The following is a 72,089-nucleotide window of genomic DNA, read 5'->3' as shown; positions in this document are numbered from 1 at the left end:
AAGTGGAATGCCACTCCAGGAAAGAGATATTTTCATAAAATGTGTGCTCTTGAGGAGAGTCTTCATGATTTTACATGACGAAATGCTTCAGTATTACTAAAGGCATGGTGAAATGTGTGTATCTATGTTGTGTGTGTATTTCAACAACTTAATGTCAAAACCTGCCAGACTGATTGCCATGCTATAGTATTTGGTGAGGGTGTAGAGATAAAATTTTTTGTATGAAATGGATTGTATTAGAGATGTGAGTTTTGGGTCAAAAATATGCCTTTTGTCTGAATATATGAATTTTTATAGAAAAGTTCTCCTTTTTGCTAAGATTGGGGAACCACAGTAACAGAAAGGGAGAAAGGAGGTAAATGGCATTGTTTCCCCATAGAGTCTATGGTAATTGTGTATGGGAAATCCGTACCCAGGTAACATGACATGGGGGTTTGGGTGGGGTGGGTAGATTTTACCTAATACTGGCCATATCAAAACCACAGAAGTTATACCCCGAAAACTTATTTGTTAATGGGGGCCAAAATATTGTAGAGGAGTTATTCTGCAGATATTTTTCAAGACAACTTGCCCTAGCAATTGTAGCATTCTGAGCAACAGCAAAATGCAAATCTTCCTGACATATAGCAGAAATGCAGTGCGCTATGGTGTTATTTAGTCCATCTCCATGGGTAAGACTTACACAGTACCATTTAGTTTCTTCTATCCTTCTAATGTCATATGCTTGTCTACCTGGGCATTGTTTACATCTGCTATGAGTTGTTCCGGATCTTGGTTGTTTCATTACATTTTTGCATTCATATAAATCACATATATGGACAAGCTTTGTTAGTAACATATAGTCTTCAGATGATCACTGCCTTTTTAAAATTAATGACAATCATAATATTCATAAAATGTTAATTTAAATTTATGATCAGTGAGTCACATGACTAACACCTTTATTTTGTGTGTTAACAGATAAATTCATGGTAATAGATTGTCTTTGTCAACATGGACTTGTTACATTGGATGAAGTCATGGTTGATGAAGACTCTGAGGAGCATTGCATAGAGTATAGTACAAGAAGTGACTGTGATGTGTTAGTGACCAATGAGAGCCAGAATTCTCCAGAAAATACAATGACATGTGGAAATTGTGATATTATTAGCAATGAACGGACTCTGTCAGACTCTGAGGAGCATTGTTTAGGGTCCAGTGCTACAGGAGATGACAATGGAAACCATAAAAATGAAAGGCCATTTGTATGTACTGATTGTGGTAAAAGGTTTTGTCATAAATATAATTTGAAAGTGCACATGGGAATCCATACTAAGGAAAGACCATTTGTATGTAAGGAGTGTGGTAAAAGTTTTACTCAAAGTAGTCATCTGAAAGTACACATGAGAATCCATACAAATGAAAGACCATTTGTATGTAAGGAGTGTGGTCAAAGTTTTGCTCACAGTGGTAGTTTGAAAGTACACATGAGAATTCATACAAATGAAAGACCATTTGTATGTAAGGAGTGTGGTAAAAGTTTTATTCGAAGTGGTACTTTGAAAGAACACATGAGAATCCACACAAATGAAAGACCATTTGTATGTAAGGAGTGTAGTAAACGTTTTACTCAAAGTAGTCATCTGAAAGTACACATGAGAATCCATACAAATGAAAGACCATTTGTATGTAAGGAGTGTGGTCAAAGTTTTGCTCACAGTGGTAGTTTGAAAGAACACATGAGAATCCACACAAATGAAAGACCATTTGTATGTAAGGAGTGTAGTAAATGTTTTACTCAAAGTAGTAATCTGAAAGAACACATGAGAATCCATACAAATGAAAGACTATTTGTATGTAAGGAGTGTGGTCAAAGTTTTGCTCTAAGTGGTAGTTTGAAAGTACACATGAGAATCCATACAAATGAAAGACCATTTGTATGTAAGGAGTGTGGTAAAAGTTTTTCTCATAGTAGTACATTGAAAGTACACATGAGAATTCATACAAATGAAAGACCATTTGTATGTAAGGAGTGTGGTCAAAGTTTTACTCACAGTGGTGCTTTGAAAGTACACATGAGAATCCACACAAACGAAAGACCATTTGTATGTAAGGAGTGTGGTAAAGGTTTTTCTCATAGTAGTACATTGACAGTACACATGAGAATTCATACAAATGAAAGACCATTTGTATGTAAGGAGTGTGGTCAAAGTTTTACTCACAGTGGTGCTTTGAAAGTACACATGAGAATCCATACAAATGAAAGACCATTTGTATGTAAGGAGTGTGGTAAAGGTTTTACTCACAGTGGTGCTTTGAAAGTACACATGAGAATCCATACAAATGAAAGACCATTTGTATGTAAGGAGTGTAGTAAACGTTTTACTGAAAGTGGTAATTTGAAAGTACACATGAGAATCCACACAAACGAAAGACTATTTGTATGTAAGTAGTGTGGTAAAAGTTTTGTTCAAATTGGTAATCTGAACAAACACATGGGAATCCATACAAAGCAAAGACTATTTGTATGTAAGGAGCGTGATAAAAAGATTTCATCAAGGAAATAATCGAAATGTTCATATGAGACTCCATACAGATCATAAACCATATTTGTGTCACGATATGAAATTACATAGGAGAATTCATAAAAATGAAAAAAAATCATTCATATGTAATACCCAGTTGGCCAGAGTTTAGTTTATCAGACGTCATAATTATACTGTAAAAGGTTGTCCATATTTTTTTTTACTCTATGGACACTATGGAATGATCGCTTGCAGGTTACTTTGAAGGAAATTTGCAGGAAATTATCTCGAGCCGGATTTTTTATTGGCATAGTATAAGGTTGTCTATTATAGTGACATGTGGATGTGATATCCATTTTACAAATTGGCAATTAAAATATCAGAAAGAAAACACATCACCCAGCCCACCAGGCTTATTAGTCACTACAAAACTGAATTACTCGTATAAAGCACTTAAAAATAAGGGGTGCAAAGAGGACAGTCATAGCAAGTAAAGAAAAGTAACATACTACACTTATATAAAGATGATTACACCTTCTGGTGTAAGCTTTGTGAATAAATTTACAAGTTGCTCTAGGCATATTGATCATTATAAAGTTCCATTTCTCAGTCTCATTAAAGTTTACAAAATTTGGATTAGACTCAAGTATAATATTGTAAAATGTGTTCTTGAATAAGGATAGAATGAACAGTGAAATAAAAAGTGAGATTCATCCTCAATTGAATCTGCATTACATAACACACACAGGCGAGTATGTAACACCTCGCCCCTAAAACGACCTGTTTCAATCCTGAGTGGAAGTATTCCTACTCGTAACTGAACAAAAAGAGAACGTTCAGCTCTCGACAAATCTAAATCTAAATAATTTTCACGGCGATATGTTCTTTTAAAGATACTGTACGTGCGTAATTTCGGTTTGTTACGAACATGCATATACCAGTTTTCAGTACAATTCAAATGTTTACGTAACCTGACAATCCCAGTATTACATGGCATCAACTCATCATTATCTAGACTTTCAAAGATGCCATACATTTCAGAAGACCAATTGCCAATATAACTAAACTAATGAAGTTTAGTAGTGCTATAGGCATGGTGTGTGTGTGTGTGTGTGTGTGTGTGTGTGTGTGTGTGTGTGTGTGTGTGTGTGTGTGTGTGTGTGTGTGAACAACTGAAACTCAAAAACTGTTCAACCGATTGACTTGGTATTTGGTAGGAACATTACATGTGGTGTCGAGTTGGGAAATTCAAAGGAAAATGATTGTATCACAGATGTGTGATTTGGGTAAGAAAATGTCATTTTTGGTAAAAAAACAAACCCTCCAATGATTGTTTTGGTGATATGTCTCAGGAATATTTAGACAGGAGCGTACAGAAATGATTGTTTAAATTGATCTAATTAACCCATTAACATTTTTATGGGTTCTTAACATAATGTATTAAAGTGTGTGCGAGTACCACAGGATTTTTCTTTTAAACATATTCTCTACCTAACTGAACCACAGTTTGGTTTGAGGTGAAATGCCTGGCTGTCAGTCAGTTAGTCATTCTGTCTGTCTGTCTGGCTGTCTGTCTGTCTGTCTGTCTGTCTGTCTGTCTTGTAGTTGATACAAGTGATTTTGGTAATGAACTTTACCTCTCAAATTACTGGGGGATGAAATTTGGTAATGATTCTAAAAGTGTTAGTCTGCAAATTGTGAGTGTGTCATACTTACATAGCAACCGTGAGCATGCCCTTAGCAACAGTCAAATGATAGTGTTTTTTTAAAATACAAATATAACAATGGATAATGCATTTGAATAAACATTATTTTAAACATGTAAATGCCCTAAGCATCATGACCATGCCCATAGCAACATGTAAACAATGACGTATAATGCCCAAATAGCACTAGTGACAGGAAAGTAAATGAATTATGTAGATACGCCTAGCAATAAGATCACACCCACATGATTGCAAATATAAATATACCTAGCAACAAGACCACATTATCAATAAAGAAAATTACAGTTTACTGTCAACAGTTATGCTTCAACGCCATTGGCACTTTTATTAAAACTGAAATGTTTGGTATACATGCTAAGATATTAATAAACCATATTCATGATTTTATCAAATGTGTATTCTATTCATTTGTTTATCAAAGACAGTGGCGAAATTTAAAGAAATTGCGTCACCTCTAATAACAGTGACGCAAAATTTCAGGTTCTCTCACCCATCCCACCCGCTGTACTAATGAACGGAACCTTAATAAACGCAGAGACACGTTTTGATTGTGCGCCCTCTCCTACAGCTAGTTTAAATCACAGCCCCTCCACCATGGTGGAGGGAGGGTCTATGGTAAAATATATCAAATTATTACAATGTCAAACAACAACATGAGGTTCATATTTCAACACAGTGTTCTCATAAAATTATGATTCAAATGACACTCCCGATGTTTTGCCGTGTGGTGAAGCGTTTTCGTGGAGTCTAATTTTTTTCAATTCAGTTAGTGTACATGTACCAATCTAACCAAACGATAGAGGCAGTACGCGCGTTGTCGAGTTTGCAGACCACATGTCTGAACCAAACAGACGTGAGACAAACAATACCAATGTGCGCATGAGCGATGACACGACTTATTAGTAAAGATTTTGGTTGGCGTCTCTGGTACGACATCGACAACACTGCACAGACACTGTCTGTGGACTGCATTGTGCGGATCAATCCGGGGGCCCTCTCCAATCACTTTCTAGACAAGATAAACCCTAGGTAGGTACTTAATCATCACGTAGAGTAATTTTACAGTGAATATATGGACAAAATTGACGAAAGTGAACAATCAAGACCCGCGTACCCGCCTGATATTGTGATAAAGAGCACGTCCACCTTGAATTTATTGTACACTACAGACTACAGTAATCATTACGGTCCGTTCACCAACAAACATTATTTAACAGTCGACATCTGCTTTCTAAGGGTAACTACGTCAGCACGGCCTCCCGCAAGCCTCTGTTCATGGGCCCATGCCATACTGTTGCAACATACACACACGGACATGAAAATCTTGTTTTAATACAATTTACATGCTGAAGTACGTATTCTCCCCACCATGACACAGCGCCCCTAGTGGTCAAAATATACAATCTTTTGTCTTTGTACTAAACAGTCACTAAATATTGCATTTGCTTTCTGAATCAGAAATGGACAATGAAGAGTTGGTATTCAGCCTATATGAACGAGACTTGAATGAAGCATATCAAGTGTTACTTTACCGACTTGAGAATAACACACTCTCTGACAAAGGTATGTTGTAGTAATACATAACACCACCCATTGCATTGTATTATATTTACGTGGTGACAAGTTTGTTGTTTGCAGAAATTTGTGAGTCAGTAGTATTGGATTTGAATTAGACAGTGAAAGTCCCTTTTAGCACAACTGAGCTGGTTCAGTATGCTAAAGGAATGGTGAGTGTGTATGTATTGATGTACAAATGTATGTGTGTGTATGTAAACAATTATAACTTATAAGGGGAATGCCACTCCAGGAAAGAGATATTTTCATAAAATGTGTGCTCTTGAGGAGAGTCTTCATGATTTTACATGACGAAATGCTTCAGTATTACTAAAGGCATGGTGAAATGTGTGTATCTATGTTGTGTGTGTATTTCAACAACTTAATGTCAAAACCTGCCAGACTGATTGCCATGCTATAGTATTTGGTGAGGGTGTAGAAATAGACATTTTTGTATGAAATGGATTGTATAAGAGATGTGAGTTTTGGGTCAAAAATATTCCTTTGGTCTGAATATATGAATTTTTATGGAAAAGTTCTCCTTTTTGCTAAGATTGGGGAACCACAGTAACAGAAAGGGAGAAAGAGGTAAATGGCAGTGTTTCCCCATAGAGTCTATGGTAATTTTGTATGGGAAGTCCGTACCCAGGTAACATGACATGGGGGTTGGGGTTGGGGTGGGTAGATTTTACCTAATACTGGCCATAGCAAAACCACAGAAGTTATACCCCGAAAACTTATTTGTTAATGGGGGCCAAAATATTGTAGAGGAGTTATTCTGCAGATATTTTTCAAGACAACTTGCCCTAGCAATTGTAGCATTCTGAGCAACAGCAAAATGCAAATATGTTTTGCAAAGATAGCAGTGTATGCTTACGTATGTCAAAAAATGTATGCTAATATACCTAGCAACAAGGCAGCTCCCTAAGCAACAATAAAATTTGGGTGTGTATTATGTGCTTAGCAGCAAGGCCATGCACACACACAGAAAGTGCCAAATAATGCAATGGTATATATTGTAAAGATTACGGGGTAATCAGGAATTGTACAATTGTGCTACAACACCATTGGTACTATTTTTTCAATTATTTGCCAACAAATGTAAAGGTTTACTTAGGGATCTTTACTTCAGATCAATACAAACTTGGTTCAGAGACCATAGGTAAATTACAAAATGGATTATTAAGCATGAAGAATTCTTTTTCTTCTGTCCGTCTGTCATTTCAACTGCTTGAAAGGAATCTTCCTGACATATAGCAGAAATGCAGTGCTATGGTGTTATTTAGTCCATCTCCATGGGTAAGACTTACACAGCACAGTACCATTTAGTTTCTTCTATCCTTCTAATGTCATGTGCTTGTCTACCTGGGCATTGTTTACATGTGCTATGAGTTGTTCCGGATCTTGGTTGTTTCATTACATTTTTGCATTCATATAAATCACATATATGGACAAGCTTTGTTAGTAACATGTAGTCTTCAGATGATCACTGCCTTTTTAAAATTAATGACAATCATAATATTCATAAAATGTTAATTTAGATTTATGATCAGTGAGTCACATGACTGACACCTTTATTTTTTGTGTTAACAGATAAATTCATGGTAATAGATTGTCTTTGTCAACATGGACTTGTTACATTGGATGAAGTCATGGTTGAAGAAGACTCTGAGGAGCATTGTATAGAGTATAGTACAAGAAGTGACTGTGATGTGTTAGTGACCAATGAGAGCCAGAATTCTCCAGAAAATACAATGACATGTGGAAATTGTGATATTATTAGCAATGACCAGACTCTGTTAGACTACGAGGAGCATTGTTTAGGGTACAGTGCTACAAGGGATGACAATGGAAACCATAAAAATGAAAGGCCATTTGTATGTACTGATTGTGGTAAAGTGTTTTGTCATAAATATAATTTGAAAGTACACATGAGAATCCATACTAAGGAAAGACCATTTGTATGTAAGGAGTGTGGTAAAAGTTTTACTCAAAGTAGTCGTCTGAAAGTACACATGAGAATCCACACAAATGAAAGACCATTTGTATGTAAGGAGTGTGGTAAAAGTTTTACTCAAAATAGTGATTTGGAAGTACACATGAGAATCCATACCAATGAAAGACCATTTGTATGTAAGGAGTGTGGTCAAAGTTTTGCTCAAAGTGGTGATTTGAAAGTACACATGAGAATCCACATAAAAGAAAGACCATTTGTATGTAAGGAGTGTGGTCAACGTTTTACTCAAAATAGTCGTCTGAAAGTACACATGAGAATCCACACAAATGAAAGACCATTTGTATGTAAGGAGTGTGGTAAAAGTTTTACTCAAAGTATTGATTTGAAAGTACACATGAGAATCCACACAAATGAAAGACCATTTGTATGTAAGGAGTGTGGTAAAAGTTTTACTCAAAGTATTGATTTGAAAGTACACATGAGAATCCATACAAATGAAAGACCATTTGTATGTAAGGAGTGTAGGAAACGTTTTACTCAAAATAGTCATCTGAAAGTACACATGAGATTCCACACAAACGAAAGACCATTTGTATGTAAGGAGTGTGGTAAAAGTTTTACTCAAAGTGGTCGTCTGAAAGTACACATGAGAATCCACACAAATGAAAGACCATTTGTATGTAAGGAGTGTGATAAAAGTTTTGCTGAAAGTGGTACTTTGAAAGTACACATGAGAATCCATACAAATGAAAGACCATTTGTATGTAAGGAGTGTAGGAAACGTTTTACTCAAAATAGTCATCTGAAAGTACACATGAGATTCCACACAAACGAAAGACCATTTGTATGTAAGGAATGTGGTCAAAGTTTTACTCAAAGTAGTGATTTGAAAGTACACATGAGAATCCATACCAATGAAAGACCATTTGTATGTAAGGAGTGTGGTAAAAGTTTTACTCAAAGTGGTCGTCTGAAAGTACACATGAGAATCCACACAAATGAAAGACCATTTGTATGTAAGGAGTGTGATAAAAGTTTTGCTGAAAGTGGTACTTTGAAAGTACACATGAGAATCCATACAAAGGAAAGGCCATTTGTATGTAAGGAGTGTGGTAAAGGTTTTACTGAAAGAGGTACTTTGAAAGTACACATGAGAATCCATACAAAGGAAAGGCCATTTGTATGTAAGGAGTGTGGGCAAAGTTTTGCCCAAAGTAGTAATCTGAAAGTACACATGAGAATCCACACAAACGAAAGACCATTTGTACGTAAGGAGTGTTGACAAAGTTTTGCTCAAAGTAGTAATCTGAAAGTACACATGAGAATCCACACAAACGAAAGATCATTTGTACGTAAGGAGTGTTGACAAAGTTTTACTGAAAGTGGTATTTTGAAACTACACATGAGAATCCATACAAATGAAAGGCCATTTGTATGTAAGGAGTGTGGTAAAAGTTTTACTGAAAGTGGTACTTTGAAAGTACATATGAGAATCTATACAAAGGAAAGGCCATTTGTATGTAAGGAGTGTGGGCAAAGTTTTGCTCAAATTGGTAATCTGAACAAACACATGGGAATCTATACAAAGCAAAGACTATTTGTATGTCAGGAGAGTGTTAAAAAGTTTCCATCGCGGAAATAATCGAAATGTTCGTATGAGACTCCATACAGATCATAAACCATGTTTGTGTCACATTATGAAATTACATAGGAGAATTCATGCAAATGAAAAAAAAACGTCCATATGTAATTCCCAGTTGGCCAGAGTAGTTTACCAGACATCATGTACTGTACAAGGTTGTCCATATTTTTTTTACTCTATGGACACTATGGAATGATCGCTTGTGGACACCTTGAAGGAAATTTGCAGGAAATTATCTAGAGCCAGATTTTTTATTGGCATAACTAAACTAATGAAGTTCAGTAGTGCTATAGGCATGGTGTGTGTGTGTGTGTGTGTGTGTGTGTGTGTGTGTGTGTGTGTGTGTGTGTGTGTGTGTGTGTGTGAACTGAAACTCAAAAACTGTCCGAGCGATTGACTTGGTATTTGGTAGGAACATTACATGTGGTGTCGAGTCGGGAAGTTCAAAGCAAAATGATTGTATCACAGATGTGTGATTTGGGTCAGAAAATGTCATTTTTGGTCAAAAAACTTCAATGACTGTTTTGGTGATATGTCTCAGGAATATTTAAACAGGAGTGTACAGAAATTATTGTTTAAATTGATCTAATTAACCCATTTTTATGGGTTCTCAATATAATGTATTAAAGTGTGTGCCAGTAACACAGGATTTTTCTTATAAACATTCTCTACCTAACTGAACCACAGTTTGGTTTGAGGTGAAATGCCTGTCTGTCAGTCAGTCAGTCAGTCAGTCTGTCTGTCTGTCTGTCTGTCTGTCTGTCTGTCTGTCTGTCTGTCTGTCTGTCTGTCTGTCTGTCTGTCTGTCTGTCTGTCTTGTAGTTGATGTAAATGACTTTGGTATAGAACTTTTCCTCTCAAATAGAAATTACTGGGGATGAAATTTGGTAATGATTCTAAGTGTTAGTCTGCAAATTGTGAGTGTGTCATACTTACATAGCAACCGTGAGCATGCCCTTAACAACAGTCACATGATAGTGGTTTTTTAAATACAAATATAACAATGGATAATGCATTTGAATAAACATTATTTTAAACATGTAAATGCCCTAAGCATCATGACTATGCCCATAGCAACATGTAAACAATGACGTATAATGCCCAAATAGCACTAGTGACAGGAAAGTAAATGAATTATGTAGATACGCCTGGCAATAAGATCACACCCACATGATTCCAAATATAAATACACCTAGCAACAAGACCACATAATCATTACAGAGAATTACAGTTTACTGTCAACAGTTATGCTTCAACGCCATTGGCACTTTCATTAAAACTGAATTGTTTGGTATACATGCTAAGATATTAATAAACCATACTTCATGATTTTATCAAATAAATGTGTATTCTATCCATTTGTTTATCAAAGACAGTGGCGAAATTTAAAGAAATTGCGTCACCTCCAATAACAGTGACGCAAATTTCAGGTTCCTCGCCTTCAGAGTCCCCATTCTCTCACCCACCCACCCCACCCGCTGCACTAAACCTTTACAGATAAACGCAGAGATTAACTTAGTCTATCAGCTAGCCCTCGGATTTTCTTCCGATAAAATACGACACACAGCCGAACAACGCTATCGAGGATGGAATCTCAATGGAATGTCCGGTCTGAAAATGACATTCGCTAGACTGTTCGGGCAGGCCCTCACATGCGAACTTCGTTCGCTTATAGTTATAGCATCGAAAGAAAGCCCGAACGTCTAGCAGCAAGACTAAGATTAACTCTTAGATTAACGTCACGTTTTGATTGTGCGCCCTCTACGGAGATACACAATACAATTATCTACATTGACCTCAAATGACCTAGCCTTGTGGATATTTGTTTATCTACATGTCTACATATTCAATGCCATGTGTCGTTGGAACTATTTTTGAAACTGAACTCTCCCTATCATCGCATTGCATCGCAGCTGTGCAATAACTCTTGTAGGTTCGTTCTACCGTGAAATATTGTGACACAAGTTTGTGTACAGCACATCCCCGGGATCGGAGCACACCAATTAGTGTGACCTGTGAATCATAACTGAACTGGGGCTAAACCACGAGATCTAGGACACGTACCAAAGTGTCCACACAACAATTGAATAGGTCTATAAAGCCGACGTAATCACCACTTCACATTTATAAGGTAATCAATATTTTAGTGTTCAAGAGTTTGACAGACTCTCCTCTCACCTTTAACATATACAATAATTGTAGTGCTACTAACCGTTAGCTCAGACCACTAATGGTGCGGTCTGAGCCGTTATAGTGTTGAATTTTACTTGTTTGTGTGTTTTTCTGTTTTGAGCTCTTTTCCTCAGTTGATTTTTTCACAAAACAATTATAACGCGGTCATTCAACGGAATGAAAAAAGCTCAAAAAATGTCAAGAGAGTCTTACTAGTATAAGCATGATCGAGTGTTTGTCCAATGTGATAATCTCCTAGCAGATGACAGATAAAGCAAACTGTTAATGTAAGTGATCTCTCGCCAATAATAAGCTTAGGAATGTTTTAATTTAATTTAGATGAGATGAGAAGAATGGACAAGGCGTCTTTATTTAGTCAATATAGAAAAGAGAGAATTACATACAGCCTCAGACTGCTAGTGGTCTGAGATATAGCTGAGAGCAAAGTAACCGGGGAAAGAAATAGTTTTAAAACTCAATGAGTGAATTGATCAATATCACACACAACATAAGTTATATTGCACCACAAAAATTGATTAATGGGTGTGGTATAAAATGAACTCTTCACTGGATTTTTGTCCTTGTGAATTACTGTTATCTTTTGTGTGGTAATCCCTAATTTCGTTTGAAAATTGGTGTGATATTTAAAATATACCTGCACAATGAGGGTGGGGATTGGGATTGGGTGGGGTGGGGCTATGGGCATCATTGTTATGTTTTAACTTCCCTCTGCTGCTACGCTGCCTGTACGACTTAACTCATTTCTGAGGATTGTTCTTATAAAGAAGAAGAAGTTGATGCCATTAAAGTGGCCATATGGATGGGAATTTGGTATTTATTTTGGATTTTTATTTGATAAAACAGCTTCACTATGTTATTCTACTTGAAAAAATAAAGCGAAAGAACATATACCAAGTCCATGTTCATAACTCAATACATTGCAAAAAGATGCAAACAATGTAAAAAGTTTATTATTGTACGTACAATAACAAACATTTTACACATTGTTTAGTGTTTTGCTGTTTATTGAGATGTGAACATGGACTTGGTATATGTTATTTCACATTTTTTTGCAAGTAGAAAAACATAGTGAAGCTGTTTTATCAAATAAAAATCCAAAATAAATATCAAATTCTCATCCATATGGCTACTTTAATTTTGGACCTCAAATTAACACAAATAGACCAAAAAACCCACTATAAATTGTTGAAGTCATGAAATGGTGAGTAAGGTTACAGTGCTACTTTTCATTCAGGTAGTATAAAGGTCATTGTGTTTTGGCATGGCAGTCAAATATTTTGCATATACAGAGAGAATATGGGCCTTCATTCTGATATTGTCCTAAAATACAAGAAGAAAAATACCACCACTGGCATTGTATTATAATTACTGTCTAGTTTAGGTGTTATTTAAAAAAAAAAAAATGCACATTAGAACTGACTGATCTCAGCAAAACTCAACTCAAAGGGTTTCCAAAAGCTCTTACTTATTTTCAAAAATGTTTATGCACAAGTGTGCTCTGCAATATGGACAACACGATGGGATATTTCTGGCTATAGTAACTGATAGCTCGAGCAGCGGCAGCGAAGCTGCCGTGTAGCGGCTCAATAACTAGTACGAATGCGTGTCGTATATACTCTGTGCGAAAAAAATTGGTGGTTCTCCCAGGGATGCATTGTGGCGCGCCGTGACTACGCATGCGCCTTCCATATACTTCATGCATTCTCCACGGGATACCGTATCGTCATATAGCATAGGCGACATAACATAACCATGCATTGCAATATTGTAACAGTAGGCTTGTTGGCATGATTATTGTAACATTGTAACAAGTATCGAGGCATCACTGTACCTCACTGTACCTCAGGAGAAATTGTTACACTATTTGGAAGTTTGATGCACAGCGGTACGCGATATGGACCACTGATGACATAGCGCAGTTTAATTTCCGGGTTGTGAAAGTGTGGTTTTGACATTTATATTGTCGATAATTGATTTTTTTACATGTTCTAAAAAGAATAACTACTTTCCTATGTTTGTTGGTACAGTAACATTCCTAAATCATCGAGTTGAATTGAGAAAGCGTGATGTTCGGCAACATGTCAACAAAACATTTGTCCAAAGACCAAAGTACGTTGGTGGAGGTCTATGATAAGTTGGCTGATTGAAAATGAACAATATTAATCTAATGGCTATGATGGTTTTTGCAACCAACATGTTACTGCATAGAGTGTTGACTTTCTTGACTTCTCTTCCATGTCAGAGAATTAGATGTCATTCAATAAAATACATTTTGATGGTCAATACCCCTGGAAAATGACCCAAATCAAGTGTATCAACCCTGGCCCAGGCAGCCGGTCACAAATGAATCTACCCTGCGCGAGCTTATGGGCTTTGCCTAGTTATGATATTAGATTGTATTCATTGACAATGATTCCCCCAAAACTATAACAGCAATAATAAAACATATTGCATTCTCAAATTGAAGTAAGCTTTATAATAATTATCACACAACTACTGAAAATCGTATGCCATTTTGAGATTTTATTTTTCAATTTTCAACCCATATTAATATGTTCATAATTTTGGACCATCCTGATATCCTTTCATTTCTGAACTATTTATCAAAGTATGTACTGCGCATTGTGATATGGAGAAAATTTTGGCTTTTGGGAAAGGGTACTTATCACTGATAGATTTTGCTCAGCAATTTAACACCCCCCCCCCCTACACAAAATGATATGAAATAATTAAAATAAAACATGCGTTTCAATATCGAGGTAATTTCTCAATGTTGTTTATCCAATGTACAACCCCTATACATTTTTCAAAACTTTAAGCCATACTGCAGAACTATCGATGTAAGTTGAAACTACATTCAAATTAAGTCAATAGAGGGTACTTTGCTGATATCACAAAGTTTTAAAGCAAATAAACAGAGAAGAAGAATGCAAAAATTTCCCTCAGTGTCTGTCACTCTGTACTTGTGTGATAAAGATTCTGTATTTATCTTAACAGGAACAAGATTCAGTGACTCTATAGTAGCCATGGCAACAACTGGGAATGGAAAGTTGATATTATATTATAGTCCCTTTTCATACTACTCACAGAGGGTAAGTACTATTATAAGTATTACATACATACATACATACATACATACATGCATACATACATACATGCATACATACATACATACATACATACATACATACGTGCGCATGCATGCATGCATACATACATACATACATACATACATACATACAGACATACAGACATACATACAGACATACAGACATATTACAAACTAACATTGGTATATATATTTCTCCCTCTATCATACAACAGGGATATGTAACATTGGAAGAAAAAGGACTCAAATATGAGAAAAAGGAAATAGACCACCACAAGGACAATAAAGAACCGTGGTATCTACAGATTAACCCCAAAGGAGAAGTTCCAGCAGTCACATTCAATGGTCAAAATGTTCCTGATTCCAACAAGATCATTGATTTCTTGGATGAACAGTTTCCAGAATGTACGTCTCAATTGTTATTTTTTATTGGAATCTGATAAGAAGTATTATTATAATGAATTGAAAGCGTTTTTGTAAAATTGATATAATTTCCTACTGCTATTTCAACTATTTTCCTCCCCAAATTTGTAACCTATGTTATGAAAATCCAAAGAAGCAAGTTTTTTGTTATGTATCCAGTCACAATAGTGGTATGAATTTCAGTGGACATTTAAAATAAAAATTGTGTATGTGATTGGTTTTTTTTTATCTTTTATTGTCAAAAAGTCTTATATACCCTGATACCAAAGGGAAAAAAAGAGGTTACATCAATTTCATGAGTTTTTCAAAACTTTCTAAAATACCATGTTTACTTCTCAGCTTCCTTTCAGTGTCAAACCTTAATACAAATTCATTCTTAAGAAGAATTTCTATGGGAGTACTACTTCCTGGTATCCAGTATTTGTGGATACTATACTTACACAGGAGAATTAAAAGCAGGACAGTCCTACAGTCTATTTTGTTTTGTGATATTTCAAGAGGTTCTGTAGATAAAATAGTCTGATCAGAAATTCCAACATCATCTTGGCAAAGTTTACAAATAACATTTCTAATAAAGACCCAACACTGTAAAGTGATTCTACTGTGTAAAAGTCAACCATCAAACAAACTGGACAACCCATAGTATCCTTTTTCTTCCAAAAAATACAAACATTTATTACAGGAGATTAAACAATGAAGTAGTTTCCACTGGAATTTGTGCAGTTTCTTCATTATTAGCAATTGAAACTGCGAAACAGTGTGATTGTGGTTTCAAAGTAACAGCTTAATGTATGCAATTCTCTAGTGTTATATATTATATATGTTTGTTGTTTCAATACTTTAGCACCAAGACTTCAACCAGATGAGGAAACTCCTGAGGGAAAGAAAGTACGACAATGGAGAAATCGCATGAATGATATAGTAATTGATATTGTTACTTTTGGTTGCATGACTCATAGAAATGAACTTACCAAAAACTCGCAATTTCCAGCAGTTGGTACAAAAGTGATACAATGTAAGTGAATTTCAAATCATCTGTGATATCTTCAAGAATTGTCCCATGCATGAATTACACATGGCCAATGTACAAATCCCACTGAGCCTGCTCAGAAGGAAAGGATTATGGGATTATTTGTAGTTACTGTATTACCTATAATCTGGTATAAGCTGACCACCCATGTGGTTGTCGTTACCACCTCAACATCCTGATCTTGAATAATTAAGATTAATGAATAGTAAAGTGAGCTCAAACAATGGTTTGGTAGTTTGAGGCCTGAGTACCAAACAATTATGCCCCAGCAGTCTGATCATATTTTGTCCAAAATTGTATATACCATGTACAAATATCAACTTTCTGTAACAACACTCATATTCCCAAGACATTCTTACATCCACAAATACCAAATTTATTAACAAAATCGCCAGTTGCTCATTGCTGTCATGGATTTTCATAGAGGAATCTGCATCGTTCACTGTCTGCATTCAAGTTTAACAATAACACCCACAAAGTTAGGGGCCATTATTTTTATATCCCTGTTTTGCCAAAGACTAGATTTGCAGTTACAATCAATGTTGTCTATCAATGAATTAATAGTATCTCTCCTATAATGCACTATTCAAGATGGCTGACAAATACAAGGTCATGTTTCATCATCATGTGTTTCTCTTACTTTGAAGGGATGTTGAAGTCATCAGATGAAAATTATCAAAAATATATGATAAAATATCCTGACTACAAGGAAATATATGAAATGAAAATGAACAAGTTTAGAACATTTCAACGAATGTTTTCTGATCTTAATATTGTCAACAAAGAAATTGAAAACCTGGATGTTATCTTGGGAGAAATTGAAAACCAACTCCAAGAAACAAGTCAGAAATACAAAGGTAAACAATACTCAAAGTTCAGAAGTCCTAGGCATTAATTGGCATGCTGCAGCATAGTGTGTGTGTGTGTGTGTGTGTGTGTGTGTGTGTGTGTGTACATATGTGCATGCATGCACAGTACTGTAAACCTGCATATTTTCACGACTAGTAAATTTTGCGATTTTACAGTCTTCATGTAGTTCACAAAGATTAATTTTCACTAATAACCATACTGGTACATTGCATTATGCAGAAATATATATTTTCGCTACTACTTATTTTTGCGTTTTTGTTTTGTAGCAAAATTAGCGAAAATAAATCTTACGCGAACATTTCCAGGTTTACAGTATGTATGTGTGTATTAAGTATGTATATATGTATGTATGTATGTATGTATGTATGTATGTATGTATGTATGTATGTATGTATATATGTATGTGCATACAAACATTCATGTCCACTGTGTGTATGTATGCATGTGTATGTATGTGGTTGTGTGTGTGTGTGTGCATGTATGTGTGTGTACATATGCGCGTGCGTGCACAGTATGTATGTGTGTGTATTAAGTATGTATGTATGTATGTATGTATGTATGTATGTGCATACAAACATTCATGTCCACTCTGTGTGTGTGTGTGTGTGTGGCAATTGTGCATTACGTAAGTGATGTCATAAAACAACTCTCTAAACTCCTAAGTTTAAGCTTTAGTTGCTGAAGTGCTAGTAGTGTTTCCTTTCAAAATAATTGCTAATTTCAAATAAATGTAGCTTCTTGTGATAATATCATTGCAGTCAGGTGTATGTTAATCAATGCTATTGGCACTTCTCTTTTTCAATTCCTTCACAGATGATAAGTACTGGTTTCTAGGTCAGACATTTACGGCAGCTGATGTATTCTTGGCTGTACTTCTTAACAGATTGAAGTTTATTGGACTTCTACATCACTTCCAAGACTCCAAACCTTTATTAACTGCATATTATAAGAGAGTACAACAACGACCCAGCTTCAAGAAAGTCTGCATTGAAGTGCCTTCCATAATGTGGATGATAGCACAGGCTGCTGTTGCCAAGACGATGCCAATATTACTGGGCATTGGGTTGATTGGTGCTGCTTTGGCATTTGGCTATAAGTATGTCAAGGAAAGGAATGGTTAATAAATAGATAAAGGATATACTTTCTATGTGATGCTGAACTAAGGGAGAATCGCACGATGTCAATATATGAACTTTGTTTGTTTATGGGGGAGGGGGTCTGGCAGATTGCGAAAACTGAATATTTTATTTCACACTTCTAGCCAAATTTCGAAAAACTTTCACGCCTTCAATGATAAGATGTTCTGTATCTACTACTAAGATGTTCATAAGTTGATTAAAATGTATTTCTAATATGATATACAGTACTGGGTTTCCATTTATAATTTAGAAATTTTCATTAATTGAGTATATACAATTCAGTACAAAATTCTAAATACAAAGAATTACAAATCATGATAAATCTGGAGAATACAATAACTGAAATTGACGCAATATAAGACAATTCCTCTTTCCTTGATTTTATATGATTTCATTTATAGTTTGTAAAATTTTATGAAAATTTTAGAATTATTGCAATTCTTGCCATGTAGATATTCATTAATAGTTTCACTAATATTTTCATAAAATGTTAAAAGTTAGTTAATCTGCATAGTGTGACTACAGCTGATTGACATACATATTAATATTAGTTAATTGCATATTAACAGAATGTATTTGCATATCTAATTAGTTTTGGTGTTTCAGGTTATTTTGATGGCACATAATACATTATTACTTTGTATTATTTTTGTTTATCTGATTTGAATCAAGGAATTAAAGTGGGTCTAATAATATTTCACTGGTAGTTTTATTAATATTGTGAATGGATGAGCAAAAAAATCTGAAAAAACAAAAGATTGTATAATTTGGTCAGAAGGAGTGCTGTTTGGATGCGACAGAAGCGATGGCCATGTGTACCTGCAGTACAGGTAGTTGATATAACAGTATGTCCTCCTTTGAAGGAATCACCATTTCCCACTTTTTCACAACAAAAGGTGGTTGCCTCTTCAATTAGTCAAAATATATCTACTAACTTTCTTTCTGATGGCATCATCTTTAGGAAGTCACAGAGTCGTTCAAGCCACATTTTGTGGATTGCCTCACACCTCACACATTAGGGAGATAATACATCCATGCTCACACACTGACACTATCCTTCAATGTCATATTACTCCTGAAAATGACGTAGAGTGGGTAAACAGAATATGGCATACACAGTATGGCATATATATAATATTATCTTAGGTTATTTATATAAAAGTTGCAAAACTTAATCAAGATGACAAACTTGCACACTAACGTCCTGTCTTTCATGCCAAGTGGTGTAAGTTTGTTTTCGTGACCCTGGCCCATAGCTTGACGTATCACGTGTACAGTGCATGCACACCTGTCTACATAATCTGAATAATACCTTGTCTACATAAATGACCTGATAGGATCAATTCATAATTACGTAATGTTTCACGACACGGACAGTTTTGAGACATAGCGAGGACATCAACCTTTGCGATCATAGCCGTGCTGTCAGACACCACAGTACTTCTGAAATCTGAGAAGTGGAAGGAGGGCGACTGTATTGTAAGGTAGTCAAACATTTACAATTATCTTTAGCTCCATAGGCTGGTGCTATATCACACCATCTCCGATCCCTAACCGTCATACATCCGAAATCACACAGTCGCTCTATAACTAGCTCGGTATCTTCTCACCTAATACAGTACATCCGTGGTTGGTCCTTGGAGTAATTATACTGACAGTATACTGACTCCAAGGATGATCTAAGCATTTACTGGCGTCGGAGCAGGGACATCTCTGATCTCAGACTAGCTACGTACAATAATTGTAACCACAGGCACTCGAATCAATCTGTATGATTTTTTTTTTTTTTTTTTGGGGGGGGGGGGTGTATACACCCCCCCTCCCCAAATCATACAGATTGATTCGAGTGCCTGTGATTGTAACGTTAGTTTTGAAGTTTGAGTGCGAACCCCATAACGATACAAAGTTCAAAAACAACGTACCGAATACAAAGTTCAACGACCCCAAGAACTTCGCTATAAACAGGGACCGTGGCTATTCTAAAACAGGGAGTTATAACTACATATACGTATACTGTTTATTCAATCTTTAATTACTAAATATATTGCCACTTGAAATAACTTTTGCTCGTAAATTACAGTTATCTTTCGTGTTACAGCATTATTTCTGTCATCCCCTATGAACGTTACGGTGTCAAAAATTGATGTCAATTACATCATTAATGATGCAATTTGTGTACATGTAAGCTTACAGGTGGTTTGACCGAGCAGTTACCAACTAGACAGATCAGCCGTTGTGGGCGCGGTCTAATCTCGACCTCCCTTTCCCCATTATTATGGCAGGCTGATAAGTCCGGACCGATGACGTCATTACAGTCCAGTGTTACCAACGAACGTGATAACTTTACTTTTCTGACGGGTGAAATTCTGGTCTACTCGATGACCGGTGAATAAAAACACTGTCCATTCATATATTCAGTACGGGAAAGTGTGATTACTCTTCTCAGTTGAAATGTGGTCATGCACGGTCAAAGGCTGTTTCCCGAGATATGTATCAGAATTTTTCTATCAGAATATAATAACATTGTGATAATATCGATAACATTGACGTGTTTAGCCAATTGAATATGAAATGGGTAAAGTAACACTTGTTCATATGATCGCACAAGTCCACTCACCGCGAGATATAGACAAGGTTTGCAACAGAACACAATTTCCGTACGACAACATTAACTTCCAACCGGCCGTTTTACTCAGCAAACATTTCGAAAATTTTACCTTCGTACGTCACTTGCTAGTTCTAAAATTTAATAAACCTCTGATGAATCGGGTCGTTGTTACAATCGGACAATACCTACCAAAGATATCAACCGATTTCTGACACCATGTATAAGAATTGAAGCAAAAAAAATTGTTTCTAACTACCTTCTGTGAACGTTATTGGATGAATATTTCTAAGAGTGTCCCGCCCTTCAAAACTGTTTGTTGTAATAACAGGTTTTTACAATAATAAGACCAAGTAAATAATGTGTGTTTTCGATAACCCGACCTACCCTAGTTTAACACGCCGATCCCGTACATTTTTCAAACATTTAAAACAATTCTTTGTCTTCTTGATCTAGTTCATACACGTCTGTTTTCTTTCGAATTCCCCAGTGATGCCTGTACACATTTCGTCAAGCTATCACTGCAGGGCTGGAATTCTGACCGACATTTCGTTTGCTTTTGGGTCGAGGCAATATTTTTCAAAACTAAAAACAATTAAGGCCAGAAGAAATTTTAAAAGAGCTATTCAACTATAGCCATGTAATTGATTGAGTGATCGATCGATCGCTTTATTGATTGATTATTTGATCAAATGATTGATTGATTGATTGATTGATTGATTGATTGATTGATTGAGTGACTGATTATTTTTTGTGGTTACATTTTGTGTGTGATATTGATCAATTGATTGACTGATATTTGTGGTGATATACAACTTTTTCATTCTCTCTTTGGCTAATTTTCCGTATATAATTCTCTTTGACTGAATGCTTTGGTAATTATAAGATAAGATAAGAGGTATTTTACTTTGAATAAGTAGAATGGACAAGATGTCTTTATTTTACAAGTCAATAAAGAGATAATTATATACAGTTGAAAGAGAAAACTAGCCAGGGTAAGAAGGTAAATAGTTGTATATCACCGCAAAAATCAACCAGTCAATTGATCAATATCACACACACAAAAAAAGTTTATGTAACCACAAAAATATTCAATCAATCAATCAATCAATCAATCAATCAATCAATCAATCAATCAATCAATCAATCAATCAATCAATCAATCAATCAATCAATCAATCAATCAATCAATCAGTCAGTCAATCAATCAATCAATCAATCAATCAATCAATCAATCAATCAATCAATCAATCAATCAATCAATCAATCAATCAATCAATCAATCAATCGATCGATCGATCGATCGATCGATCGATCGATCGATCGAGCAATCCCATGCCTACTGATCACTGTCTTCAATACATGTATTTACCGATAATCCGTCTTTTGATGTTTGCACAGTACATTGCCTTCTACACAATGATGCAGAAGAGAAACAGAAATGCCAACGAACGTTAACGCCACTAATCTGACCCAAGCATTTGGGCCTCAATTGTACGACGTAATATTTGGTATTTCTGATTTTCTTTGCCAATATCTACAAAAAACGATGTATGCAGTGTTGAGTAAAACATTAACAATACATCATTGTTTCAAGGGGAACACCACTCTATTTTCATAAACTATGGGTTTAGGAGAGTCATTTCGTGATTTTACACCACCATTTTACTTCCGATTTCAAAGAACATCACGTTCATCTTCTGTCTTTATATTTGACTCATGACTTCCACGTGCCTATTTCCTTCAGTTTAATCTGTCTCTCATGAATATTCATCGTTAAACCATGCATATATTATTTCTGCTCGTGCTAACTACCATGATACATTAGCCCATAGCAAAGACTCTCTATGAAAGTAGAAGATTTCTCTGAATGCTCAAGTCTAGGTCCTGACAGGGACCGTATTACGTACTACAATCCCACGTAATATGGTATCTGTCAGGACCTAGACTAAACAATTAATTATAAAAAGTAATTATAGGTGACGAAAAATAGTGAAGTTTCTCTCTGGAACCCATAGTTTAAGAAAATCCTTTATTTCATGGAATGGTGTTCCCCTTTGAAGTGTACTATTTGAGTTCTGACAGCACTAGAAGTTAACAAGCAAATAAGCAGTTTATTTGACCACGCATATGGATAATTTTTTATGTACAAACAGTACATATCAATGACATTCCTGATGTATAGATAAAGCACATTGTATCTATCGGAACAGCTTGGACCTACCATAGGATAAAGGACAAATAATCAATTTTGTTCTCGTGATTTTCCGGATTTCTAATATTATTTTCTCTACATTTCAAATAAAGTTATTGTTTCCTCTCACTCCCCCCCCCCCACTATTTTCTACTGTTACCACTGTCTTATCGGTGTTTTGCAACTTTGCATTATTAGCAGACTGCTAATCCTAGAACAAACTCACGTTCTAATTGCTCAATTAACACATGTCATTGCGCAGTAAGTGTAAACATATACTGGTCCGACTAATGGCAGTACACGGACGTGTTTCCCCCATGAACTGAATACTAATGAACCATTCATAAACCCGAGTGAAAAGATAGACGGCAGTTGTTGTTTTAAGTATACAATAGACACCGGTGGAAAGATAAACAACAAGGCGGAGCCGCTTTGTTTATCTTTCCACCGGTGTCTATTGTACTTATGCCCGACAACTTCACAGGATAGTGTACTGTGGGCAAATAACTATTGAGTTTAGCAAGTTATTAATTAATCCAAAGCTGATAAACTCATATAAGACAGTGATCAGGTAGGAAACAGAAGAAAATAACAGTGAGAGGAAACAGTATACAGAAAATAATATCAGAAATCCGGAAAATAGCGAGAACAAAATTGATTATTTGTCCTTTTCCCTGTGGACGTACGTACTTTTCGTTGTGCAATCAGATCTCAAATATTTTCCAGCATAAACATATATACATGTTTCTAGGGTTCATAAAATAAAGGCTTATAGTTTTCCATGGCTGAAACAATTAAGTTGTTGCAAAATAAACGTTCTTTTTTTACTTTAGCAGGTAGAACAATCATAAAATCTAGAAATGGCATCCACTGATACTGGAAAATTGATGTTGTATTATCACCCAATGTCGTACTACTCACAGAGGGTAAGTGCCAGTGGATATTTTCATTTATTGTGCCGTTTGACAAATAAATCATTCATGTTATAAAACTTATATCAACCTTATTGGACAAGGATACTGGGATTGTGTCCTGTGCATGTAGTCTGGTGATGTCATATATCAAGTTCAGTGAGACTACATATATAGACTCATAACCGTGAATATATACGTGACTTCAGTCTAAAATACTTGAACTTGAGATTGGGTAATTACAGTACACAAACAACAGACAAAGTCAAGGTCAAGTATATAATAGGTCATGTCAAGTGTATATTTTGGCGAATGTTATCATGGAACAATATTTGGTGAGTATGAATGCCAAGCAATCAGTACTTGGATTAAAATAAATAAAATATTGTCTCTGACTAATATCCATGGAACGGCTGTTTTGTTGTGTACATTATCATAGCCAAATATGACAAAAGAGTAAGTTTTTTTGTGTAATTAGATATTAATTCCCCATACTTTTCTTTGTTCAGCCAAGGAAATTACGAGTGACCTAAGGGGTCTTTGTCACTACGAATTGCTAGACGAGTAGCGACAACTCTTAGCCTGTCATGAGTATTTTTCGGCTGAATAAAAGAAAAATATTGGGGAATAATATACCAGTGCCGGTAATGTAAAAAGTTACCAGGAAACGTAATCGCAATTTTGAGCGTTTTGACTCAGTTTCGAACACAGAGAACTAATGACGTAGACACGCATTGTTGTGACGTAGAACGACCAGAGTATATATTCCGTATTTTTTTGTTGAACCTGGCTCGTTCATGGTATAATATATACAATATGCAAATTGTTTAGATTCTGACTTTACTTTTCCGTCACTATGTACAACAGGGACGTCTGTCTGTTGAAGAGAAGGGACTGGACTGTGTATACAAGGTAACAGATCACCATGGCGGAGAGACGCTTGAACCGTCCTATCTAAAGATGAACCCCAAGGCACAAGTCCCAACACTCACATTCAATGGTCAAAACGTCCCTGATTCCAACGAGATTGTTGATTTTTTGGATGAGCAGTTTCCAGAATGTACGTTTTCGTTTTTCAATTTTGAATCAGTAAGAATTATTTTGAATATTTTTGTTAAAGGCCCATGACGCAATCCTAGGTTCTGGCATTAGAGTTTTGTTATCTGTGGACCTATAAGGATTACACAGTATCATTCTTTTGTTCTGGACCAACTTTCTACCAGACAACTATTTTTCGTACCCAAATTTCGGTCCTAACCATAGCTTCCATAGCTATTTCACCATCACAAAGTTGGAGTACGATTGCAAGGTTTTGTATCCTGTACAAGTTTTACCAGATCCCTAGTAGCCTTTATGAAGTGGTTTCCAACCAAATCCCAGGTACATGGTACAGCCATCCATCCTTTCATCCATCGATCCACCCATCCATACACACAATCATACATACATACATACATACATACATACATACATACATACCTACCTACCTACCTACCTACCTACAGACAGACAGACAGACAGACAGACAGACAAACATACATACATACATACATACATACATACATACATACATACATACATACATACATACATACATACAAACAAACATACATACATACATACATACATACATACATACAAACAAACAAACAGAAGTACAACTTCAATACTCCTGTGTATATTCTATGTACTTGTTGTTAATATGTGTTTGTTATTTCATTACTCCAGCACCAAGACTTCAGCCAGATGAGGAAACTCGTGATGGGCAGAAAGTACGACAATGGAGAAATAAAATCAATGACGTCGCAATTGAAATTATCACTTTTGGTTGCATATGGTCTAGAGAAGAACTTACAAATAATTCCTTAGTTCCAGCCATTGCAGCAAAGATGATAAAAGGTAAATCAATTTCAACACTTCGCTGAATGTACTGGTTTTATATTTGCTGGCTTTAGAAAAATTACAAGAATTGAAAATGAAACAAGTACTATCAGTCCTATGGTTTTGCTAGAGCTCCAACAGGTTAGTTTACAACCAATTTGACCTTAACCTAGATACTTGTCGATGGCTTTAAAATCTAATGATCTTCCAATAACGTCAAGAGTAACGACCTTTTAGTCCCCGCGGACGAAGTCCGGGACGGGGACTTATGGATTGGGTTCCGTCTGTCCGTGCGTCCGTCCGTGCGTCCGTGCGTCCGTCCGTCCGCAGCCGTTTCGTGGAGATGCCTGGACCGATTTTTTTCAAACTTGGTACAGGGGCAACATTCAATGGCATACATATGCACTTCAATTTGTTTCATGATACGATCCAATATGGCCGCCTAGCAGCCATTTTGTTTGAAAATTTTCCCTGTCTAAAGCCATAACTCAGACATGCTTGAACAGATCTCATTCAAAGTTGGTACTAGGACAGTGTTCTATGACATACATGTGCATATTCATTGTTGTCATGATACGATCCAATATGGCCGCCTGGCAGCCATTTTGTTTGTGAATTTTCCATGTCCAAAGCCATAACTCAGACATGCTTGAACAGATCTCATTCAAAGTTGGTATTAGGACAGTGTTCTATAACATACATGTGCATATCCATTTTCATCGTGATACGATCCAATATGGCTGCCTGGCAGCCATTTTGTTTGCAAATTTTCCATGTCCAAAGCCATAACTCAGACATGCTTGAACAGATCTCATTCAAAGTTGGTATTAGGACAGTGTTCTATGACATACATGTGCATATTCATTGGTGTTGTGATCTGATCCAATATGGCCGCGTGGCAGCCATTTTGTTTGCGATTTTTCCATGTCCAAAGCCATAACTCAGACATGCTTGAACAGATCTCATTCAAAGTTGGTATTAGGACAGTGTTCTATGACATACATGTGCATATCCATTTTCGTCGTGATACGATCCCCCATACCCGACCCATCTTTTATTGTTGTAGGCATGTTCCATGTCCAACAAGCAGACACAACATATCTAAGTCTGTTTGATTTAGGTTCACAAGTGTTGTTGCGTGATCAGAGTAGTGATAATTCCTTAAAACCCAATCACAGCGGGGACTATGTCATTCTCAATGACTTGTTAATGGTGTATACTCCCATGGTGGCTGTAGCTGTAGTAATTTACAATTACAGGAAATCGGCACATTGAAGTAGACTAGTAATACAGTTTATTATACCATGCACGAACCGAGTTAAATATATAGTATACCTTGGTCGGTTTACGTCACGACAACGCGTGTCTACGTCACTGGTTCTGCTGTGTTCGAAATACGAGTCCAAACGTTCAAAATTGCCATGAATCTCCTCGATGTTACTTTTATATTACTGGTGCTGGTATAATTATGTTATTGTCCAATATTTTTCTTCGTAATCTAAGGGTTGTCACTACTCGTCTACAGACTAATAGTGACAAAGACCCCTTAGGTCACTCGTGTATTCTTTGGCTGAAGGAAGAAAAATATAGGGGAATAACATCTAAGTATTTGTACACTTTCCTAGACTTCAATGACAGTGGTAATAATGTATGTTAGAAATTACTTGTATTTTGTTTCTATTTGTAAGGAATCGGTGTGCCTATAATGTTGTTAATCTACGAGCAAAGATAAAAAACACATTTATAACACACACTGGCCGGTGTGGCCGAAATGTGCACACATGTTTCATAAGACGTCTCGCTGAAGACCTAGATCAACACGTCATGACACAAATGTTCATAGCAACCACGACCCTACGCCTGGTAACAGTCGTATGCCCGCGCTAAATGGAATAAATAACAACAGTATGAGTAATGGCGTCTCAGTGCTCAAAAATATGCAACAGTAACTATCATTCTAGCAGTTGTGTCGTTTTAAAACGGTGATGGGTAGTCACGCAAATAAACACAAATTGATAAAAAATATGTCGAGCAACCAAGTCTATGCCTATTGTATCAACTAAATAATTTCTGTTCAAAAGACTGTTTGGCCAGTTGGTATGACACTGGGTATTGTCACTTTGGATGACAAGTTTAAAACCTGTATTTAATTGTATTAAACTGCTGTAGGTGATATTTTGTAATGTTGCAATAATGAAAAATCAACTTCTAGAAAAAGGAGTAGGATTATGTTCAGGTTCAAGAGTAATTTGAAAAAAAAGAGTAAATTGTCTCATTGCCTTAATGACAGGATAGTCTAAACAAGAGGCTGTCTATGGTTTAAAAATACCCTTTCTCCCTATCCTTGTCGCTTTTTCACATCTATTAGTAACATGACATGTTCCGTAATAGTCTGTTGATATTCGATTCTGTGTTACTGTCTCCAAACCGCTTGTATTACATTTGTAATAGCAACAACAAACGATTGATATAGTTTGAAAATTATACGCTCAAACTAATTGGTTTCAAAATATATACACTGAAATTGATTGGTCGCAATGTTGAGTGATAACGTACGGCAGTGTAATTAACAATAGTATATTCAAATGAAGTCTGAGTATGTAAATGTCCCGTCATTGAGATGAGCACAAGCATGACATAATTTACATATAACAAATATGTAAATATATACAAACCGGAACGTTGATAACTGCCGTTGGGGGCGTGGCTGAATTAATAGTTTGCCATAATAAGCAGTGAGTGAGCAGCAAAGGAAAATCACAGATAGCGATGTAAAGAGGCCAGTCCCTCCCATCAATTCTTGCATTTCACACTACTGAATTCACTTACACCATTGTCAGTTTGAAATCCAGAGTGGACGTGACCAGATGCGAAGGACTGTGGGGTTATTTGTAATATCTGTACTACCTAATCTTGGACGATCAGAAGAACAGTTTGTCTGCAAGGGCCAAATAAAAATATTCTAATTAAGATAGACTGGTGAAAACATCAATTTGATAACTTTGCGTGCACATGTGATTGAATCATGACTACAACTTTCCAACAACGCACCATTAAAATGGCAGAGTTACAAATTTCTTGTTAATGATTATCACACCTTTCTCTTGCCTAAAGCTAAAATGGGGTCAGACTCAGTTTATAAGAAATATATGAAGAAATATCCCGATTACAAGGAGACGTATGAAATGAAGATTGACTTTTTCAAAACATTTCGACAGTCTTATTCTGATATCAATATTGTGCGTCAAAAAATTGAAGCCCTGGATATGACCCTGGATGACATCGAAAAGCAGCTCCAAGAAACCGTTCAGAACTTTACAGAAGGTAAATGTGTCACACGCATACACACATTGTAAAATGTCTGACTGTGAGTGTATATGCGCGCGCGTATGTGTGTATATACATACTATGTATGTATGTATGTATGTATGTATGTATGTATGTATGTATGTATGTATGTATGTATGTAATAAATGCCGTCCGGGTAAATATGTATGTATGTATGTATGTATGTATGTATGTATGTATGTATGTATGTATGTATGTATGTATGCATGCATGCATGATGCATGCATGCATGCATGCATGCATGTATGTATGTATGTATGTATGTATGTATGTATGTATGTATGTATGTATGTATGTATGTGTGTATGTATATGTGTGTGTGTATGTATGTATGTATGTATGTATGTGTGTGTGTGTGTGTATGTATGTATGTGTGTGTGTGTGTGTGTGTGTGTATGTATGTATGTATGTATGTATGTATGTATGTATGTATGTATGTATGTATGTATGTATGTATGTCTGTCTGTTAGCGTGACCGACTTGGAATCTACAGGTTGCAGGTTCGAGCCCTGCCTGCTGTTTGTTTCTGAGTGGCTAAAGTCCTTGGGCAAGATTTGAACCACGACTGTATCACAGTAAACCCAGCTGTATAATTGGGGACCTGGTAGGATGTGGTTGCAATGTGAAGGCGTTAATCCTATGCACTGAAATGGCTGCAATGGATTGTATGCTCCCTGGGGAGTTGAGGAAGACTAAAGGGCCGTTGTGTTGTTCTGATTCGAGCCAGGGGTAAGAATTGTAAAGCGCTTTGAGCGCGGCCCGGAAAAGTGCTATATAAGAACCCAACATTAGTATGTATGTATTACATGTACATGTATTGGTATTGGGGGGAAGTAGTGTGTGAATTCATGTGACCAAGCAATTTTAAAAAAGACTTCTTCGCATGGCCAATGAAGTGCCTTGGTTTGATTTTTATTGTGTGTTGTGTCAAGACTGAAAATTGTTCACAGTCAAGAAGTAAAGTTTTCCATAAATCACCATGTCTGTTTCTCACTGACTACACTATACCTGGTTGACTAGAATGCCTCGGATTTCAGGAAAACGAGACGATATCCTAGAAACTAAACATTTCACATGATTGTTTATAGAACTCCTGTGTGACAATAGCAATGACCACAACAACGAAAAATGACTTCTGCCTTATGATATTGGTTTTGATGAATACAACACTTTATAATTAATAATGATGGTGAATCGTAATCTGGTGGTATTGCAACTGTTCTGTTTTATTTACTTCACAGATGATGAGTACTGGTTTCTAGGTCAGACATTTACTGCAGCTGATGTATTCTTGGCTGTACTTCTTAACAGATTGAAGTTTATTGGACTTCTACATCACTTCCAAGACTCCAAACCTTTATTAACTGCATATTATAAGAGAGTACAGCAACGACCCAGCTTCACGAAAGCCTGTGTTTGTGAACTACCTACCATGTTCAAAGTAATTGGGGCCATTCAGAAGATGGTACCAATATTAATGGGCATTGGGTTGATTGGTGCTGCCCTGGCATTTGGTTACAAGTATGCCACGGAAAAGAATGCCTAAAATTTAAACAAAGGACAGACTTGAAATAAAAGACACATCCCCTAACTTTCCATAGTGATGGGAAATCTATAAGAATTGTATGTATGTATGTATGTATGTATGTATGTATGTATGTATGTATGTGTGTGTGTGTGTGTGTGTGTGTGTGTATGTATGTATGTATGTATGCATGCATGCATGCATGCATGTATGTATGTATGTACATTTTGTATGTATGTATGTATGTATGTGGGCGTTTATCTTGCAGTGTGTATGATTTACTAGTAACAGATATTTCAACAAGTGTTTTACTCTTTATGGAACTGTAAGATCTGTTTTGAGAATTATACATATTTTTAGTAACATGATTTGTCTTATAAGTCTAAAAGTTACATGAAATATTTTGTGATTAAACTTTAGTTAATTTGCATACTTTTGATATGGTATTCGTTATATGATCACACTCTGTTATTAAATAAATCATCACGATAACCAAAGGATTCGCATACATTTGCATATATTACAAAACTAAGTGATGACGTAATTATTATACGTCTAAATAATGTCGAGGAAATCCCTTCTAAGCGATCAGCTGCTGTACCAATATCAGGTACCAGTTGCATAAATTTGCAGGTATAAAAAATTCACAGCGTGTGTGTGTAAACAAAGCAAGTCAAAATACCGCATGGCTGATCGATGCATTGGGATGTTATCTGGGCTGTATAGTTGATAAATTGTTCGAATCACAGCACTACGCAAATGTGCTATTAATGGTAAAATAATTATTTTATGTTTGATATTCATAGGATATCTAAATGAAGACTTGTTGAAATGAAGATGATCATTTATTATTACACAAATTGTATCTCAATAAGTGATATCTCCTTGGGAGATTTTTTCTTTACCAGTCGCCTAAAATTTTGAAAAATGTGTTTTTTGTAATTCTCATTCACTTTGTTTTAGATTATCAGTGTGGGGGAAAATGTCTTTCATTGTTTTCCATTGTTATTAGTGGTTTTCCTAACTGCAGTGACTCTAATCTCTTTCATAGTCCTCAGAGCGTCGCCGCTAAAAGTTTTTTTTTGTACTGAATATCTACCGCATAATATTGTATAACGAATGTCCGTGTATTGTGGGCTCTCATCGACTACATAGGGCTCATCATTCGTTGACGTATTACTGCGATGCACCGTGTTATTGCAGTAACATGTCAACAAATGATACGCCCTATGTAGTCGACATGGGCTCATAGTACAAAGATATTCGAATACAATTATGCAGTAGATATTGGTACATAAAAATAGTTTTGGCGATGCTCTGAGGACTGAGAGAGTCTACAGTAACTGTAGCCGGGTTATCATTTCACATACGAGAGAACACAGTTATTATTATTCAAATAAAAAATGAAAAGAAATCATGATGATGAGTGCAACGTGTCTGAGCTCGGCTACATTCACATTGAATATTGTCTAGGAATTAAGTTATACTCTCATAAAAATAATTAGACTGTCGACAGTCGTTTGTGCCTTTTTTGCTACGTTTTATCTAAAACTAAAGTCGTCGCCTCGCTCCGTTCCGGAGCAATACTATAACCGCGTAATGATCAGCGAGTGCCGTTCGTGCCTTCGGCAATCGCAGTTCCTATCAGTACGCATATGTCAGTGCTACGGAGCGAGGCGACGACTTTATTTTAGATGAAACGTAGCAAAAAAGGCACGAACGACTGTCGACAGTCTAAAAAAGATCAACTTACTGGTCATGATAACAGTGGAATACCATAAATTTCGATATATCACTATTAAATTTTGCTATCTTATCGTAGATTACAACATGTCTATTCTCAATGATGACATCATAGTTACAAGGACTTCATAACGAGTAGTACGCCGCCCCATGCCTCAGTACTTTACCGAGACTCCTATTCGTTAATAATTACACGTAAAGGTTATTGGAATTTATTGGCCATACTGACCTCTGCTGACCGCTCACTGACCCTGGCATTAGTTAACGCCATATACATGACATACACCGGATGTTGTTTAAAAACAGTGACAAAAATTACCCTAAAAATTACAAGTAAGCAAAATTGATGGTCTCGGTAAATTACATGTATCACACACCGGCGGAAGTTTTATGAGGAATCTGTCAACAAAGAGAGTATTTATAGCCTTTATTTATTTGCAAGCAAATGTTGTATATCACGTCCCTCATAAACTGCCTGTGTATATATACACCGGACCACAATAAAACCCCACTTTAGCGTACCATAGAGGTTCAGTTTGACACACGACTTCAACGCGTGGAGTTTCACTTTTGTGCATACTTTGAAGAACAATAGATCGAGCGCCATGACTGAGACAGACAGTTCAGGTAAGATTTTGTTGTGACAAGATCAGTGTATATGGTCACTAGAGGGGACAGTGATCAGGTGTAACTATACTATGGAATATGAACGTTTCCGCCATGTTTGAAGTTCAACAAAACACTGGAGTGTGAACGCACGATGGCACTGGTGTAAACCTATTATAGCTCGCCCCTCCGCCCGAGATATATCGATGTGTCTCGGCGACCCTCCCACAGAATCGACCCCTATCTTCTACCTGTGTCGACGCATAGTTTCTATGACCAGTTCAATACAATGGTGCTGTAGTGACATTTTGTGGCATAAAATCTGTGCTAACTTATCAAAAATGCTTTCGTTCACAAGTGCCTGTGGTTCAAACACCTGTTGGAATAACTGAAATCTGGATTTTGCAGTCGGCCTACGTCCGGGACCGATATGTACATTGCAACTATTGGTCACTAGGAACTGAGGAACACAAGTTTCATGTGTGCATTAGCTCTCTAAACGACTACGTTTTCATTTATATAAAATAGGACTCATAAAATTGAGCTCATTAAATATTCATAAAACATAGACAACCATTAGTCATACATCAAACAGTAACTTGTATACATACAATTTTAATGTTAAATTACTGATTAACTCGGGTTTCCCAAGGACATGCATGTGCATTGCACACCCAATGATCAAGTAATACATTTATGATTGTTTTTTAATTCAGCTGTTTTGATATTTTCATACCTTTTTATTTGGAAATATTTAAGTACCATACGTCAGTTGTATCTCACAGTTTGTTTAAAATGAGATTGCTTTCATGTTTCGACACGTCTTCCACGTACAAAGAGGAGTACTAATCAATAATATAAAATCTCGTGAAACTAGCTTAGTATGAAATCCCGGGAAACTTTCCCGTTTTATGATAACTTTTGTATTGTATGAAATGATTCAAAAAGAGACGTGAAAACTCCCCTTGGACTTTTCAAACTGAGGTCACCACGATACACTGTCAGTGTAACCCCCCCCCCGCCTCCATTCTATATATTAGACTGTGAACGACACTCTCGAAACAATGGACAGGTGTGTCATCGTGGTCCTCAAATGACCTCACATGAGAGACAAGTTTCGGTCTGTAATGAGTGGGTTTTAGTTGGCAGAGAGAATGTTCTTACTAAATGGACGAGGTCGGGTTTACAACAAACAATTAGCCATTGTGGTGGGGATTAAATGTCAGGTCACAGCGCCTACACACATTCCTAGTCTGATCTTAAACTCCTTGCTCCATTGGTCATATTGACAACTGACCTGTTTACTGTCGACGTACATATTACCACCAACGGCGCCCCCACTTAAGTTCCCCTGAGAGTGAAAGAAAAAAAACAAACAAGTCAATTCGCAGTCTATAATTTATGATTTCGAATACAACAAACGATCCTATTAGTGCCCATTGAAACCGCAGAATATTACGTGTCTTAACCTTGGTAATAACGTCTGTGTAAACCCGGGGTATACACAACTCTACCACTCAATGGTAGCACTAAGGCCGCTGTGTAGAACCATTTTTCTGTGGTCGAACACAGTTTATGATAAGATAAGAATGTCAACACTCATCTGAGTGTTATATTCTATAATAATACTTTTGTAAACAACACGACCCAAGTAAGTCATGGAATAGACGACATAAACATGCAAAAATTCTTATTATAATTTTGACCATATAATAACAAATAACATTATCTTTCATTTGCATTACAGTATCAACTACAATCCAACACGGAAATGGCAATGAGCAAAGGTGAGTACACAATAACATTGAAAACACACAAACAAACTTTTATCGAAGATATGAAATCTTTAAATTCCGGAAACAAGTCATCACCTCACTTTAAATCCCACGTGATGTACCAAGGTCATTCTGAGGGTCACCTGTCGTCAAAATCATGAAAATATAACAAATTTCAAGGACCGTCGTCGAACAAAATATTTTAAATGAATCATCCCCGAGTAAATGAATCACTTATTAAACGTATTAAATATCAAACAACTACGTCACGGGTTCAAAGGTTACAACGACACCGTACCTCCGCTATGGAATTATAAAGACGCTGCGCTGTCGAGTATGCGGCTCGATTCCTTTCTTAAATTTCATTTATCTAAATTCATTTCCTTCGTATATTATAGTTTTTTTCGTCCTGAAAAGGCGATCACTCCAAGAACAACAAAATAATTTTTAAAAAACATCAACACACAATGGAAAGGCAAATAAATAGTTTTACACCTTATTTAATCCGATTGAGTAAACACTACAGAGCGTATATGTATTTTGGCTCTAAACGTAATGTAGCTTATTTTAACTTATTTTGCGTTAAAACAAATGAGTCGGAGAAAGTAAAATATGTTCCGTCATGGTGAATTATGAATAAATACAGGGGACAGGGGTATTGAATTGTCTGAGCACACTATAGTAAAAACTTTTAAAGCTAAAACAAAATGGAGTCCAAGTGTCGGAAATTGTCTTACCGCTACATTTCTTCAATTCAATGCGTTTTTGGCGCTCAACGAAATTCAAAGTATTTGTTTGAGCGCCAAAATGTAATGAACATCTAGCAGCCTTGCAGTTAGGTTCGATAAAGCAATGTATCTTTATATAGGTTGATCTTCAGAAAGTGTGGATGAGACGACTCTACACGTTATAAAAATATCTAAGAGATATTTTTTTTAGTTTACCATGGAAGTACTAGTACCACCATGAGTTTACAAGTCTTTGATTTGTTTCTCTAGTAAGGCTCAGTGATGGGTTCCGCCGTTGTGTGTGCTCGCTCCTGTCGATGTCGTCGCGTGCATTGTCCGACAAACAGGAGCGCCACCAACGACGATATGTCTGTTTATTCTAGTAACTGATAATGATTTATAGAAAATTGATTGAAACTTAGTTCTTTGCTATCAAATAAGATGTTGTGTCATAATTGTACAAAGGTCATGCAATGTAGGATTGGTAAACTCGACTTTTCTAGGCCTCCTAAATGTAAAGATATGTATCTAAGTTAAAACCAGTCTCACCTTTGTTCCTATGCAACATTCTCCGAATTTCATTTCGTATTGTTTATATTGTGTGATCTCCTAATATTGGTATTTTGACATCCCACCAACAAAGTTAACCGTTTCAATGATATCAAATTATGTATTTTTGTGATTTTTTCTTCTTCCACTAGCCTGTTTACCAGTCTTTGCAGTGAAGACTTTGAGTACAACATGCAGCATCGAAAGAGAGGCCGGGCTATCATCATTAACAACGAAAACTTCTCGAACATGAAGCAACGAGTAGGAACCAAAGTTGATGCCGAGAATGTGAAGAGTAGTTTCAGAAGGTTAGGGTTTGACGTCACTCAAAACGACGACCTAACGGTCCATAAAATGATTGCCTTACTAGAAAAGGGTAAGTCATCTATATTGATAAACTGTAAGATACGTCGTGTCGTTCCGCCCTCACCTACCTGACCGATGTGTGAGGGCGCCCCGTCACGGCATACCTTACAGACTACCATATTGAGTACAAACCTTATATCATATTTGGACATGTAACTAGCCTAATGTTACGTCACTGCCATGGATAATGATTGTCCGAAATATGCATATTACTGTGTTTCTTTAGTGTGTTGAGAGGTGGGGTGGGGTGGGGGTGGATGTAGGAGTGGGGGTGGGGATGGTTTTTGTCAATCATTACCTGTAGGCCATATAAATGAAATCCTATTCTGCACTTTCGACATATATTTCTCTCGCCATTATTTATGTCATAGAGTTCAACCCCAGACTCTTGCATTAATGTTATATAATCAGTGGAGCCATAGGGGTTACAAGGGATAATTTTTTTGTGCAAGGTCAACTTTTTCTGTACTTCTGCCACGCAGGTATTTTTCACACCTCGATTTTACTCCTAGCGATCTGAACTAAGTTTTTAGACTATATATAGCATGTAATCTAAGGACACTGTATCGAAAGACGTATCTGAAGAAAAAAAAGTGTGTTCTTGACATGACTAGTATTTACCTTTCAAAGTTGGTCAAAATATGTTTAAATATCTGCATCTATTATGTCATGGTATGACCATTAACAGATTGCAAAGATACAGTGGTGTCCATAATATGTGCAGGTCTAGAGGACATCTCACAACTGTAGTCGATATGCTATACGAGAGTCGGTATTTGTATTTTGCCTATCAGACGGGTGAATTTGGGGTAAACATTATGATGTATCATAATGTATTCATGACCTAAATATAATCATTATTTGAACATTTCCAGTTTCCAAAGACGACCACAGAGATCATGACTGTATAGCAATTATTATACTTAGTCATGGTGAAGAAGATGTGGTATATGGTACAGATGGTTACGTCGAAGTAGACCAGTTAACGTCTTACTTCAGTGAAGACAACTGCCCCTCTCTTGCCGGCAAACCCAAGTTATTTTTTATGCAGGTAGGTCCACCCGGGCGTCAGATTATTCGAAAATAGAAAATGAAAATAAATCAGTCATAAAATCTTATATTTTGTTTGGATTTGCTCAAATATACATTGAAAGATTTGTTGTTTTTGGAACTCCTGTTGAGTAAAGCATTGAGCTAAACTCGAATGACTTTCAGTCAAGCGGTATTCTTGAAGGTACGCCATGTCGGGGCGCCCTCACACATCATCCCTTGTAGGAGCAGACAGGTGGGGCGGGGCGCTCGCGACACGACATATCTCAGAGTGCAGCTCAATTTAAAAAAATCAATTTCTGTATACTTTACGCTCATATCGGCTTGTGTAGTAATTGTTTTAACTTATTTGTAAACTTCCATACGATTCTTTTGGCAGGCATGTCGTGGTTACGAATTTGATGACGGAGTGATAGTGAAAAGTGATGAAACAGATGGTGTCGGTATTGATTCACAGAGTCTGAATTTAGAAAAAGATTTCCTCATGGCGTACGCAACAGTTAATGGTCAGTATTATGATTATAATTATAATTATTCACCTCATTGGTCAGTAGTTCGAGCTTTTAATCACGTGGTAATCACGTGCCAATGTTATAGATCCATGGCGACAGTTGCAATTGTCAGGGAAAAGTTTTTAAAAGACTGTTTAGGAGTGACTTCAACGTAACCATGGTTATATTGTAGGATGAATGTAGGGCTCTTGTCACAGTTCAGCCTTAAGTGAGAAGGCCAAAAAAAATCTCGGTTGGCTTATATCATAGGTTTACATAGCATACTTGACTCAAAAACATGTACTTTGATTATTTTCATTGTTTTGCCACCCGAGGGCGTCCCATATTCAATAGCTCGTCGCCACCTGATGGAAAGAGATGAGCACGGAATTTATGATAATTATGGTCATTAGATATCGGCAGCGCTACACTTTATTATGCCACGCTGTTTTACTAGCCTGTTTACTAAATCCATATCGCTACCGGGTGTAGTATCTGTACCAAAAGTGTGACCATGATTTCTGTAATCTGATTGGTAATCTTGCCATAAAAATTCAAATCCACTCCGACTTAATCCTAGATATCCTTCTAACAAGTAGCCGAAACATGGAAGACATACATAACCTCCTTTTTGTGGCGATAATTACATTGTAACTGACCTATTTGACCTCTAACCTCTGACGTCATCTTACCCCACAGGCTACTATTCATGGCGTAATCGTGCCCTAGGAGCCTGGTTCATACAGGCACTGTGTGACGTATTCGGTCGCTATGGTAACACTATGGATTTGATGTCTATGCTGACGAGGGTGAATAACATCGTAGCACATAAATTTGAATCGTCTCAAGGATCAAAGAAACAGATTCCATGCGCAATGTCAAAATTAACAAAAGATTTGTATTTCAAACCAAAATAAGAGCAAATCATAAATTTCTGTTTTTTGATGTATAGATTGACACTTTTGTACAAAGATTTTCGTGTTTTAGGTCTTACTCAGTTTTGTCTAAATTTAACACACATGTATAAGTAATGCTGTATCATAACTAATAAAAATAATTAGTCTACCATACAAGAAATTTTCTTCGATTTAAAAAAATCTTTATAATAACATTTCAAAGTATATATAAGGAAAGCTTTCATTTGAATATAGACATACCCTATGGTCTATAACACTTGGTTTCGAGTTGTTGCATATTATATGTGTTTACTTTAAAGTTGAACAGCTCTGGTTTATGTCATTTATTTGACTAGTTTATTAAAGTGAATGTTTCAAGTTGTAGAATTAAAACGGATTTACTGACTAAACCTTTCTCACCAAGATTCAAGGTCGTTTTATCTACGTATACCTTGTTCATGAAAAAAATACAAAGCTTATTCTAACCTCATTTCACACACATGTACGCGCATTATGAACGTCGATTTAAGATAACATTAAGTAGCTAATTCAAACAGTCTTGTCTTGCAGTTACTATCTCAAGAAGCTCTCCAAGGTTCGGTGACCAAGGCTTGGTGTATCTATAAAGCTTCTTGAGGTAGTAACAGCAATACGGGATAATTCTCTTGGTGTTAATATTTATGAGAACTTGTTGAGATAGCAATTTGAATGATAATAAAAGAGATTTACAGAGCGCCCAATCTCTCCAAGCATAGCTTAATGCGCAGATAAACTAAGTATCTGGACTAACGGTTAGTTAGACTTTCAATCGTGGTGATTTCGCACATATTGTATATTGTATCGACACATGCAACATATGTAATTTGGCAAAGCTACTGAGCTTTAATGTTTACTGTATCGTGTAGCTAGTCTTCTGTTCTGTTCTGTTCTGTTCTGTTCTGTTCTGTTCTGTTCTCCTCTCCTCCCATATATTTACAATGTGTACTATTTACACATGGACATCAAGTCATCCTCATTAGCTACGTATACTAAGCTAGTAAGACAGGTCGTTCACCTAAGTTAATTGGAGGCTTGAAACTGTTTCAAGTGAAGAGATTATTTCTACGGGAAAATAATGATCAATAAATTAAAAGTATTAGAGAAAGATGAAAAGGTGTTTTGTTGGAAACGTTGTGGTACCTACTTCATGTACTTCTAAATAAACATGTATGGTGTTGACTAGAGAGGAAATTGTTTAAGTACTCAATCGTCGCCATGGCAACTTATAGTGGATCTGTACTTATTAAATTTGAACTAGGAGAAGCTGTTTGTTTCGATTTCTATATAATTCAATGTAAACCAGTTCAATAAAATGGTCTGTAAAATAAACTTTTAATGTTACATATTGAGTGATCATGAGACCTTCTTTATTTCTCACAAAAAGACACAAAAACAATGCTTTCAGAAACCAGCAAACCAAACCACACTTCGACCCACAGTGTTATCTGTAAAATAACACTACTGACGGAAATCAAGCTGTGTATACAAACTTAGATAGACACAGAGTTGTATTTCCTACTAATACCATGGCTTGATTTTTTGTAATGACTGAACGATATTCGTATACACGCACGTCACATTTATATTCAAAACAGGTCATGGTGATCACCATGGTGTTATCTATCACACATAATAACAATAGTTTTAGTTTGTCTATCTTAGTTTGTCTGTAGTCTCATTTCTGATATATTTATTTCCGATCAGTTTATTCGGCTTGGGGATGTCGATGTATGTATGTATGTATGTATGTATGTATGTATGTATGTATGTATGTATGTATGTATGTATGTATGTATGTATGTATGTGCTTGTCTGTCTGTCTGTCTGTCTGTCTACATTAACATTGTTGATTTTAACTCTCAATCACTACTCCCTCCTTCCCTCCATGTCTGTCTGTCTGTCTGTCTGTCTGTCTGTCTGTCTGTCTGTCTGTCTGTCTGCCTATGAAAAGCTACACAGCTTTTTGTTTTAAGCACAGCAATGTCATCTCATAGTCTTTGTATTTCACGAATCCACTTTTACTGCTATATATAGCTTTACAGGCAGCCTTATCATTCACATCGGTAATTCCATATGGCATATCTCCAGTTACTTTGAAAAGTTCCAGTGCCAACGATGTAGATATAAAACCAATCAGACCATGCCCACGGTAAGCAGGTTCCGTGAAACCATAGCCCACATCACCATATTCCTTCTGCATTGCCCATGCAATAGGTGTTTGATTTTGGTCGTAAACTGCCAAAGTTTTGTACTCTTCTATAATTTTGGCATAGTTTGGCGAGATTGGGTACTTTCACTTTTTCTCAAGATGTTCGACATGCTTGGTAGATAGTGGTCCGACTGTTAGCCCCTCTGGTAATACTTTAGAAAGTATATGTTCAAGCTCTTTTTCTCCTAGAAAGAGACACATGTTGACTTTCACTTCTGAGATTAGTTCGAAGTTCATTTTGCAACACACAACATCTCTGATTTCCCTCACAAGGTACGTTGGCACAAATGTGAAATTGATATATGTTTCTGTCGAACTAATGATTCCTTGGTCCAGTAGCGTCTTCATGCCGCCCTCAACGGTAGAGTAAGCAAAGTATGACATATTGAAGGGAGGTCTGTAGATGTTGTAAGCTTTACAGATCACTGTATTGCAATATTGGAGCTGGTCAGTGTCTGTAAAGACATCAATACATGGCCAAATGTTGTTGGTTTGGTGACTATTTTTCATGATGTAGTACAAAGGGTTAGATTGTGGTCGCCATCTTGTTAAGCGCCTCAACAACTCAGGGATTCTACTAGATGTCACTGAGTAAGCCATTAAATCTGTGATTAAAACATTACCGACTATCATATGAGTATTTTCCGTATTTATTGAATTCTTTAAGCACCCATGACCATACTATACCAACACTTGTGAATATGAAATCCTTTACAAATTCTGTTCTTGCAGCAGTTATATATGTAGGCTGAGATTATACTGTCACGTGGAATTTTTACAGACCAAATCTAAGCCTTTCTAATTATCTTTCTAATTCTTACGTCAAAACTAAAAGTATCTCACACATCAGACTGAGTATGGAATGCAAAATTCAAGAAATACAAAAACAAGTTGTAAATGCACGATTTTGGTTAGAAAACTATGCATGAATGTTGGTAAACTCACAACCTACTAGTAGCCCAATATGGTAATATATTTAGCATAGTCGTAGTGGAGGGTCTATGACATAGTACCAGTACCAGCTGTGGTACCAACTTCTAGAATGGAAATGATCATGTGATTGACGGCAAACAAGCCATTGCCTAGATAAATAGTATACTGTCTTCGACAGCGAATGGGCTATTTAGCATGTATAGGGTCCCGATATCATGACCGGACAAAGTACACTCATACCATTAGTTCAAGTTCTAGTGTCACGTAGTATGTTCAAAGATTATCAGCGATGTTTTAACTCCAATTCAATGGTTGTTGATTAATTAATTAACGTAAAATAAGCTTACATACCTTTTTGAGGAAAGAGTTGGTACTCCTTTTTGTCTGTTTGACGGTTTTGCTGGTTTGTCTTTTTTGTAACGTGAGATTGGCCGGAGAGCACTTTGGTCGACTATAAATAGCTTGAATATGTGATGACAGCCTTTTGAAAACCCCTTGACCCCAGATACCCTTCGGTCAGTTCACCATCCACACGTGACCGTTTAATATAGGTCAAAAACAGGTAACCAAATACACATTTCTAGGAATATTTCGATTTTTCTTACCGTTTATGTGTTTAAACTCAAACTTATTTAACCCCGATCTTATTGTAGTAAACCACAGAGAAGGCAGTCTTTTCTGTGAGTAAACTAATGTATACACAAGTTCTTTACTGTACTGCTTGGGTTTTAACATTTCATTTCTTCATGTTCGAAATTAAGTGTCCAATGATACGTAATCTAATAAATGGGCATCTGTCTTGTCCCTCAACAATATGCTTTCCATTAAAAAATACTCACTGCATAGCGTTTCTTATAATAACAGAGACAATTCATATTTTTTTTTCAAATCCAATCCAACGTATGTTCATCTCCACACCTATACTTCTGTTTTTTTTTTGTTTAAAAAAAACCCCAAAAAAACCCCAAAACCACCTGTTAGCTGGAAAAGCATTCTATTTATTTGTAGCTAAACTGTACCGAGTTTTGGTTCCCTCATCGAAAAGATGAGATATAGCGCAATATATTTAGATTGTGTTTAAGGCAAATTTGTCTATCTAAGTTTTGCATGGTACATCGGTTGTCAAAGATATCTGTAATCTATAAAAATTGATTGAAATGATCGTACAACGAAAGAAGAAATTTTTGTGACGTCATTCTACGAACGAAGTAAAATAGTCCAGTGTGGTTTTCTAAGCTGTATCTAATTTGCAAGTCAAATGAGGTTATGCAATAGTCTTGGTTATTGCATGATCATGATGTAGTAAATAATCAATAACGAGCTTACGCGGTGAAATGTACACGGTGTGCGAGGTTTGACGATGTAAGTGTGTATATTACAACGATGTGAGTAGAATTTTTCAGAGACTGTAATGGCGCGAAAATGGAGACGCTGCAAATTCGAAAAGTTGATGTGTCTAACTTTTCTCTTTTTAATTTCAATGTCGTTGTTTCTTTTAACGCAATATGAGGAGGACCTGAGTAACGTTCACACAGGCTACAAACCTGAGTTCATACCACCGTTTGTGAATCACCAGAAATGGTTTTTGAACCAACTGCACAATGAAAATGCACTGTCTGCTGGAAGGGAACACGAACTCGGCATTTTACAATCAAAACTTGAATATTTGGAGCGACGACATCTGGAAATATACCGACGATACGTGCAACTCAAGGGCATAAACATCACACTCGAAGAAGAAAGCCCACTGTCTGCCGCGACGAAAACGAATTTCGATTTTCTTGGCCCGCATAATTTCTTAAGTAATCGATCGATGTTACAATGTAAAGAGATTGACAACATAAAACTGTACGGCAAACTCGGTCGAGGCTTCAGCAAGGAAGTTCACCTCGGCAGATATCAAGGCAAGGAAGTTGCCGTCAAGTTTGTTACTAGTTTTGTGAGAGACGTTGTCGCTTGCTTGAATCGTAAGAAGTACTGGAGAGAAGAGGAATGTTACCTATATCCAAATTATAAGGTCCTAAAAGAGATATTATTTGCTCTGCAGTTGGATCATCCTAATATTTTAAAGGTATGTATTGGTAACCAGTTTATAATTAAGCTAAATTTATACGTTTTCGGGAAAAAAACCCTTGTGTCCGATATTACATGACATCAGCAAATAAGGTAGGTAGGTCGGAATTTTTTTTTATTTTACTTAAATGTTTTTACAAATTACTTTGACCCCAAGATAATATACTTTTCGGTCACAATACTTCTGTGAGAGTTTGATGAGCTAGCGAGGTGTAAGGCGGAGAAGTAAATGAAGATAATTATAAGTTAGGTAGATGACTGAACACTTTATGCAGACTGCACTGGTTCTCTTTGTGATAAGTTTAAAAAGTGACCATAGATGAGGCAAATGCATGAAGGTGTACACGGAAATAGAAATAAAATGTCATCATTTTATTAAGTTTTTGCATGCAAACATATTGTTTAGGGTTGGGGGGCTTAAGCTAGGGTCGGTCGGATTATCGGACACTCGCTATAATTTTAGCCTTATTGTGGATAGCGTTGTAATTTTAATTTAGTGCATATTATAAAGTACTTGTAGTAGGCTACTAATCTAAGCACAATGAACCACGACTTGCCACCGGCAGTACTCAATCCTGGCATCTAGACATAACACATAATCCGTGATCGATTTGATGATATATGATAATTTATAATACGAAAACCAAAATGATGAGGAAACCCATATCATATACTTTAAACTTACTACTACCAAAACAGAGTGACTATAGTCAGCACGATGTTTTTTTTATGTCACACACAACTTTTGTTGTTGTTACAAATTACATAAAACAAAATGGAAACACTGATAGTGTGCAAGCATATAAAATGATATATTTTATCTCACTGTGAACACAAATCAACATCACTGAAGGGTGAGGCAAGGAAGACCCCTAATTTCATGTGCGTGCATGCTATTTGTGCTAGTGCGTTGTATGTGATGAACACCGTGTCGCCTAATTGAACTTCGATAGTCTCCCTGGTTTGGTAGTAACAGTAAGTCACCGCTCAGAAGAAGTTGTAATAATGTCATTGAATGCATGCATTACTATTATCATGTTTAGTGTAAATATTTTCACGAAATAATCATATAAAATCAGCCTGCACCTTTTTAAAGATATCATCACCACAAAAACGTGTGCAACATGATGGTTTTTCTATGATTATCATGGATCTAATGTTGGAACAGGCCGAGGATTTGTGTTTCTTAAAATAGAGAAAGTACGTCGCTGACTGAAATACTTATTGTCCACTCACTCTACTTTGTCTGTGATCGATCGAATGACGTATCGTGACCACTATTCAGTCTGGTACAAGATTATACCCCCAAAATCATTTATGCAGCCATCAAAGCTTTGTTATTCTCCCGAGTGTATTGAAATCCGTGACGGTGCTAACAGTGCAGTTAACATGAGACAATTTCAAGAGAAAACACTGTCGTAAAACCGAAAGCGTTTTTAACTTTGCATGTCTTGTCACAAAGGTACGACACGCCTCACTGTGTTTCGTCACGGTTGTGTCGGCCTAATAGACCACTAAATATAGTTGTCAAGAGTGGCATCGTAAAACATACTCTGACTAGCTTACGATAATGTGAAATCATTGCCCCATTCCAATGGCAAGTCAGGTCCTAAACAAAAAAGTCTTGGCTTAATTTTTTGAATTATAATCAACTTCTGATGACAAACTTTTCCGTCCTTCCGGTGCCTTCGCCATCTCTTCCCCTTATAGCCAAAGTTGTTTTTTTTTTATCAAAAAGATAAAAATAAAAATCGTTATTCTAAAATCCAGACGACGGAGATCACACAGTACTACTAGTATTACTTGAATTTGCTTATTATGAACCACTTGCATGATGTAAATAGCATATACGTTTACACAGCGTCTACATTTGTCAGTAATTACCATTTCTTACATATGTACTCATAAAATACTCTGCTGAGTGTTCCTATTGTTTTAAAATAAAATATCATGACGTAATTATCTGTTTTTAGGTTTTGGGATTCTGTGTAAGAAGTGAAATCGTGAGCAATAATTTACGAAATCGAGGTGTAATGTTGGTTACTGAAGTTGGGAAACCCGTTTATTTGGAACAGATACGCAATAACTGGGACTGGAAAAGAAGGTTTAAGGTAAGCCATGAATCTGGTGTTGAGCTTCCAGACTGTTGTGCTTCAGTGTTTGTATATAAGTGCGCCACTAGTGTCAGTGTTCTGCAATTCTTCTGTTTTTATGTGATAGTGTCAGCACTTTCTTTATGTTATTACAAGTCCTTCTACGTACCAAACTCCATAAGTAACATTTCGTTTTTCAAAATTACGCTGCTTTCAGATTGTTCTCGAATTAGCAAGCCTCCTCGACTATTTAGAGCATTCACCGTTGGGGTCGCTCATCATAGGTGATGCTAAATTGAAACAAATGTTTTTGGTAGATGACGAGTCAATCCGACTGGGAGATCTAGATGATATTAATAATGTCGAACCGGAATGTATTGATGACCATAGATGTTACATCAGAGACAAGGGCGTCAACTACGGTAAGAAATGACAATTGAAAGACGAATATTTGACCACAGGAATATATGATGACGACCTTTCAATGAAGTTGAATAAATGTATGTTCGACTTCAAATGCAGAATAGAAGGTACAAGCAAAAACAGTTTGGAAATTTGAATAATTTATCCAAAAGATTGCAATTCATCTCTCTGTCGTACTTTTATTGTGTTCAGCTTAGTACTACCTTTGCTATTTAAGGAAAAGTCCAGACTTATTTATGTCTTGTCAGTACACTAGTATTAATTATTGCTATCAACTTGTAATTTTGGGTGATAAAATATTCCCACGTTAACTTACTATACTTTGAAAATTTTGGAAGAAGCTGCACCCTATTCTATAGCATGCAATTGGCATATCAAACGAAAAATGCACTTTTCACATAACAGGATTGCTCACAGTAAATGTAAAAATATTGTTATATAATAGGAAAAAAAACTTAGGGTAAAAAATGATAATTTCTACTTTTCTTGTAGATATACCATGTAATCGTGGGAAGTGCATCGGATACAACGCCAAATTTAATCTAAATGCCTTTAATAAATTGATCCTGAATAAATTATTAGAAGACCCCGCAGAGGAGGTACAACGAGAAGTGAGTGACATCCAACAAAGATTAAATACGTTGACGATTGATGCAGGAGAACTTCACGGACGGATAGAGGGCGTACTTCTTGGAGATAAACAGCAATTAGATAATTTATACATGAAAGTTGGGAATCATAAATCGACAGGTAATTAATTCATCAGTATATTAAGTCCATTAAGGGGGTGGGAGAGAGAGAGAGAGAGAGAGAGAGAGAGAGAGAGAGAGAGAGAGAGAGAGAGAGAGAGAGAGAGAGAGAGAGAGAGAGAGAGAGAGAGAGAGAGAGAGAGAGAGAGAGAGAGAGAGAGAGAGAGAGAGAGAGAGAGAGAGAGAGAGAGAGAGAGAGAGAGATGGGAATTTCAGTTGAAAGTTAAACTTAGCTTATTGGTTAATAAGAATAAACAAACAGTTCTAATGGAAAAATAAGAGAAGCTCTAAACTTCACGCTTTTGCGCTACTTTATGAACTTGTAAGTTTATCATTCTCATGTTTAAATTGCAGACACACAGGATCAGGTCGACAAGGTTGCAGGAATACAGCAAGTAAAAGAGCAAAACCAACAATTGGTGCAATATTTGTTGAACAAGGAGACAAATTTCCCCTGCAGCCAAGGTAGTACTTTTCCTTTAGGCAAAATAACAAAAATGGTTTGTTTCCGATAACATGACTTCAGACGATAGGATAGGAATGTCATTTTAGTTTGTTTTAAATCTTTAAAAATTTCTTTGAACCCCAAGATAAGATTCTCGTTGGTCACAAATATACTTCCAAGAGATCTAGAGTTTGATGAGGTGTGAAAGATACCATAAAGTAGCTAGACGAACACGTTAGGTAGACTGCACTGTGACAGTAATAGTCTAAAAAGACCTGGTTTATCCCTGGAATGCGATTTTAAAACAAAATGACCACATATGGGGGCAAAGGTGTGAAGGTGTACACGGAAATAAAAGTAAACTGTCATAAGAATGTTAAGGGTTGGGGCTTAAAATAAAATACGTTGGGTTATTGGAAACACATTGTTTTATTTGGCCTTATATTAATTACATCAAGTGTATCCAGCTCAAGCTATCGTTGACGTCACCGGTCAACGACATGCGACGACGTGAGCCTATAATGTTGATCTAAAACACTTTATCATATGCCAATTCCACTGTCATGCCGACCTGCAATATTATCAACAAATTAATTTAGAACTTGTGAAGTGAAAATGTTTATAAAACATTTTTTATCAAGCTTGTGGATGTATTAATAAAAACTGTTGATAATCCGAATCAAACCTTTGCTTTATATGGCAGCTGATGATAGTAAACGCGTACTAAATCATGAGTAAACGTTTGTGAACAGTTGAAAAGGAAATTTGAAGTAATGTGCTTGAGTTCAGTGCTAGCTAGCGTATGGCTAATTGAGAAACTGTAACTTGACTTACAGAGTACTCACAACTGATACGTCGACAAGAAATACGGAAACAGCGAGAGAATGACTTGATGGAGGTGAGTATGACATTAGAAAATAAATGTTAGTAATACTGACCTTGATTAGTTCCTAGAAAACTATTTCCATGGCCCTCACCAGAAATGTTCTTTCTGTTGCTTTCAAAGATTGTGTATATCTTTTTCTTCTCTAGTGGAATAAATCTCAATTCAAATTCAAATTTAACATGTTCTCCTCTTTGTAAATATCTAAATATAGCAATGATCGATAATTGATTGATCGATAGAGAGATGAATAGATTGAATGGATCGACTGATCAATCGGTCGACGGACGGATAGATAGATTATTAAACAGACAGACAGACAGACAGACAGACAGACAGACTGACAGACAGACAGTTAGACAGTCAGATAAATAAATAGATAGACAAAGAGATGGATACACGCAGGTAGGTAGATGGGTAGGTAGGCAGGCAGGCAGACAGACAGACAGATGAACGGACAGACAGACAAACAGACAGACAGACAGACAGACAGACAGACAGACAGACAGACAGACAGACAGACAGATAGATAGATAAGTTGGCTGGCACGTTGTTTCAAGAACGGACATACATGTTACAAGATGATGACTTTTTGTATAAATTACTTGCTAGTACTCATAAAGAAAAGGATAACAGAATAAAGTACACGTGCGCATTTGACATTTTCCCAGAGAATGAAGTATTGCAACTTGGCTGATGATGAACAATAACGTAGATAGTTTGGAGGTTGACCAGTAATATGTCTAATATATTTGGATTCATTCAACAGCTTTGTCAGTGGCCAAACATGTCTAATATATTTCGATTCATTCAACAGTTTTGTCAGTGGCCAAACATGTCTAATATATTTGGATTCATTCAACAGCTTTGTCAGTGGCCAAACATGTCAGATATAACCTGGGATAACATATTCAGAAATGGGAAGTATGAATTTCCTAATACAGACATTAAATATAAAATATCGAGACGTAACCGAGCAAGTAGTATGCAAATACGACTACAGTATGACCAATTGGAATATACAGCATGGCTAAAGGTAGGATATAGGAGATTACGTCATTACGGCCGTTATATGTACTGTTCGCATAAATTCATACATTGAACAACAACAACAACAACAACAACAACAACAACAACAACAACAACAGCAGCAGCAACAACAACAAATTTATTTTATCAATTCCGAAGATGCCGAGAGGTTTTCAAGTGAAAGTCGTAAAAGTCTACTGACAAGCATTTAATGCCCTTCTCCTTTAGGTTTCTTGGTTCACCTTCTCCCAAAACTTGAACGTTTTACTGTCAACTTCTTTTCCAGATGAAACCAGCGGAAAAGTTTGGAGAGCGCCACATTTCCCAGTTAGCATTCTTCCTCCTCGATCGTCTCCTGGGTTTCTATATAACTGTTCCTACTCGTGGAGTTCGTCTCCCTGTCAGTCATATTACCGGATCACCATCGTTTATCAAACACTTGTTTAGGAAACTGTTCATTGATAGTGATATCCTGGAGGTGAGTAATAAAGGACTTGAATGTTTACAATCTGTCTGTCTCACTTTTAACCGTTACAGCTTCCGGAATGAAATGCTGAATTGTGAGTATTATGTACACCCCGATGTAAGTTAGCTTAAGATTTGTCATCCACACAATCAAGTAGATGATATTTGAGAAAAGTCGACACATAGAATTTTAAAAGTTATAGCTCGTTGCAAGTTATTGTTCACTGGTTCTGTTTGATGCAACCATGCAGAAACCAATAAGAAGATGCGCGCATGCGCATATGGTATAATTTATGATAGCACGATTGAATAAATACAATTTCTTGCGACGTTTTGTCGAAATGAACTGAACTGATATGCCACCATACAAACTTCAAAAGCAGATATTAAAAAAAGTTGCACACGTGTGTTTGTGTGTAGTTTCAGTGTGTTCAATGGTATATTTCATTTAGACAAAATCATAGTGTATAAAATGAGGCACCAAATATACAAAATAAACAAATAATAAATAATTAAATAAATATATAAAATAAAAATAAATAAATAAATAAAAAAAATAAATAAAAAATGAATGAATGAATGGATGAATGAATGGATGAATGAATGAATGAATCGATGAATGAATGAATGAATGAATGAATGAATGAATATTTCAATTTGAATTAAGATGATGCGTTTCCTGGGATTGAAAGCTTCGTGTTGAAAGTTTGTAGTATCACTGAGTATTCTGATTTTCATGATGATCATGGTATTTATAGCTAAAAATTGGCTTGGTGTTTCACTCATGGGACATTATGTGTTTGACACAGCGCTAAGACATTTTACCTAAGACTAACAATACCAAAGACACAATAAACACAGAATGATCCTTTACCCAATCACATTGAACAGTAATGAGCATGGTTATTCTTTCACAGTGTAGTAGAAACAGGCTTCTAATGAAATCATTACACATGGACTTGATGATTTTAATGGCTGCAAATGTTTATTTTCCAATTACTGATAATCATCTTTTCAACGTGACTACTTCTACATCCCCATTGTGCACGGCACCTATATAATTATTTCTTTTGCATTAGAAGTTGTCTGAAGGTGTGTATTAAATGTCATGTTACATGAGTGAAACACCAAGCCAACATCATTTTAGCTGTATTAATACAAAATATACATTAGCCTCGCATTTTACGCTATGTACTATGACAGACGTACCCCACTGTTGTTAAATGAAATAGCCTTCATCAAATTTCACTTTTCATTTATCATTTTGCAAACCAGTACTTTCACGTTTTTTTTTATATATTATATTATATCAGTGAATAAAACGAAAGTAACAAAAATGATTTTTTTGGTTTGCATCACCACCTGTCTCCCATCTAGGGTACAGCGAGTGCATGGATTGATAACCCTGTAATATCACACGGTGAAAGATTGTTTCATCTTCGGAAAGCTCCGATGATGCCCGAGAGTGTAAACAAAACAACGTTCACTCTTGACCTACGGAGAGAGTTAGAGTACCGTATGTTACTCTGGTTGACAGGAATGCCACTTTTGAACAGGGATCTGCAGCGTGTACAAGGTAATTTCATCAGTTGACTTTAACTTTAAACAAAATGATATTGTAGAGACACGCGGCATTCATAGGGTGTTATTGTTTTTTTTTGTCTGTTGGGTTGGGGGAGGGTAGTATCTGTTTGTGATGTATTGTGGTGGCTGTAATGATGATAGTAATAGTGACATTGGTGACATAAGCGGATGAAATGAACATGTATTGATATATTTACCGAAACCTTTAAAAACTAACTATATAAACGAACGAACGAACGAAAAAACGAACTTATCTATCTATCTATCTATCTATCTATCTATCTATCTATCTATCTATCTATCTATCTATCTATCTATCTATCTATCTATCTATCTATCTATCTATCTATCTATCTATCTATCTGGCTGTCTGTCTGTCTATATGTCTGTCTGTCTGTCTGTCTGTCTGTCTGTCTGTCTGTCTGTCTGTCGACCAAGCGACATATATAGGCAGACCGAGGCAAACAGATATTGACAGAATGGACATACAGGATAGATAATTAGTAAGCAACCAAATTTGTACATTCGAATTGAATTATTTTTAGGGTAATTTTTTCTTTAAAAAGCAAAACTGCGTTTTCTGATGTAACGTTTGTGTATCGTATATCATGTAGTTAATATTTAGTATTACTGAAAGTGGTTCTGAAATTATCAGTTACCTGATTCTTGACTGATTTGGCAACAAGCAGTCAAAATAACAGATCGCTTACTTTGAAATCCACACAAGTTCAAGCAGTTACAATAATTCCTACAGGCACTAACGATGGAGTGTATTTCTTAAGGCCTTTATTAGGCATCATGCAGAGAAACAGTTGAATAGAAAATGCAGTATATACTAGTATGTACCCATGTATATGTGCTTGTTTTTACCGTCTTAGACTTGGACAGTAATCGACTCTAAATCCAATTACCATGGCGGTTTTTTCTTTTTGCAGGAATCCCTGTCGTGGTTGACAGTGATCTTGCTTTCCGGGAAACCATGTCAGAACATTTGGAATATTTTAACCACTGTCAGTTTCCTAGGCATGTGATTGAAACTCTCCGTCTCTCAAAATCTCTAGCAAATCAGTGCTCAATAAGTTTAACGGTAAGCACGTGACATTTTAAAAATGTTCAGGAACCACTGCTTTTAAATATGATGCCACGTTTTTATTAGCGTGAAAGGGATTGAGGAATGAATGAATGAGTGAGTGAGTGAGTGAGTGAGTGAGTGAGTCATTGATTGTCAATATCAATATAACAGTATTAAAATCATTGTTCAAGACAGACAATGAAAATTGTCCTTTTGGTATCATAGAATCCAATATATATATATATATATATAACTACCAGGTATAAATACATATTATATCAAAATGTGTCTGGAATTTGTAGTCTGCATCTTCGTTTCTACAATGTTTTCTCTGTCAGTAAACTCACTAGTTACACATGTGACACGAGCTCAAACTTTTATCAAACGTTAAACCACCGGTAGAGATTCTCAAAGCACGCCTGTCATATATTTCTATTCAGGGGGATTATTTCGTTTTGTGTTTGCAGCTTTTAGCGTTACTTCGGGAAGACCCACTCTCACCAGGGCGAGAAGATTTCGGCACCAACGAAGGCTTTACTAAGGATTCCATGTCTATGGTCGATAACTACGTGGGAAAGGTATTAGAAATCGTGGAAGGCTGCATTGAACGGTTTTCAGAAGACGCTGTTCTCTACTAGCGTTTTACAAATTTCATCCATATTACATGAGAACGTTAACTGCTGGGAATATGGATGAGAAATGGATATTTAATCAATAAAATAATGTAAAACAACACAGACAGTGAATTGTAACTCATTGGTTGTAAACGAATAAATAAATTAGAAGCTTTAAAATAACGTGTATGTATGTATGTATGTATGTATGTATGTATGTATGTATGTATGTACGTACGTATGTATGTGTATGTATGTATGTAGAAAGAAATGCATATGGAACTTGTAAGTCAGTCCGTATAAATAGATGTATAATCCGACGTTTGGAATAAAAATTCTTTATCAAGGTATTTATCGGCAAGCTTCAGACATATTAGGTAAACACCTGAATATATGTGAATGTTATGGAACAGAATGACAACCGCGCGTGATTAACGGTTATACGTGTGAACAGTTCTAATATTCGCACGAACCAAATAGAACCCAAGAGAACACGCCTGAAATTTGAAAAAAAACCCTGATTAGACAGGAAATCATATGGCGTGAATAATCTATTAATTCCAAGGGGTTCCAGCGTTCCAAGACGGAAAATGATTTCCTCTTCCTTCAACCTCAATACTTTCTCATCACCAGAAACCTTACAAAATTCCTGAAATAGACATATCTGATACACTGATCGTTCGTAATAAAATGCATAGATACGGGAAAGTTACGATTCTTTTGTCTGATGTGTGTGTGTGTGTGTGTGCGCGCGCGCGTGCGTGCGTATGTATGCATGTATGTATGTATGTATGTATGTAATTTAGATATACATATAGCTATATAGTCAGGTGATGACCTACTGTATATCTTGCCTTGATATCCTAGGATAAAGAATATTGATTTGAAACGTCGGATTGCATTTATTGATTCACTCGTTCCTTACACTTCTCTGTCCAAGGAGCAATATACGTGAAGCATTGATTGTGAAACAGCTAAGTATTTACATGACATGTTCTGTAACTAGTGTGGTAGCTAGGTAATACATGTATATGTCTATGTAGAGTTATGTTTGAACTCTTACATTAAAGAATTTATGTAAGAAACAGGGACAAGAACAAATCCCATGGTTCAGACAAGGTTATATGCCGTCGTAGAAATTGATTTTTTCTTCCATCACAATCCAAAAGACAACAACCCCTTATCTACAATTTTCAAAACAGGATGAACACCCAATCCATCGCCCCCCCCCGGCCGGAGAAACTGACCGGTCCCTGAACATGCAGATTTGACAAATCATGATTGATGTAAGGTTCACTGTGTATTGACAATGTTTGAGTAGATATTTGCTCGGTAAGGTCAATTGCTAGAATACAAAAATTGAGTTGCGATATACTGATAACAAATTGTGGGTAACATTCGGTATTTTTCACTCACAACAAATGGTATATGTATCTGTCTTGGAATTGAATATTAAAATCTTAGCATTTAGCAGTGGCAAAGTATAAACAGTCTAGGGCTGCTACCTTTGCAACAAGAAACATTACCAGCATAACTGCAGAAAAGATACATATTTCTAAACATAGATTGGCCTCAAACGACCTAGCATGTTTTCCATACGTTGTCTGTGTATTTACAAGTTTGACAAATGACAAATTGTTAAAGGGACTATTCCGTTGAGAGTATCAATGCTACAATCGATTCAGTTACAATCTAGGAAGAATATATAGCGATGAACCTTTCCGATTTGCGAATATTAGAGCGAACGCTTTTGTTTACAGTTTTTTTTATTAATCGATGTCTAACACACCAGAGAGAGAGAGAGAGAGAGAGAGAGAGAGAGAGAGAGAGAGAGAGAGAGAGAGAGAGAGAGAGAGAGAGAGAGAGAGAGAGAGAGAGAGAGAGAGATACATACATACATACATACATACATACATACATACAAATCGACAAACAGAGTGAGAGATTGAGAGAGACAGACAGGCAGACAGCCATACAGAAACAGATAGACAGGCAGACAGACAGACAGACGGCCAAATCGACAAAGGGAGATAGAGAGATTTAGAGATTTAGAGATTTAGCAATTGTTTCAAATGTTCATGGGACTCGACTTCTACCAAATGAGCTCAACTATGAAGACCACCTTATCCGTGGAAGTGGCAGCCCTGCTGTGACATTGGTCTAGAAATATTGACGAGTTAACCAAACTTTGCATGTAATCTTGCCACGTCATTAGTATAGTCATTTTGTTTTGTTACTAGTTGGAAATTAAAGTACAGAGAGCTGTAAAATAGTGGAATATTTGTCAATATGGTAATTAGCATGGTCACCTATGAAATGTGTATTGTCAGAAAACCACTGTTATTTTTTATCTCTTGCAGGTTTGCAATGAAATGTGAAAATGACGAAACAGTTAAAGCATGCTGTAAAAAAAAAACACCCATAAACCAAGAGGACTGTCATGAACAGCATAATGAAAGCGTTTTAAGTTATTCAAAGTTTTATACTTCTGAAGAAATCAAAGTTTCATATCCTTACATTCTGATGTACATTAAACCTTGCCAAGTTACACATGAATAAACTTCAATGCATGTAAATATATATATAGTGTTTTTGTTTGTTTGTTTGTTTGTTTGTTTGCTTGCTTGCTTGTGTGTGAGTGTGAGTGTGTGTGTGTGTGTGTGTGTGTGTGTGTGCGTGCGTGCCCTTCAGGCATTGAGAAATGCATTTCGTCTACTTTTCATCTACATTTCATCTAAAAGAGCTAATTATATATGCGCAAAAGTAGATCAACTGTAGATGGAGGTTTTTCGTCTACTATAGCCCAAAATATATCTACTGTAGATGCAGAGTACATCTACTCATTTGGTAAGGGACCAGCATAACTGCAGAAAAGATACATATTCTAAACATAGATTGGCCTCAAACGACCTAACATGTTTTCCATGCGTTGTCTATGTATTTACAAGTTTGACGAATTACAATTTGCGAAGGGGTATGAACGGGACCATTCCTTTGCCAACATCTATGCCGCAATCGATTCAGTTGCAATTTACTAAGAATATACAGTGATGAATTTGTCCTATTTGCGAACACAAAGGCAAAGGGTTTTGATCAATCGATGTCAAACACACCAGAGAGAGAGAGAGCGATAGAGAGAGAGAGAGAGAGAGAGAGAGAGAGAGAGAGAGAGAGAGAGAGAGAGAGAGAGAGAGAGAGAGAGAGAGAGAGAGAGAGAGAGAGAGAGAGAGAGAGAGAGAGGGGGGGAGGGAGAGAGAGATAGATAGATAGAGAACCACATTGATCATGATACAAAAATAGATGGTTATCGACTTTCCTTCCTAGTGCATAATGCAGACGAAAATATAAACATTTCCTTAATGTTGTTAGAAACATTCCAGCGCCATAGTTTACATAACAAGCGAGACGAAGGGATGGATGGAAGGATATATATATATATAGATAGATTTAGATACTTAGATACATAGACACATTTACATAGATACATACTAGATACATAGATAAATATGTACACAGATACAAAGATAGATAAATAGGTATATAGGTACATAAATACATAGATGACCTGTTTTCATTTTTTCAATTGGGACTTCATAATATTAATTTATCATAATTGAGAGATTCAGACAAAAATGCAAACATTTTCCTAATGTTGGAAACATTCCAACGCCATAGTTTACGTAACAATCGAGGTGGATAGAAGGATGGGTGTATATATATATATATATATATATATATATATATATATATATATATATATATATATATATATATATATATATTATATATATATATATATATATATATATATATCTTTATATATGTAAAGATAGATAGATATATAGATAGGTAGGTAGGTCGATAGGAAGTAATTTCTTTGTGTTTGGGATTTTTTTGTATCATGATGAATGTGGTTTCTGATCACCTACCCATTTCAAAAAACCGTAGACAATTGTATTGAAAAGGAAATAGGCTAGAACTGCTACCTTTGCAACAAGACATATACCAGCGCAACTGCAGAAAAGATATACTATTACATATTTCTAAACATACACCTGGAATGTTTTCCATACGTTGTTTATTTATTTGCAAGTTTGACAAATTACAATTTGTGATGGGGTATGAAGAGGACTATTTCATTGACAATATCAATGCTGCAATCGAATCAGTTGACATTTATGAAGAATATACAGCGATGAACCTTTCTGAGTGACAGGCAGGCTAATAGACAGAGAAGCAGAGAGACAAATCGACAGAGATTGAGAGACAGAGACAGAGAGACGGACAAAGACAGTGAGACATACATACATACATACATACATACATACATACATACATACATACATACATACATACATACATACATACATAAATGAATACATACATACATACAGACAGACATTTTGAAAGACAGACAGACAGACAGACAGACAGACAGACAAACAGACAGGCAGGCAGACAGAGAAACGGAGTCAGACGGACAGACAGACAAATCGAGAGAGAGAGAGTGAGAGAGAGAGAGAGAAGGAGAGAGAGAGAGAGAGTTGATCGAACAATAGACGATTATCGATTTTCCTTCCTAGTGAAAATGCAGATGAAGATGTAAACATTTCCTTAATGTTGTTAAAAACATTCCAGCGCCATAGTTTACATAACGAGCGAGATGAATGGGTAGATTTAATGATCGATATATAGATTAGAAACTTAGATACGTAGACACACATGTACATATAGATACATTCTAGATACACAGATAAAAATGTTCACGCATACATAGATGGATACATAAATACACAGATACATCCCGCTCGTTTGGTAAACTATTGCGCTGGAATGTTGCTAACAATATCTTATATATATATATATATATATATATATATATATATATATATATATATATATATATATATATATATATATATATATATATATAGTAAATAGTATCAAACTCGTAGAATAGAGTGCTCGATGCTTGGGTAAGCAGGGCGGGAATAATCAAAGTGAGTTGGTTGGAACTTGAGGTGCTAAGTTACAACTTAGTACCTCAAGTTCCAACCAACTCACTTTGATTATATATATATATATATATATATATATATATATATATATATATAGTTTTGGTAGTACTGGAACTCTATCTTGGTTGTAACTCGGAGTTTCACGCATGGTGCGATCATCAGTCAACCGAACCATGCGTGAAACTCCGAGTAACAACCAAGAAAGAGTTCCACTACTACCAAAACTATTGCGCTCTGCCACTGCGGTATAGAGCACTGTCTTAGCTGATTGATACTCACCGAGTTATATATATATATATATATATATATATATATATATATATATATATATATATATATATATATCTACCCACCTATCTATCTATCCATCTATCTATCTATCCATCCATCCATCCATCCATCCATCCATCCATCCATCCATCCAACCATCCATCCATCCATCCATCTCGCTCGTTACGTAAACTCTCAGACTGGCGTTGGAATGTTTATCTATCTATCTATCTATCTATCTATCTATCTATCTATCTATCTATCTATCTATCTATCTATCTATCTATCTATCTATCTATCTATCTATCTATCTATCCATCCATCCATCCATCCATCCATCCATCCATCCATCCAACCAACCAACCATCTATCCATCCATCCATCCAACCAACCATCTATCCATCCATCCATCTCGCTTGTTACGTAAACTCTCAGACTGGCATTGGAATGTTTACCTATCTATCTATCTATCTATCTATCTATCTATCTATCTATCTATCTATCTATCTATCTATCTATCTATCTATCTATCTATCTATCTATCTATCTATCTATCTATATATCCATCTATCTATCCATTTATCTATCTATCCATTTATCTATCCATCTATCTATCCATCCATCCATCCATCCATCCATCCATCCATCCATCCATCCATCCATCCATCTAACCAACCATTTATCCATCCAACCAACCATCTATCCATCCATCCATCTCGCTTGTTACGTAAACTCTCAGACTGGCATTGGAATGTTTACCTATCTATCTATCTATCTATCTATCTATCTATCTATCTATCTATCTATCTATCTATCTATCTATCTATCTATCTATCTATACATATATATATCCATCTATCTATTCATTTATCTATCTATCCATTTATCTATCCATCCATCCATCCATCCATCCATCCATCCATCCATCCATCCATCCATCCATCCATCCATCCATCCATCCATCCATCCATCCATCCATCCATCCATCCATCCATCCATCCATCCATCCATCTATCTATCTATCTATCTATCTATCTATCTATCTATCTATCTATCTATCTATCTATCTATCTTGGCCTTTCACCTTTAAGTTCCAGACATGATTTGATAGCTCAGTACAGCTGTGGTATCTTTTTTTAGTGATGGATTGTTTGTGGTTTGCATGGCGGGTTTTGAAAGTGTTATCCTGTAAACCAATGTACTGTTTGCCGCTATTGTCCGTCTTGATATTAGCACTGTACACGATGTTACTAAATATGCATCTTCCTCCTATGGGCACATGCACTTGTTCAGGCAGTTACAGGCTTTATTCGTTGCTTTATGAAAAATAAGAAAGCAACGAATATAGCCTGTAACTGCCGATTTGTCAAACTTGTAAATACACAGACAACGTATGGAAAATATTCCAGGTCGTTTGGTGCCACTCTATGTTTAGAAATATGTATTTTTTGCAGTTATGCTGGTAATGTGTCTTGTTACTAAGGTAGCAGAAAACCCAGCAATATAATTGTGTAGGTTTTTTTAAAAAAATTGCTCGGTAATCAGAAACTACAGTGATCACGTGCACGATAAAAAGAAATCCAAAACACAAAGAAATACTACCTTTCTACCTACCTACCTACCTACCTACCTACCTTCCCACCTATCTATCTATCTATCTATCTATCTATCTATCTATCTATCTATCTATCTATCTATCTATCTATCCATCCATCCATCCATCCATCCATCCATCCATCCATCCATCCATCCATCCATCCATCCATCCATCCACACACACACACACACACACACACACACACACACACACACACACACACACACACACACACACACACATATATATATATATATATATATATATGCCATCCATCCATCCATCCATCCGTCCGTCCGTCCGTCCTTCCATCCATCCATCCACCCGTCCGTCTGTCCATCCGTCCGACCATCCATCCATTATCAATTCAATAGTGAGTTCAAAAAAGTGGCCATTTTATCAGTTGTCATGGTAACCAAAATCACCATATTATGCAGAATATATTTTCCAAAATTAGACTTAAAAGAATGAAAAAATTAAATATTAAAGTTTCAAAAAAGATTTTGCTTCCTTTAGTCATGTGCCAGTTGGTGTTATCCGTTGTAATACAAACTGTCCAAATAGGAGATCTGTTTCCATGGAAATGTAAAGTAAGCTTACAAATATTGTTTTGGTAAAATGAAAAAGGAATGCTATTGTGAACATCAGTTGCCATGGTAACAAGATACCATATTATGCGGATTTTTGCAAATAAATTAGACATAAATCATGGAAAAATAATTTCCTTGCTTTTGACACGTACATGTATGAGTTCGCACTATCCATTGCAACAAAAATTGTCTAAAATAGGATAGCTGTTACCATGGAAACGTTCAGTAGACTTAGAAATGTTGTTTCGGTATTATTCAGTTCTCAGACATATAAAATTATGACTAACAATAATCAGGTCTCCTTGCATATTGACATCCAATCTATTTTTACACATGGAATATAACAGAATTGCTATGATTATTATGCTGAGTTCAAAAACAGAAGTCATTTTATAAACACTAATTGTCATGGTCACCAAAATTAGCCATAAAACTTAAAAACAATACCCTTTTTGTGGCATTTGTAAATCAGTAACATCCTGTTAAAACAAACTTTTTCCATGGCAACATAAATTAGGTTTTAAAATGGCATGTTTGGTAAACCAATTGCCTCTGATATACAGGATATGGTTTAGAAATTCATTGCCATTAGAAAGATTTTTTACATACTGGTTACAGCATCGGAAATCAGGGTGGGGGCTGGAGATGTTTTGTTAAAAAAATTGTTGAAGGTCAAAAGTGAAAAAAATACGGACAAACTCAAAATAAAAAATGTTTGCCTGGTATGAGCTAGAAAACGATGGGATGCAGTGTGGAAAACTAGCTAAAATATCAAATTTTTTTTAGAGACATGTACTATGTCTCTGATGCTGCCACGTATGTCAGTGGCACCTCAACTACCAAAGACTCTTGTTTGAGGTTTTTGTTGTTGACAAGCCAAAACAATACAAAATTAATCAAATTACTGAGATCATAAATAACCTCAATGAATGACTTATTTTTGGATGGAATGGTGTATTTTATAAATGAATAGTGAGGATTTTTCCTTTATGTTAGTTTTCTAATTCTGTTGTCATCATCAGGAGAGTGTATTGTTTTCAGTGTTACCACAATATGTTAACTTTGCATCAGAAAGCAACCTTTCATCATGATCAGTCAATGAATTTCATGTATGTATGTACATGTATGTATGTATGTATGTATGTATGTATGTATGTATGTATGTATGTATGTATGTATGTATGTATGTATGTATGCATGCATGCATGTATGCATGTGTGTGTGTGTGTGTGTGTATGTATGTATGTATGTATGTATGTATGTATGTATGTATGTATGTATGTATGTATGTATGTATGTATGTATGTATGTGTGTATGTATGTGTGTGTGTATGTGTGTATGTATGTATGTATGTATGTATGTATGTATGTATGTATGTATGTATGTATGTATGTATGTATGTATGTATGTATGCAATGAATGGAATTCTTTCAGATAAACTTGTTTTGAATACAGGCGCACCTCAGGGCTGCGTGTTATCACCAGTGTTGTTTTCAATTGATACTGATGAAATGAAAATTCAAGATCCAATTGCAAGTTTGCTCAAATATGCTAATGATATGGCACTTGTAGGCCTCCTGTTCAAAGAACAATCTCTAAATGAACAGATTTATTTTGATCATGTAGCAACCCTGCAAGACTGGTGTAAGTCAAGTTTACTGGAAATGAACCTGGCTAAAACTAAGGAACTAATAATAGAAAATGACAAACGTAGTGTCACATTTGAACCGGTTGTATTGAACGGTCAGACTGTAGAAAGCGTTGAGTATTTCAAATATCTAGGTTTGCAATTGGATCAAAAGCTAAATTTCACTGAAAACACTAACTGTATTGTTAAGAAGGCCATGCAGCGTATATTTTTACTGAGGAGGCTACGGAGTTTTGACATCTGTCAAAATGTTCCTGAAAAGGTATACAAGAGCCTTATAGAAAGTAAGCTAACTTTTAACATTACAATGTGGTATGGCAACTTGAGTGTTAAAAACAGAACTAAACTGGTACGAGTTGTAATTTTGGGCGGGAAAAATAATTGGTAAGAAACAGAGTCAGCTCTACGACCTCTACAAACTGTCCGTCCGCAGGAAAGCCCAAGGAATTGTTAGTGATACCTCACATCATTTATACCAAGTGCAATAAGCATATTGAACTCTAACCTGTGATTTTAAGCTTCTGACAATGTTTATTTTAAAGATCTACACTGAATTCAAAGAATACTTTTATTGGAAGACTGTAACTGTATTTGTTACTGTAATTATTTTAGTGTGTATATGTATATTATTGTAAGATTGTAACTGTGTTTGTGTTACTGTAATTATTTTAGTGTGTATATGTATTTTAATGTGCCTTTTATATTTTGGTGAAGCGAAAGGAAAATTTCCGTAAATGGACAATACAGTTATATTCTATTCTATATTCTATTCTATTCTATTCTATTCTATTCTATTCTATTCTATTCTATTCTATTCTATTCTATTCTATTCTATTCTATATAATTTCTGTTTTATGAGCTCTTATTATCGACGTCCAGACTGGGGTCGCAAGCAATTTCATTAACATTTCCTACATATTACACCATGTGTAAAACATTGTATCTAATGTCGTTACGAGGAAACGTTTCCAAACTTAAAACGAGACCAAAATATGTATAGTCAATCAGGTAATTTGGTACATCAGTGACATGACTGGCATACAACAATAAATCATTTGCGTTACATTAATTATGTTACATTAATTAATATTAATATTAATATTAATATTAACTTGGTTTTCACCAGTTGACTCTATATACACATGTACATTCGCTGAACGTTATGTCGTCAACTAATCAAAACCTCAGGGTATAACATGCCCAGGGGGTGGTTTATTACAATTTTGCTATGAATGTTTTTTTGTTGTCAACATTTCAGAGCTCAAAAACATGCTGTAATATAAACATTTTTCCACTACTGGAAAAGTGACATTGATTGATAATAGAAGAAAATAGAACAAGACTAAATGAATGTATTTGTTGTGATACGTGCATTCATGCTATTGGTGCAATACGTTATCAAATGAGAAAACATGAGACCCAGTCTATCAGTTCAACCTATAACTCCCAGGGTGGACACCACTTCACTGCAAGAGAGAACCATGAAGTTACTCGTGGTGATAGACATTCTGATATGTCTCTCCATTGAATGGGTATGTGTGTCTTTGTTTATTTAACAAAAAATATTTCAAAAGAAAAGTGTACTTTCAAATCTTCATAAATTGGGCCTTGCCACTTCAGTTTCAACAAGTTTCACTTGAAGGTAGTCACCAGAAATGATTTGAACTGAAAGTGCTGCCAAAGGATAATTTCTCAAGACAAAAGGCCATATATATATTTAGTTAACAGAGTATTTTAACCATTATATAGTATTCGCAACTAATTGTGCTACGCTACCATTTCACTTTCAAAATCTACCAACGAATAATTCATTGATTCAATTCATGCAGCATTCAGCTGTACATTATTCCATCAGTAAAACTTTTAAATAAATACATGAAGAATGAAACCATTATGTTATCCCTATGCAAATTGATAGGCAAGGTCTTCATGACAAATATGTGTAGTTGAGCAATTTCGCTCAAAGATTAGCATTACTTTACAGAATCAGATTCAGAATCAGAATCAGAATTACTTTATTCATCCCACCAGGGGAAATTAAAAAGACAATTCTTGCAGGTAAAACAAAAATAAAAGCAAAACAAAAGATAGCATTACGTATATTACACAGGCATACTAAAAACGATAGCACGGTCGCGGTACTAAAAAGGACGACAGTAGACCTGAGATAGCAGATGGGACGAAATGCGATTTAAAACGATTGGTTTTTAGCTACTGGACCACAGTATGTATCTACAACTCCTTGAAATACGACGGTCGTAGAATTCTGCATAGAGTGGATGGGTATGGTGTCCAATCCATGACAAAATTACAACTCCTCATTTTGCTATTCTTATTTCAATTTTACAACTCAAATATCTATTTTTCTGTTCCATATTCCATTTTACAATTTTCATTTCTGAATGAAATTTTACAACTCAACTTTCCATTTTTTAAATCTGTATTCTATTTTCCATGTTTAATTCTGTATTCTATTGTACAGTTCGACATTCGATTACTCTGCTTCCTGTTTCATTAGACTACTCATTCCCTTCCCATCCTATGGTGTCCAATCCATGACAAAATTACAACTTCTCATTTTGCAATTCTTATTTCAATTTTACAACTCAAATATCTATTTTTCTGTTCTATATTCCATTTTACAATTCGTCATTCCAAAACGAATAAACATAATAGTACTCCACCGCACGACTTTTCCCCCGAATCTTTCGTTCTGTCACCTCTAAATAAGTGGAAACCATCGATGTTTGCATGTGTTTCCGATACATTTCTGTTAACCAAGTGTAATTGTAGCACATCATACTACAGGTACGGTATTCATGTTAAAATTTGACACAGGCGGCAAGTTCGTCGAGCGTGTTTGGTAAAGATTGAACGTTACTTGTTATTATTACGGGAGACAAGGCCCATACCTTCTTAAATTTGCTTGTATTGTTGCCTAAGACTCATAGTGGTCTGAGCCTCAGACCACCTCGTCTACCTCTTTTCTTCGCTTTCCTTGGCTTGATTGGCTCCAGTTCCTCTGGGAGGTTAAGTTGCAGTTGTCTCATAGAAAACTGTGTTGGCCGGAGCAGTGAACACAGTTCCGTCATTGTGTACTGGATGGCCGAATTCAGTGACAAAAGGAGAGAGTGACTTTGACCCTGTACAACTACACTTTTTGTCATAAAACCTTAGCATTTGGGTGTTTGAGACACACAATTCTTGTTTGAGACACACACAATCCTTGTTTGAGACACACTGAATCCTGGTCATAAGAGCTTAGCATTTGACGTTTTATGCTACAATTTACTCTAAAACAGAACACATCAAAAGATGCGTTAGTCGGAGGTGACTTCTTTAAAGCATCCTGCTTTACACACAGTTACAGTTTCGTGTGGTGTCTAAGACACACTAACTTCTGGTCTGTCGAACAGAGTAAATTGTTGACATTAAGTCCCAAATGCTAAGCATTTATGAACATCAGAAGATGCCGCTTTCCAAGTTGAAGAGAGCGCTCTAGCAGTCAGTAGACGTCTACGCGATGTCCGGTGTTTTCGGTGACCATCCCGCTTTCCACTGATGTTTCTCGCGATCGTGTCTCCTTTTTAACCCCTCTCTCGCTGTCTTTTCGTAGAGTAGGTACGTCCAGTGTCTACATCAAATTTTAAAAAGTGGTGTATGATACGCTCAAACTTCAATGATTCATCATCCAAATTAGGTGGTACTCTGCCGTGATAGCAGCCCTGCTTGCATACGGAGTAAGTCGTCCATTGAGCGAAACGCGTACACCGTCTGCGAGCATGACCACCATGAAAGTGACTCTTCAGAATTGCAATATCACAATATATGACCTGTTTTCTTGGTCGCGGTACAATGGATGTTTCGCATCTCGTCGGCCATCTAGGTCCGTGATGGAATCGTAAAAAGGGGACACTTTTTCAGATCACCCTCGAGCTCCGAGAATATGGGTACGATGCCCCATTTCTCTCTCTCTCTCTCTCTCTCTCTCTCTCTCTCTCTCTCTCTCTCTCTCTCTCTCTCTCTCTCTCTCTCTCTCTCTCTCTCTCTCTCTCTCTCTCTCTCTCTCTCTCTCTCTCTCTCTCTCTCTCTCTCTCTTTCTCTTTCTGTGTGTGAAGGAACTTCCCTGATGAAGGGTCACGTAATCCAGGACCGTGTGCAGTGTATAGATTAGGTGTCGTTGAAGGTATAACTCTGGATTTATACGCTACGGGGTTTCGTAGAAATGCAGAGCTAGTTGAAGGTAAAACCTCCCGTTATTTTCTCCCAGATTCATTATTTAAAAAAGGGGGTGGGGTTCTATTTTATTGAAATATTGACTGGAAAAGGGGAACATATGAAATTTCGCTAACAAGCCGGGGTACCCACCAGTCCATGATCGAGAGACTGCCACTGGTGGTGTGTGTTTCGAACAAGGATTGTGTGTGTTTCAAACGAGAATTGTGTGTGTCTCAAACACCCAAATGCTTAGGTTTCATGACAAAAAGTGTAACAGCAACACCAATAAAGTAAATAAAATGACAGTCTTACAAACGGAAGCCATACTTAGTTCTTGGCTGGCAAGCTTAGTTCAGGAAATTATGTAGACATTGAACAAAACCGAAAATATTAGGAAGCTTGAACTGTCTGTGCAGTTACATGAGAAGCGCCACCATATCCTCGACAAAACTACATAGCGAACGTGTAAGTGTTTGAAATAAGGGGTAGACCATAATTTTGATTGGGGGGGGGGAGTGCGGATTTGATGGAGGATTTGGACCCAACAACATTTTTTTATTTTCACAATGACAGCAATACTGACAACCCTAGTCCAGTGTCTATCAATAATTGTTTTTATTTCTTTGGCGGTTGAATACATACATACATACATACATACATACATACATACATACATACATACATACATATATACATACATACATACATACATACAGACTGACAGACAGACAGACAGACAGACAGACAGACAGACAGGCAGACAGACAGACACATACATACATACATACATACATACATACATACATACATACATACATACATACGCACGCGCGCACACACACACAGACACACACACACATATACACACAGACGGATGGACGGACAGACAGAGACAGAACCAAAATATAAATACTCGAATGCTAATTATGACATGCTTTTCAGATTCTTCTGATTAAAATAGATGTTAGGCTGATATTAAGTGTTATATTTGTTGTTTTTTTTACAGGAGGGCGTTAAAACTGAACATGCCAAACGAACCAGTAAGTAAAATATACTTAGGGGTAAACCATTTGATGGGGGGGGGGGGGGCTGGAGGATTTGAACCCACCAACAAATATTTTCTTTTCAAGACAATAATTTTTCATTCGATTGCAAGTAGACAACACATTATTTTTGCCAAGTAGGGGTACAGCAAATTTTTAAAACAATTTAACTTTTTAGTTTTGAAATTGAATTTGCTCATAACAGAGACATACATGATGAATGTAGCTTATTTCACAAGTAAGGTAATAATGAAGCAATGCAGCTTTAGTATTCCATAAGTAGCGAGTAAAATTGGAAAGTAGGCAGTAAAAATTGAATAGAGGTTTTTTAAGGGAGCAAAGTTGAGAAGGAAACAGGAAGGGGGGCGGGTCCACCCTCCCACCCATGGTGATTTTTGAATTTCAACGACTAACAATGTTTTCTGGTACTATTTAACCCGTCGAGGTAGTAATAATACGAATCAAATTTGAAACAAAATACAAGGGAGCAGTGTGGGATGGGTACCCATAGAAATTTCAAGAACTAGAAGAATGATTTGTGATGCTATTTAACTTGCCAAGGTGGCAACAATAATAGCTAAACTTTGAATAAAAGTACAAGAGAGCAGTGTGTGTGTGTGTGTGTGGGGGGGGGGGGGGTACGGGAGGGGTGTTCCCCCTATTGTCCCTCGACATTTTTGAAATTTAAAGACTAAACGAGTGCTATCTGGTGTTATTATAACATGTTAAGCTTATAACAATACCCTTTCCTGGAATTTGAATTCAGAAAATTAATACCGAGAAAAATCCTCAAAGTATATTTTGCATGCCATATCATTTAAAATTACTCTATCAGTATGAAAAATTACGGGGTTCATTCAAGGTACTAAGTTAGGTCAGTAATCTTAGTAATTTGAATTGCTGGTAGTTTTTTCGGTTTGTTTCAGCATTTGCCAACAGTTAGTATAAAACCCTTTGACAAGAAACTTTAAAAATCCTATAGTAACTTGTATAACATCTTTTGGAAAAGATACACAATTTAATTTATAATAAACTTGGTATTTTGCAGCATTCGATTCTGATCATTATTTGGTGGAACTCTTAAGCTTCCAGCTCTAGGTTGTAACAGTAAACTGTCAATATTTATTTAATTCCACGTCGTATAGTTTTTGCATGTTATTCCAAAGTTCATTTATACTATTCTGTAGTTTTCTAATATATCTATCAAATCCAGTAAAATAAGATATCAGTTTATCATTCAAAAAGTATTAAGACTTTGTCCTATGATACCACTAATTCATTTCTTAATTGCTTGGTTTATAGATTGATTATTGCTAGTTTTTGTTTTAATAATGGGTTTTAGATAAAAAATACCTCTTACAAGTTGGCACGAACATGTGCTTATCAGAGGAATATTATGAGGTCATTAGGCCAGAAAAAATAAAGAAGCTGTTCAACGGGCCCGACCTACCCATAGTTTTGGCATTTCATTTTTCCTGTGGTGATGGGCAAAATATCCTCATGTGGGCTTTGCATGTCAGTAAAATGCACACTTTGTTTCAAATTAAGGGGATTTCTTTATATTTTCTACAAATTATGTAATATCTTATACAGTGGTTTACTTGGGTCTGATGATGCATGCAAGAGTGAACTGAGATTAAACTAAGCTGTTGCATATATCCAATGTGCACTAAAAGGAATGAGCAAAACTTTACGACCATGCGAAGGGGGTTGAGCAGTCATTGGGCCATCAAAATTCTGATAGTCTGAAAGTCTTGAAATGTTTTGCTCTTTATTCATGATACTTTGGAACCAAATTAAACTACAGAAGTCATTTATCAAGTGCACATCCTCAAAATAGATTTCAGCTTTGCCACAACAAAATACACTTTATAGCCAGATAATATGTACTGTATATAGTATAATTGTCTCAATTCTTGTATTTTAATACCATATTCAAGCATTGTAAGACTTCAAATTATGTCTATGGTTTGATATTTTATGCCTCTAAATGGCCTTCTACATTGTCTTATTTTCAAAAAAGTTTTCATCTTTGGAGGTGTCTCCTTCCAATCTGTAGCAATCTTGGTGATAATTGTCTTTCTCCAAAAACAAGATTGAGAGTGGCTGGCTGAGTACATCCCTGTATAGGTTAGAGCTCATTATGAGACATCTCCTTATGCATGTGAAATCCTTATCCTTTGTAAAGTAATCTCGTTTGGAGTACTATTGTAGTTGGTTATCACTGTTATTTTTATGCATCATTGTACCATATAATTTTATATCGCCACTGTAGTGTAGGTGACAGAAGGGATGGCTAAAATAATTTTTGAGTTTCATTTGGTGGGTCTTAACATTTTTTGGACAGGAGAGGGTGAAAGGAACTACAAAATTTGTTTAACTGTAAATTGTGTACATTTCCTAACTGTACAACTGATGGAAATCGAATGCCATACAGAGAAATTGCAAGAGCAAAATTACTGAATAATTAATAGGTAAATTCAACTTGAAATGTTTTGCCATCATTATATATATGTCTTGTATTTACATCCTTGTCCAACATTGTAAAAAAAACAAAAAACAAAAACGACCTACCTACCCAATATGATGGGTTAGATTGCCCGTTGAACAGCTTTTTAATTTTTTGTGGCCTTACCCGACAGCGCTTCTTCGTTCGTCGTATCGCTGTGAGGGTAGAGTTGACTTCTCAGACAGAGGGCCCTCTGTCACAGAGGTCGCAGAGCCTACAGAGCTTAGACCCTACATCAGACCCTGAGAGGTTACTTAATATTGTCCAAATCAATCATATAGTAGAGTTTAAAGCTATCCTGATGACCTTTTCATCATGTACGAGTTAAAACGTCCATGTATGAAGATGTACACGAACGAAATATTCATGATAAACTTGTAGTAATTGTGACTATCGATCAGAGCTGAGACTGCGCCCTCAGCCTACCTCAGAGCAAAGTAGTGCGCTATATTTATGTTTATTACATTTACTTGTGACCACGTCTACGTAATTCCCTACTGAAAACGTATTTACAAATAAATTTTAGACTTATTAGCACATGTATATTAAAGTTTGTTAAACAAGACAGACGACAACAGAGTTTGACTTGCAGTGATACATTCTAAAAAGAGTGTTCGGTCTTGCCATCATGTCGGACGAAGCGAGTAAGTGTTCTTTTCTCAGCTTTGTCTATTTTTTATCCTGTTGTACTGTATCATTGAGTATAGTGCAAGTGTCATTGGAAGATTCTAGTGAATATATGTAATCGGAAACGCTAAATCGATCGGTTGAAGTCAACTCTACCTTTTCGGCATTGCATATCTGTATGTGCACTTCATACAGAGATATCTGACTACATTTTCACTAAGAATGAAAGACCATCAATATTGCGACCGGTTCAGACTGTAAAATGTACGGTGGCCTACAAGTGACATAGGAACAATACATTTGTGGAAGAAATAATTAATTTTTTTAGAAAGCAAAATATTTAGTACAAGGATAAAAAATTTCTTTTATCGGACAAAACTTTATTTTTTGGTTCAAAATATAAATATCAAAGCAAAGAGTTCAAATTTGTAAGACAAAAGTTCCTTTTACAAAGCAGAAAATTTAGTTTTGATTTGGAATTTTAAAAGTCTGTCCTTGGGATGTAACATTTTTACACAAAGTATTTAAGTTTACGCTTGAAAAATAAAAGATTCATTTAAAGAATTAAAAGTTTATTCCTGGGAAAAATATTTTTGGGCCTCACTAAGTAAAAATCTTGTTATGGAAATAAATGTTCTGCTCTGGAAAAAAAAGGGCCTCACTAAATAAAAATCTTGTTATGCAATTAAATTTTCTGCTTTGGGGAAAAAATTTGGGCCACACTAAATTACAATCTTGTTATGCATATAAATTTTCTGCTCTGGAAAAAAAATTGGGCCTCACTAAAAAAAATCTTATTATGCAAATAAATGTTCTGCTTTGTAAAAGGAACCTTTGTCTTACAAATTATACGCTATATAGTTTGATAGCACCTTGACAGTAAGAGGTAGGGGGAAGAGCTTGAGACTGGGATGTGTCCATAACATGTTGGGGGGGGGGGGTCCTGGGGTGTCTCCCCTAGAAGCCCTGGATGTTTTTTCTTTACTGGTAAAGCCAATTTTAGGCTATTCAGACCTTTCAAACAATAACCTCCAAGCTTTACAAGACAGCACCATCAAGTATCAGAATCTCTTCTTTATAACTTACATAGGGTTAAAATATGTTCTTAAAAAGTTAAATGGCACCATTATAATAAAGGTCA

General features: G+C 36.1%; 4 protein-coding genes and 1 pseudogene across 5 annotated transcripts in view; all 5 read left to right on the top strand.

Annotated features, from left to right (window-relative positions):
* LOC144438087 (uncharacterized) overlaps positions 1–9,580 on the top strand; it is a 44,481-nt pseudogene extending 34,901 nt beyond the window's left edge. The window contains exons 6-9 of the transcript XR_013481024.1: positions 1,322–2,420; positions 3,183–3,207; positions 5,690–5,794; positions 7,379–9,580. The product of XR_013481024.1 is annotated as an uncharacterized LOC144438087 (transcript). The remainder of the gene's footprint in view (positions 1–1,321; positions 2,421–3,182; positions 3,208–5,689; positions 5,795–7,378) is intronic.
* Positions 9,581–14,591: 5,011 nt separating this feature from the next.
* On the top strand, positions 14,592–18,493 carry LOC144438178 (ganglioside-induced differentiation-associated protein 1-like). The gene is made up of 5 exons (XM_078127214.1): positions 14,592–14,669; positions 14,902–15,091; positions 15,954–16,124; positions 16,787–16,996; positions 17,823–18,493. The coding sequence occupies exons 1-5, from the start codon at positions 14,604–14,606 to the stop codon at positions 18,128–18,130; spliced, it is 945 nt and encodes a 314-aa protein (XP_077983340.1). The 5' UTR covers positions 14,592–14,603; the 3' UTR covers positions 18,131–18,493.
* A 5,314-nt stretch (positions 18,494–23,807) lies between these two features.
* LOC144438086 (ganglioside-induced differentiation-associated protein 1-like) lies at positions 23,808–30,633 on the top strand. The gene is made up of 5 exons (XM_078127116.1): positions 23,808–23,873; positions 24,726–24,918; positions 25,587–25,757; positions 28,854–29,063; positions 30,329–30,633. Exons 1-5 carry the CDS (start codon positions 23,808–23,810, stop codon positions 30,631–30,633), a joined length of 945 nt encoding a protein of 314 aa, XP_077983242.1.
* Positions 30,634–36,256: 5,623 nt separating this feature from the next.
* LOC144438246 (caspase-7-like) lies at positions 36,257–38,948 on the top strand. The gene is made up of 4 exons (XM_078127293.1): positions 36,257–36,389; positions 37,255–37,430; positions 37,809–37,935; positions 38,620–38,948. The coding sequence occupies exons 1-4, from the start codon at positions 36,263–36,265 to the stop codon at positions 38,835–38,837; spliced, it is 648 nt and encodes a 215-aa protein (XP_077983419.1). The 5' UTR covers positions 36,257–36,262; the 3' UTR covers positions 38,838–38,948.
* Positions 38,949–63,994: 25,046 nt separating this feature from the next.
* The window catches only part of LOC144437650 (cubilin-like), a 23,899-nt gene continuing 15,804 nt past the window's right edge, over positions 63,995–72,089 (top strand). Inside the window, exons 1-2 of the mRNA XM_078126640.1 lie at positions 63,995–64,083; positions 67,776–67,809. Coding sequence (XP_077982766.1) covers positions 64,033–64,083; positions 67,776–67,809 — 85 coding nt within the window. The 5' untranslated portion in view covers positions 63,995–64,032. The remainder of the gene's footprint in view (positions 64,084–67,775; positions 67,810–72,089) is intronic.

Source organism: Glandiceps talaboti, chromosome 7 (genome assembly GCF_964340395.1).
Source record: "Glandiceps talaboti chromosome 7, keGlaTala1.1, whole genome shotgun sequence".
Taxonomy (NCBI): Eukaryota; Metazoa; Hemichordata; class Enteropneusta; family Spengelidae; genus Glandiceps; species Glandiceps talaboti.
The sequence above is the reverse complement of the archived record's forward strand: the minus strand, read 5'-3'. Positions and strand labels throughout refer to the sequence as shown.

Excerpts from the sequence above, each read along its gene's own strand:
- LOC144438086 (XM_078127116.1), top strand. The coding sequence starts at position 23,808 with ATGGCATCCACTGATACTGGAAAATTGATGTTGTATTATCACCCAATG. Across the intron at positions 24,919-25,586 it reads GGATGAGCAGTTTCCAGAAT|CACCAAGACTTCAGCCAGAT; the intron begins GTACGTTTTCGT and ends TCATTACTCCAG. Across the intron at positions 29,064-30,328 it reads CGTTCAGAACTTTACAGAAG|ATGATGAGTACTGGTTTCTA; the intron begins GTAAATGTGTCA and ends TTTACTTCACAG.
- LOC144438246 (XM_078127293.1), top strand. The coding sequence starts at position 36,263 with ATGAAGCAACGAGTAGGAACCAAAGTTGATGCCGAGAATGTGAAGAGT. Across the intron at positions 37,431-37,808 it reads CCAAGTTATTTTTTATGCAG|GCATGTCGTGGTTACGAATT; the intron begins GTAGGTCCACCC and ends TTCTTTTGGCAG. Across the intron at positions 37,936-38,619 it reads GGCGTACGCAACAGTTAATG|GCTACTATTCATGGCGTAAT; the intron begins GTCAGTATTATG and ends CTTACCCCACAG.
- LOC144438178 (XM_078127214.1), top strand. The coding sequence starts at position 14,604 with ATGGCAACAACTGGGAATGGAAAGTTGATATTATATTATAGTCCCTTT. Across the intron at positions 14,670-14,901 it reads TTTCATACTACTCACAGAGG|GGATATGTAACATTGGAAGA; the intron begins GTAAGTACTATT and ends ATCATACAACAG. Across the intron at positions 16,125-16,786 it reads TGGTACAAAAGTGATACAAT|GGATGTTGAAGTCATCAGAT; the intron begins GTAAGTGAATTT and ends CTTACTTTGAAG.